Here is a 58,522-nt window from a genome sequence, read left to right as displayed (position 1 = left end):
CACTCTCAGCAAATGTAGGCCTATATATCACCATGTGCTTTTCACCCGACAGACAAGAGTTACAATGTAAGATGCATTAGCAGAGTTGAAAACCGTCAACGACTATCTTCTACTTTTATCTAATTTATGATCGTCAACTTCTTGATGTACAAGGAGGGGCTGAAAACCTCCAGGCAAGACAAACCGTAAACAGAAGATATATTCCATTACAGCACATCCTCGTGAGCGACGAAGTGATCAATCTAGACGTCGATGTCTCTCCCTTTACGGCCATAGAAATAAATTTCCCTTCCCACACGTCATTCTTGTTTTTCTTACTTTACATCGCGTTGTACAGTCGAAATCTTATCCCTACTTTCTGCTGTATTTTTGTAGGAATTATGGGCCATTCAATTTTACTCCAAATCGCATGCGTTATGCTTTTTTAATTTGTTTGTTGTTTGTTTACTCGCTTTACTTATATTTGTAAATGATGCAAATGTTAATTTTCTGTTGCATATTTAGCACATCTTTCTGAGCCGTATGTCGCAGAAGGTCAAAGGTTATTGTAAAGGCAGGGCAAGGCAAGGCCTCGGCGATTTACTTATGGCGGGAATAGATGTTTGACATGTTAAAGAAATCTTATCGATGATAAAACATTCTTTTTCGGAGCTTCAAAAGAAGCTTGCTAAACTTATAAAAGAACCAACGAACTGAGAACATATAGCCTCACTTGCCAATTCAAAATACAACAATCGTAACGTGAACCCCATTTGACCTCAAAAATACACCATGAGACGGATGAGAGTCAAGTAAGACGCTCACATGAACGATGAGACTAAATGATGTAGTAATTAGTCTGCAATATGATCTATTTCAGGATCTTAAGGAATCCTAACATGTTGTGCAACAATTCCTTGGTTTGAACGAAATTTCGATAATGATTACTCCCCCCCCCAAAAAAAAATGTGTATTTGACCGGTATATACTTCATTATACAGATGCACTGATAGTTTTCATGTCCTAGTATATATCATTTGGCATTGTTTTTTTATGATGTCTTCATCGTAGCGTGCTGTCTCTTCTTCACCTTGAGGTTCGAAATTTCTTCGGATTGCGCGTGAAAACGTTTAGCCAACAAATAAAGGAATATGATGGGAGACTGAACGCTTCGCAGAGAATAATTGCGGCATACATAGAACCGAAAGGAATACACATATAGCACAGTTTTCTGATGTTTGCAATAACGACTACAAATAAGCTTCACAGAGCTATTACATCGTTGGAATATTTGGCGGCTGTACACGACATTCTTCTTGCGACGGGTTTAACGTTGTGTAGCAGAAGACGAAAATTACATTTCAATACAATTGAGTTGAATCGTCAGCGCAATTTAAAGAAAAACGAATGAATACGGATAAGTCCTTACAATGTTTGAACGAAACCTAATACTGAAACCTCTGTTATTTCATCTGAATAGAAATACCGATACCTGCAGGCACTGATCGGAATACTTCAGGAAAAAAGATTAGAGCCTCGGCCCTGGAGCGAAAGTTAGTTATCTTTATGTGGAGCCGCTCGAGGGAAATTAACTTTCACATTCCATCATACGGACTTAATTTTCATCTGACATAGAAACGAAACTGATTAAGTTTTATAATTATGGAGGCTATGACTGACAACGATATACAATATTTTTCAGAAACCGGCGGATTCCGTGATGATGATGATAATGATGTGAGTGAAACCCGATGTGAGTTGAACAAAGATTAATTTGCAGATTATAAATAAGTATAAGTTGTGTGCTCTGAGACAAACCTTAATTATACACAATTCCAACACTGAATTGTCTTTTAAATTGGAATGCAAAGGGTTTTTCGAATATATTTGAGAAAACAGATGATGGATGCCAAATTCACCCAAGCTCTTGCGAGTATACGGTACCTTGTATTCAAAATAATTTTTATTTATTTATTTATCTACTTTCTTACTTATCAATCTATAATGACGTCAAACTGGCGAAATCCAATAACTGGCGGCATTTACAAATCAAAACGAACAGTTACATGACAAATCTATGAACAAGAAACAAAAAAGCTACAGACAGAGAGTAAAAAATTCAGACATACTGTAATCAAATACATTTAATACAACCCACAAGATAAGGCTTTTCCGGCAAGCAGTGCATAATCTCTTTGAAACACTAAGCTTAGGGACGATTCAGAATTTACTTCCAGGGGGAGGGTGGAGGATTTTCTATTTTCTGGTGATTTTTTTCCACGGCCCCTAGTAGATTATAGAAAAACCTATGGCCCCCCTCATCTTTCGTGTTTTTTTTCCATGGCCCCCCTAATATATACATGCATGCTTATACACTATAGACATATCCAGTCTAACAAGTTGCAGGAACTGTAGTGGACATTTAATCGATGATATAACAAATCATTTCAGGGTTATGTAACTATAAAAAGAAGGATTTGCAGGGACTGCAAGTGGCACACTTTTGGAAAGGGTAGCAATAAACATATCTGGTTGTAAATTTCTGAAGAAAAGTTAATTACTAAATATGAATACGTTTTTCGTATGTCTCACTGATACATATGATGCACACAAAGACAAGCAAAGATGTCAGTTAGAAATGGTGAACAGGAAATCAGAGGAGCAGATAATTGGCAAAGTGATATATATCTAGAAGTTTAATTGTACATCATTTGCAGATATCCAGATATTTCTGGAAAGTAAGATGTACATGTACATGCACAAGTTCAGCATACATTTTCATTTGATGATGCTGAATGCAGACTCACGGTGAAAGTTTTAAACATTAGGAATTAAAATTGGTGAAAGCCAACTTGTTTTTAATTTTCTCTTTTTTTCTAATTTGGTTGTCATAAAACCAAGTAGCTGCCACGGAAAGCAACAATGCTGAGGAATATTTTATATCATTTCTTGGACAAAACACCTTATCAAAAACATGAATTCACATGTTATTCTGCTCATTCCATTAACAATCCAATGTTCATATTAAAATGCAGATAACCCTGTGTAAGTCAAAGTTCACATTTTGTCAGCAGTATTTTTCAAAATTGACAGAGCATTCATATTTCAAATTTTTTTAACAAACTTTAATCTTAAAATAGTCATGATGCGCATGTTTTCAGATGACATGAAACAAATACATGTTAATTTGTTTTTTTGCCTTTTCTGCCAGCCGCCACTGAGAAATCTTTGATTATACATATTAGAATGAATGGGACACAGAAGTATTAGCATCAATACACAATGTGTAAGCCTATCCATATTTCTCCTAGCCTCATACACACTGAGATCACTTCTTGGACTACAGCAAATTTCTTGTGTACACAATATTTCAACAATCCGACACCATAGCATTGATGCAGTGCCACATGATCTTCTGGATGCACATACAGGATTATTGGAAAATCAACCCTTTTGTAAATTTTTCACCATATATTTTTGACAGTAATACATAATATTTTTATTTTCAACATTAAAAAACTATTCGCTGAAAAGCAACTTGAAGATGAGACGGCCATAAATTTATTTTCAAAAAAGTTTATAGTAGATGTAAGCACTGTAAAAAGTTATGTAGAACATTTAAAAAATTTAGAAAGGATAAAATTGATGAGAATGAAACATAGAAAAAAGGAGCAGAAAAGAAGAGAGGATAAAAAAATACGAGGACTATGACTGGTTAAAGTTGCTCTTGAGTGGGAACCTCATTAGATTAGATAAATACCTTGATAAACATAAATTACCAAAACAAAAAAAAATTGAAAACTGAAAAAGTTCAAAATATAACCGCACATATACATGCACAACCTTCATTCAATTTAAGAAAACTGTCAGGGAAAGATACTGTAACAACTTATGTCACAGATGAGTCAGAGTCTATAGCAGTGACTCTGAATTGGAAATCTCTGTCAATGGAGTCATTGAGAGTGATGATGATGGTGTTGGTTCTGAATATAATAGTGACACAGACACTGAACTGACGAAATCCCAGAGAACCAACGTGACCATGTTACTTTAAGAAGTGGCAGAGTAGCAAGTCGTTTTGTTTTGAATTAAGGTGGAGCTGCATGTTGCCAAAACAGTTTTTTTCAAAGCAATATTTCTCATCAAAGATGACAAGGAAACCCCTCATACTATATATTTTCAAAAAGCAGAGACTCTAAAGTTTAGTATGGTAGCAGTAGTTACCCAAAGGATGAAGTGGGTGTATATTTGGGGTAAAAAACCTCAATTTTGGTATTAATGATAAAAATTAATTTAAGTCAAAAACTAGACAGTATTTTCTGAAATGTAATATTTCACTTGAAAGGAGAGTATATGTAGAATAAAACGACTATTTTATTTGGCATTATCCGTCCTCATTTTAAAATTGTAGGGGTTTAAAGACTGACACTCTAATAATTGATTAAAATCATGATCAGCAAAATTAAAATGCCTCTTATTCAAAATGCCTCTTTTTAAAAATGTAAGAGCTTTATTGCCAAACAAAACCAATTGATAGTCGTTTTGTTATATAGCATTTAAAAAACATAAAGTGAAATGTTAGAAAATTTGACCCAGTCGGAGTGGAGTTATATTCTTCGGAAATTTTGAAATTGGGAGGCAAAAGAAGCCAAGAAATCGGGTGATTTGCATACATTTGCACAAATTAACACTTCTTTATCATGCAACTTTACACTGCTTTACAAGCTACAAGGTAAACCTCACCTGATGATGCTGAATATTTGCTGTAATTTTTAGCATTTGTTCAATGTTCATCTCTGTGTATCAGCATTTGTTTGTTATTCTATCACTACATAGAACACCCAATGCTGTATTTAGCAACATACCAGTGTGAACATAAATGACCATTGTTATTGTTGATAAATGAATTCTAGCCTGGACTTGATTCGAGATCTCTTTTCAACAAAAACAACCCCGACTGTTTACTGTATGGTTTGTGTTGACATGCTAAATACTGGACATTTCATGACGCTTCAGGGAGGAGAACAAGATACTGCAGTAGATGCATAAAACAAACCACTGTGAATATTACCGAATTTGGACGCTAAAGGAGTTTAACTAAACACGCTGAGTTTATCTGTCACCCAGGTAGCATCTATGGTTCTCTTTTGTAGAGATCAGAAATTCTGGGCAAATATGAATTGATGATTTTTTTCCTTGGCCCCCCCCCTAAAAGATTTGTGGTATTTTTGTCTGGCCCCCCCCCTAAATTTTCTTGGGAAAAAATGGGTGGCGCCCCCCTGAAAATCCTCCACCCCCCCCCCTGGAAGTAAATTCTGAATCGTCCCTTATTCAAAAAAGGAAGCATCGGCCTGAGTCACGCAGCAGTTTGGAAAGTGAAAAATATGTAAAACTTGTGTCGTGGAAAATATAAAAACACCGAGACATTATTAAATTAATAGGCTTTTCACGACTTTTTCATTGAATACATGCAGCACTGAGTTCGCGCAGCCTTAGGATAAGACTACATTATACTGTTGTTTACGAGCGAGGCAAGGCCATTTGACGAGCGCCCCCTAGAGAATATATAGCTTTCCATAAACTTCGTGTTTTATTGTTTCTTCTCCGGTTGATTAACAAACTGACTTTTAATGAGGGCACTTCTTGTTGAGTGATATGTTTCCATGCATTATAGAAACTCTTTATATTTTTTCTATATCAATTTACACCGGGGCGTGATGACTACCTTCGAATATACTGGATCCGAATCCGGGGTGTAATGACAATCTGATTATAATATTAGACTCACAACATGGCGTCGAGAGACAACTGGCATAGAATTTCGTTATTGAGACCAACCCAACGTAGTTCTGGAGGCTTATTGTGAAGCTTAGAGGCGGTATACCCTGAATGTCACACTCTGGACTTGGTACCAGGCTCTCGTACAGCCGCTGAATGGTCTTTTCGAAATGGCGGCGGACACCTTTATCCAGATAAAGAGTAAGTGTTTGAGCAATCCGATGTTACGAATGGAAGAAGTAAGTCTGAACAATGGAGACGCTTTCCTACGTGTTCATTGTCGTAGTCGGTTTGTGATGTTGAACGAAGAGCAGGGCCCTTTCGCCGCCGTGGAAATCGTCGTAAGGTACAATAAAGATCTGAAGAAATGTAGTGCGTCCATTCAGGTTTTCCACAAACCTTCGAACGTTCAGGATCTGAAAACTCCCGACGACATCGATTGGTACATTGACAGGGTGTTAGACCGATCGTTCGTTGTGTGTTCGGGCATCAAAAACAGCGTCGAGATCTGTGAAAAACTGGGCTACCGGCCCAAGGAATTAAGACATTGGTATCACCCATACAACCGAACCGATTCGTTGAGCTGTATGCTGTACTTCCAACCGCCGACCAAGTCTAGCAGCCAAGACCCCGAGACTCTCAACTTGTGCGCCCGCTGCAGGAATCTACTTTTTACGCTGAAGTTTCGGCTTCGGAAGGCCAAGAGTCGGTCAAGCAGTCCGTCGAGGGGATGGAAGAGCGACAAGCAAAAGGCAGGCGCCAGAAGAAAAAAGAGAAGTGTCTCTCCCCAGAGATACAAGGCGAGAACAAAATACATCACGAAAGCTTTGAAAAACAGTTACCTCGGTGATAAGCCAGTACAGAAAGAGAAACCTCGCGGGGGAAACGGCTTTCCCAAATACAGTCCCGCACAAGGGGGAAAGCCTTATTACCCGTACGTCGGAGGAAAGTCGTACAGCCCCCCATATTACGGCAGCAAGGGACTCCAGATGGGGAAGCCATTCTTTGGAGACAAGCCCCATCGTCAGCGAGAGGTTCAAATTAGACACAAAACTACAAGTTTGTGAAGGGAAAGTAAGCCAGCATCTAGCTGCACATGATGTTGTACGTGTATTGAATTTTCTGTAATTGTTACTGATTGCTGATCTACAATTCGATGGATCACAGCTTCTCATAGTGGAGGTCAGTGCTGAAGTATATCTGTCCATACATTCTGGCAGCTTGATTGACATGGTATAAACTCCCAAATCATAGCGAAAATCAATAATGACCGATTGCATTGTCACCCAAGCTCAACAGCTTGCACCATAGACATTTTATTCACCTTTAACTGTGAGTTTGCTTGTCAGCAAGGCAAGGCATCACAGCTTATCTAGCAAAGATAATGGCTTTTTAAAAAAAAATTTACAGTTTCCTGCAGTGCAATGCAAAACTCTCCAAAGTTTGAACTTTTCGCCTAGTCCAAAATTTTAGTCACCAATTTCAGTGGTGTCGTCATAGCTATGCACTAGGACACAGTAACAGTGGGGGGAAGGGTCAAGTGCTCATATTAGTTGATTTCAGCTGACCTAGTTCGGCCCCCAGCTGTGTTCATGTTCGCTTTCCCAGTGTAAACGTTACCGAAGATTCCTGGATATTGTCCCAAGGGAAATATCTAGGGGTGATATGCAGCATCTTGGTAGCTTTTATCCAATTGGTTGGCTGAATCTTACCGTTATAGTTGAATAGTGACAGTCGACCAATCAGATATAACCTTCCAAGCATGCTGCACATCGGCAGAATACATGTATATGTATATACATGTATTCTGCTGATGTACACATCAGCAGAATGCACGTGTACATATACATATGCATTGGCACAGTGTGACCACATTAGGGTAAATGCCACTTACTGACTACCTATATTTGATCTACAGTACATGTCAGCTACGGCTTTAGTGTCATTATTAAAAATAATAGAGAACGGAATTCAATTACAAAAATCTCTGTGGCAGAAAATTGACATCAGGAAAGCTGAAAAAGATATAAACATACTCTTTGTTATCAAATTACCATCAATGATGTCAATTAAACTGTCACTTTATATGAATTTGACATTTTTCTAACTATCTCATTTTTCTTCCCTAACGTGACGCATACATGTATGGTCCTCCCTTACGTACAGTATACATTTATGTTACATGTTTTTGTCGCCATATTTCCTGCTATGGAATGTAGCTATGCAATAACCCAACACTGAGAATGTAGAAAATGTTTAATGAAAATCTTTTGTGTTTTTTAGCTTTTGATGAGGAAGGGATTTTCTCCCTTTATGACTTCAAGAATGTGTGTGTATAGGCTAGCTCCAGCTCTATGTCCACACGCCTATATGACATTTCACTTGTGCAGACTGAGTAGGCTGAATGTATATTTGAATGAATATTTGTAGCACACAAGATAAGATGGCTTCAAAAATGCCAACGTGGAAAGTATCTGTATTGCTTCAACATTGTAGGCAAGATAACAGACACGTTTTACCGGAAACAAAAAAATTGGACATACGGACTGTTTTCTGTCAGTGTAGTTCAGTTGTACAGTGAGGGGGAAACTACAACACTGTAATATAAGGTTTTTGTATGTCTTTCCTTGTTATTCAGCTGAGATGGATACAAAACCAAGATATTTAACAAAATAGAAATTACAATCTTTTGATACAGCACAATTTACAAATCTCAAATTGTCACAGTACAAATCTCAGTTTGCGGCAATTTAAAAATTACATCATTATAAAATCCACTGGTGGTATTTCAAACCTGAAAATATCTCTAGAATTTAATATTGTGCATAAATGCAGTCAGCGTCATGCCAGTTGTTAGAATTTGTGATAATCAGATAATTTTAGAAAAATCAATCTTATCTTCACAGCGAGTACACTACACCAGGAATTCGTTTTTCACAAGTTGTCATATCAAAAATACTTCTGTAATCATCATACTGGGGAGTGTTTTTAATCCTGTTTCATAGTTTCCACACTCTGGCCACATGGTGGTTCTCTTTATGCACCATAGATAATACAAACAATATGGTTAGTGTGGAATCTCCAATGCCTTGCCCACACATACAATATAGCATTGAAAAGATTTCCTGAAAACCCACCAAGCCTTAGAATATTGAATATCAAGTTTCAGAGTATATTTTTGAGCATTTGAGTTCTTTCCATTTTGTGAGATATTTATTACAGATGAACAAATTTGCTGACAGAACAAAGCAGAAGCCCAGCAGCTTGTTTTGAATGTCATAAGATTGTTCCTAACAATGTTCAGAGCACCAGACTATACGTGTCCTGAATATTGTTCATTCTCATGTACGTTTGTTTTTAGTCAGCACAAACATTGTTGTCTCATTCAATTATAGTGTAATATAAGAAAGGTAGGCAGCGCTCTGTTTTCTTGTAAATATTTAGAGGAAGAAGTCGACAATTGAAAGGCCTGTGTACGGGTGAGTGGGTTGTTGACGGTGATTGCCCACAGGGAGTGATAGGCTGACTGAGGTCAGGATACGGGTCGTTTGCCATGAGAGACGCTGAGACAGGGTGACAATGCCATGTCATTCTGGACCAATGAGCTACCAGCGTGTTACCCACATGTGAAAGCGCTGGGGTCAGCGTAGTCATTATTACATGCATGACCTTCGCCGTTTACAAGCACTCATTATAAAGTTGGCCTTGGATTTGAATGCGTGGATACTCAGCTTGGGAATGGGTAGCACACAGCAGACGGTAACACACGTTTTAGTGTGTGTGTGAAAAGCATTGACCAGCAGAGCCATCACATGGGAAGTTTTTATTGCTTTCGTTGGGACTCACGTAATTGTTATGCTTAGTCATAATCCCTGGGCACCATTCCAAGTATCAACACCCATATTGACCGCACAGAATCTAAAAATAACACAAATTAAGTGCAAAACAAAGTAGAACGCCTGTTCAGTCCAAGTCAGATATTACACATTTATCAAAGTAGCGATATAGTTTCTCTGTTTCAGTATCAATTCATGGTTGTAACTATATAGTTGACATTTCTCCCACAGCATTGTGAGCCAGCACCGCTTTGGCTAGCTGTTATCAAATCAAAGCCCACCCACAAGTGCAACACATCTGTAAGGCTAGTGTGTCATTACACATGTACCATTAAGACTTTGGAGTAGATCTTTAGAATACAAACGTTCAAATTTCTCCCACCTTTACAATTTTGGTTCTCAGGACAGGCATGTATACTTTTCCTGACAAATTCCTACTTTATTTTTTCATTTCCGGGTCGTGAATATTTCTTTTCCAAGAACATTCTAACGTGTCTTCCATTTCCCAATAAAAGAGGTCCATCCTTTCCATTGAAAAGTATGGGTTTGGACTAAACCATGATAGTGAAAGGGTTAAGGCTAAAATCTTCACCCCTACAGATTATGTGAATTTTCAGTCCCCCTCCAAAGACGTAATGGTACAACCCATAGGCTTTCATCGTCCACTGCCAGGTAACTTTTAATGTCTAGTAATTTTGTAGACGATCTGTGTAAGCTCACTTTAGAACAAAACTGCAATGTTCTCAATAATGTCAAGTTTGTAACGTTGTAAATTTTGTTTTATTCCTGTAAAAACAAATATTTTGGGTTATTATTTTCTTTGACAAAGGTGAAAAAGTTTTATATTAGCACCTAGAAAAAGATTAATTTATTTCAGATTTTTTTCACTTGATTGATTTCTTTAGAATATGTATTTCAATTTGATTATTTGTGAGTCAGTGTTGACTGAACAAATAATTTTCTTTACAGACTCTGTTAAAGGGCCAGTAATTGTTTCTTTTGATGCATTTTTCACGATTGTTTTCTGCGTGTTTTCTACTCCTCAAAGCATGGTGAGATACATAGCATTCAGCTTCTCAACTCAGCCTGTACATGTGTTAACTGCATTGTTGTTGTTGACAAGTGAATTCTGGTCCGGACTAGAATTCAAATGTAAACCATAATAATGCATTTTACACATATGGACCCTGTGTCGACAAGCTAAATATAGTTGGTGTTAATGCATCGGGGAGTAGAACAAGAATTTGCTAATGACACACAAAAATAGTGATAAAGTCATCAAAAGTTGCAGCTAGTAACTGACCCTGTTAAATTTAATTATAGTCATAAGATTTTTAAAAACTAGTTAGAAAGGAATATTGTCATTTCCTTTTCATGAACTCTGGTAAAAATAATGCTTATTTTAAACTTTAAACTATGTGTCCATAATGTACAACTTTCTGTCCAGAGCTGTGTGAAAACAGTTTTGAATTTGTGTAAGCTCATGTTTTTCAAAAGGTATTTTTACCAAATCGGGGCTGTAAATCCCCACCCATTGATGGGAGTGTTAGGATTGTGGCTGACCAAATTGGCATAACAGCCCCTTTGGTTGAAGTTTAGTTTCTTGCCAAAATTTTTGCAGCAGACATTTTAGAAACCTTAATATATTTTCCATAAGTTTACACCGGTATTGCCTGAACTGTTTTCTGATCTTTCAGATTATGTCTTCCCTTTAAAAAACAAAATATCGAAAAATTTTCATGAACTGTTTCTTTTGCAACAGATTTCAAACTTTTCATAGACATAAGTTTAGTATAAAGATATTTTTGCACAGACTACGGCATGTCAGTGCAAATGTCCTGTTACCTTTCAACTAACTGACATAGCTCGGTGTTAGATTGAAGCTTTCTGTGATTATTATTGAATGTTTGGATTGTTATCGTAGATGTAAGAAAATTTTAAAAACATTTTGTCAATCACTTGTAGTTAAATATACAATCATAGAAGGTTGCTTTTTAAAATTAACTTTCCCTCAACAATATTGCATTAGACAATGTTAAGCTGCATTTTCCATGAATTCTAATGTGATTTCCTGAATTTCTTCCGTCAAAGAGTAAAGACTATAGAAACCTGAAAAATTGTATTGTCCCTGTTTTGTGTTTAATGTATTCAGTAACGCCAACTTTATTTGTGCACAGTTCCGCTCTACCACAGGTGCATTCCATATGACTTTGTGTGGATAGCATGATGTCACAATCTTGTCCTGTGTTTGTATGGCTTCCGGTCAACCAAAGAATTCAGACGCTGGAATCTTATCAGAGAGATCAGCATTGCAGCGCCAAATTTCCCATAATTTGTAACCTCTTCCTGAACAGATTTTGATCTGACTTTAATGTGTACATGAGGGTCAGTCATACCGGTGTATCTACAATAGTTTCAAAGGTGTGCATTCATCCCATGGAGGGAGTTGCCAAAGCTTGGTGGAAATGTCAACAATTACCAAATAAAATTAATCAGTCCAGAAATGATATGCCGGGATGTGACTCTGTCAGATTCAGCTAGGCAACATGTCTTCCAGTGAAGAGTACGGACAGTCACAAATGTGATAGAACTACCGGGTCTTTGTGTAGCTTCATCAGTAGTTTTGACAGGGCGATGTTCAGTTTTCATTTTACCTATTGGTTGTACAGTGTACAGTTTTGACTGTCTGCAGGATTGCAGCCTACATCTTCTAATGACACGAAACAAGTATAATCAGAATTTTATATATTTTCACTGGCAGAGTGAGCTTCCAGGGCTCTCACATTCACTGAAGACACAAAAATGGGATTTGCAGAATAACACTGTGGTATCACATGGCCTTTGTTGTGGTCAGGGCAATGCGGACTTACCCATCAAATCTGTGAATTAGTTATTGGAGCACAGCGCAATCATATCTCATCATGATATTGTAGTCTTTAGTGTTGATTTTCATGTCACAGAGGTGGAATCTGTCTGTAAATTCCGAGGATTAGTGTAACACAGTGTAAACTTTACCAATCAGAAGCTGTATCAGGCTTATCCGTTATCTTGTGGTTGCTAGGCAGCCTGTCATACATTCTGGAATATCGATCTGGGCCATACAAATTGAAATTTCTGTTTTCAGGTTGAATTGTGTAGAATATGAAAAAAATATTTTCTCTCTAGTTCTATGATTCTCATGTACTCTAAAATCATAAATGAAAACTACATGACGTTTTGCCCTTTCAAACTTGTTCGAACCCATTTCCATTTGTTGAGGTTGAACTTGGCCTTGATGTTTGGTTTTCCATTTGCTCAAAAAGTTGGTATGGTGTGAAGTGTGAAGTAGACCTCAGTTGTGAGTGTTGGACACAGGAGTTCATATTTTTGTCTTTTCTACCCACTGCGATATTCTTGCTTTTATGAAGTTATACAGGCATAACTGTGATAGGTATGTTATACATGTATCAATACTACACACAGCCAACTAACTGTGCAGACCTATACATCATGCCAGGACTTCATACAGAGCCCATGAGACCAGCGCCATGACAACCGCAAACTAAAGCGTAATCTTTCAAGCAGATAAACATTGACAACCCATCTGAAGCAAATTACACAATGCCAAAAGGATTGTCAAAAGTCTGGCTACTTTCACCTTTCAAGAGAATCTATCAAAGATTTTTGCCGCCATTTTTACCTCCGAGGATCAAATACTTATCTTTTGCTAGGACAAAGCAATAATTAGTGTAATGTGCATGGACAATCACTATCTCTGTGTTTGGGTTCTTGAGATTTTGTCGGACAGAACCCCAGGAGGCACTGGGAGGGGGTGGGTGGGGGATGGCTAAGCAATACACATGCAAGAAGGTTGATATTTTGACGTTTATCAGTCAGCTGTTATTATGAATTGCTCATTGACACGAGAGTGGAGTATATCAAAAGCCTCACCGTTATCTACCACCTCGGGAGTCACAAGGCTATCATCAGCCATGCCCTGTGCACTGAAAATGCTTATGAAATCAAGGGGACTGGAAAATAGTGTATGACGGTGTGACATGTTGGTATGGTAATAATCAGTGTTTTAATCACGTTTGAAACTTCAGTAGCAGCGGATGTTATGTGTACACGGATCACGGCGGATTCTCAGAGCAATTGGCAGTGGTATGTGTTACCTCAGGACAAAGTCTGACACGCAAGTTATAAAGTCTGCCTGGAAGAACAAGAGGCCAACTGAATGATCGAAGTGTTAAAGGACAAAGAAAACCAAGCCGTGATGAGTGTTCCAAAAGCCCTTTGACAATGAAGAATTTGTCAAACCACACTGTATTCATATTCTGTTTCATTTTTATGGCCGAAAACCAATATTTTGAAAAAATGTTGGCAGGAGTGATAAATCAATGAATTCAGCCTGTAACTGGGGGATAACTGATGCCGTACTATATAGCTGTAAAACAGGTCATGCATCTTGCAATATATGCAAGCATTTCTGAAATTCATTCCAGCTGTCAGAATCAATGGTCTCTCAGCTGTGAACACATTTCGCTGTGAAAGGCGCTGACGGATGGAGCTGGACTAATTAGGTACCATGACCCACTTCAGACATTGTTTGGCCGCGGCCGGGAGCCTTTTGATTTTCAAACAAGTGCGTGCAGTGACAGGCTGTAGGTAGACATGGCTGGTGTTGGGTAACCCCAGGGGCTATTACACCAAGAATGAAAGATGTGTTTACACAGTGTGGTAGACAAGGGCTGCAAGACTGATAAATTACTTCTGTCAAGGGAACATATTGCTTCCAACAAGGGAATGCTTTGTTGGAAGATTAATTTCTCAGACTTAATTTGGTATTTAGTGAAGTTGAATTATGATTCGATGTACAAGTCTTTTTCTCTCCTTAGCTTCACCCTCCTCCAAACTTTATTGAAATTTGTAGAGCTTTGTGCTCATTATTTTTTGAAATTTTTGGACATGCACAGACTATGTCAACCACAACATATATACATACAACATATATACATATGAATACTGAACATTACATTTCTTACAAAAAATAATAATTTTGCATAATTCCTAAATTTTGCCTAATTCTGCCTTCAGTTCTGTCTGTGAAAGAATTATAAATACACAAATTTTGTAAAAGTGTTGGCGTTGTGTTGAGCAATTCACAGTTTTATATTAGAATATATTACCTGTAGCGCAATTTGTAAAATACTGATGAACATAATGCCACACAGTTCTAATGATTCTGATGTTACAAATATTTCCTCCTCTCGACAACCATAAAACCTGGACATAAAAACGTATGAGTTTGGTGACAGCAGCTGTTGCACAATAGAGAGGTCAAAAGGTCATGCATGTACAGAAAAGCCTGAATGTCGATGCATGTATTCAGGTGTACGTGTTCCAAATAACGGTATGGGCCAACTGTGTAATTCACAACCAACTAACACAGTAAATAATCTGCCAAGTTCTCTCAGAGGCACTGTTCGGCTTTCTTGTCCATTTATAAAACTTTTAACAGTGTCCCATGGCGATTGTTTGATATTTGAAGTAGTCCATTGACGAGACACTACTTTCCATTCAAATTCTGCCCCTTTTCACAAAGTTCAAACAACTATCGATTCTGAATAGGGGACAAGACTAGGTCACCCTAAATCTTGTTCAGGGATTGGGGTGGACATCAAGAAAGGACACGAGTGACAAATAGCATGAAAGATGATCAAAGAGTGACATAACCTTGGAGGACCCATAATCAGACTATTATGACCTGAATATACTATTTGTCCCTGAAACCAGCATGGCGCTATATCAGGTCAGGGCGGCATCTTCACACAACTGTTCACGACCAGCCAGCGATAATTCTTTGAATGCCTTTGAGCGGACAACCAAAACTCGTAAAAACGCAGCAGAGCTTTGTACGGCTGAATGGCAAAAATGCATATCATTATCATCTGCTCTTGCAAGTGTGGCCGTTTGAATTTGTCACCAGTGGATGGATGCACTCAAGTGCCCTTGACTGACACTTTATCACTGTATCCATGGTGATCAATTATCAAAAGAAAAGAAAGAGACAAACCATGTATCTAATCACCCAACCAATACACATCATGTTTACAAGACCTGTAATCTGCAGTAAATAAGCTAATTATTGGTTGGTGGACCCCGATGAACTTCTGCTGTTCAGCTCTATGAATACACTTGATTTCTATAAAGCAGCTGAACCTGAATTCTGAAGGGCCAGTTGGGTGGTCCCTGAAGAACAGAGATTACGATGTTTGACCTTTGACTCTAACCAATTACAGGACGAGGCATGACCTTTTATTTCAGTTCACATCATGTATTACCCATAAAACCTGCAACAACAGTTGCATTGACCTAGAATATAATACAGTGTATGAGATGGGGGTCGCTGTCACCCCTGGGTATTTAGGAAATGTATGGAAAGATTAGTGTATGACTTCAGGGTAGCTGATCTTTTAGCCCTGGCCTAGTGTTAAGCTATTTGCCAAATACTGACAGCGGCATCTCAAAGGGAAAGAGAGAGATATTTCAATCAATGTCAGACACAAAGGTGCATGAGTTCACATGAATTAAAAACTTTTTCCCAATCAATTAATCTTGATCAAAAAGCTTCTAAAAAATTACGGTGGATATAATATTCATATAGGGCAAAAGCTGAACATTAATTGATATTAAGAAATAATTTTCAAAATTAAAGGTACGATCACTTTAAAGGAGGTTTTTAACTGTTTCCTTATTAACTTTCTACAATTGGGATCATAGGAAAATGGCACATATGTCCTTGGGGAATAGAACAAGAACTTGCAATGACCTACAAAACATAAGTTATTAAAAATATCAGCCACTGGAACTTTTAACAAAAGTGAAGCTTTGAAAAATGAAAGCTTTATTTCATTGTTTCAATCCCTAGCTTGGTCATCATAAAAGCAAGCATCAGATCTTAAAGTACAGAATAAAAAACTTCATGTTTTGAATTTTGCAAAAAGCACATCGGTGCTTATTCCCAGTGACACATAATCTTTGTAAGAAACTTCTTCAGAATGAAGTTGGGAATGTGTAGCTGTAGTTATTGGATTGAAACTTTTCTGAGTTCCCCCCCAACAACTATACTCAAAACTGTCAGAGTTTTATCCAGCATTTATTTTTTATTTGCAATGCATATGTTTCAATCTTATCTGTTAAAGATTTTGTAATTATTAATGCCTTGAAAGATTTTGGTTGGTCCCATGCAATGTTCAGTAGTCCCAGTCCTGTATTTCCCAATTTATAAATGCATGACCAGTGACAGGTTAGTTACAGCAAGGATTATTCCAAACTTTTGAAGTTCAAAATAGTGAACTGCAATGGACTGCATGTTGACCCATCAGCCACAATGTCATTGATCATGCATTGCCATTGTGGAAAATCAGACAAAGCCTCCAGCAAACAAAAAAAGTGTATTTGTGAAAGAGATGTTTGGAGAGTAAAGCCCGGCCATTGGGGGTTGCGGTGAAGTGTATAGTTTCAGAAGAGCTCAAGAATGTCTGTGAGTGCCACATCATCTTGGACAATTAAGACAAACTTTTAGCTAGATTGGCAATCGGTGTATGCTGTGAAAATTGGCTTTCTGGTCTGACAGAAAGACAGGGGACAGTCATGCAGTAACTATCCTTTTAGTCTTTTGTATCGAACCTGACTTTGTAACCCTCCGAGTAATGCACGGTCCATAACCAGCAATGTCTGCAGGTGATCAAAGACTCCTTGTCTTTGTGTCTAAGTAGAGTGATTACCAGCCATTCAAAGGCCAGCATTCCGCGGGGAGCTTCCATTATCTCATCGTATTCCCAAAGGTGTGTCCTATCCGGCTTTCATAGGGCTCTATAGCTATCAGAAGTGGTTCCGCGGAAGCCGTTGCGGTGATTCAGAGATTGTTGTAAACAAGGCCATGCAAGCAGGCGGCTAACCTTTGCATGGGACAGATCAATACAAGTTCAAAACGACCAAAGACAATGATCCTTCCACTAGAAGGAAACGATAAGAAAAAAAAAATGAGGAAAGAGCTGATTAAGAGTGACTTTTACCCATTTCCGGGTCTCATATGATTTAGTGGTTGTGATTTCACAATTGTTGCTTTTCCTGTTTCAACAATGTGAAATTGACAAATGACGTGTCCTGCAGAAACTAAAATCAACACGTGTGCATGCAGATACCAGCAAGAATAATTGCAATATATCATTATGTTGTTAAATGTAGGTTATCGCCCGGTTGAAACGTAAACAACGAGGCGGAGCCGAGTTGTTTTACGTTTCAAGCGGGCGATAACCTACTTATAGCCGTCGAGCTAACAGGGAACCCAGGATTAGCGTTTATCACTGCTGTCAGACAGCGCGGAATCCAAGAAACCCAGGATTAGCGTTTATCACTCGTGTCAGACAGTGCTTACGATTAAAATGTTTTGTTTTCAGGCAAACTAATTTTTCCCATCAGACTACCAAGACATCGACTTATCACATTTTGCGTTTATCACTCGTAGCTGCTTCCCCAAAACCTCTGTAGCATTTCTCGCCTCGGCCACTCATTCCACACGCGGACACTCCAGCTTGTGGTTCTTCTGGTGTTTTGCGGCGCTCTTCCACGCACTTTTTCCTTAATATCGTCTTCAGACATGAAATGGAAGCGATTACGTGCTGCAGCCATCGTGGCAGTCAAATTGGTTTTCTTTGGAGGCAAACCTTTGAGATGTTACTCGCTACACAATAAGGAACTTGAATGAAAATCACATGTTCACCTTGCGTTTTTCTAACACCCTTACTGTCGGCGACGCACATCCTAGCACTAATTTATATAGTCTCAATTGATATTAGGTCGTGTGTATTATTTCAGGTCGTCTTTCCCATTAACACCTCTGTGGTTTTGTTTCAGTACTTAATCATTTATCACACACTTCCAAGTTTTCTTTCAGTAGTTAATCACTTATCACCCGCTCGCAAAAAAACCAGCCACACCTGATAAGTCGTCCTGAGCAACAATTTTAATCCTCAAACACATCAACTGCTGGGTCAACATTTTGACAGATTCAGGCTAAAAAATATTATATCATTTTCAACATGATTTATAAAGCGTTATTCAGTTAACATATGTTTTCCTATTTTATCAGCAGAAAATTTTTCTTTTCCTATCCAGTTTCCTTCTATTTACAAAATAAGTTGAAAGTAATGGAAAATGTTATCAATTTTAATGTTAAATTTCCAAAAAAATTAAACTTAATTGCCAGACTGACCAAATTATTACCTTGACATGAGGTTGTATTTATATTGAAATTTCTGCTGTTGTGATATGGAAAGGTGTACAGAGTTGTCCATCAAATCAGGACATGACAACGCCCAAGTACATGTGGTCTCATGAGGGCGCTGTTGACCAGCGGCTGTTGCAAGTGTTTACAGTTTGACAAAGTATGAAAATAATGCTATACAGTGTACACCTCTTTGAAAAGGTTTGTTTTTAATATTAATAACTCTAAAGCCTTTTTCCTTTTCATTGAGGAAAGAACATAGTAAGTCAGAAAAACAAACAACACATTTTTTGTCTGTAGGAGAAGTACATGTATAAATACAAATATTTGCATTCATTGATACTTACAATTTTGATTGTTCACACCTGTGAAAGTTTCATCAAGTCATTATTGTGCATATTGCTTTGAATTTTTTTCTCTGCTTTCTACAAAGTTAAGCAATGTTTGAGTCATTTTTCTACCAGGATTGAGGAAAGTTGGTACGTTTCAGTTTTCGATGGTACTGGTTGAGGTATTTGAAATGATATCAGGAAACAGTGTTTTTGCTAAGGTTTCAGAAGATAGATAAATGGTGTGGGAAGCCCCATACCATCTCTGTAGTCCTGTAATCTGATTGCATTGATATAACAGGGGGAACCCTGATTAAATTTACAAGGTTACTGGTCTGAACCAACACACTGAAGAAAGACCCTGGGTCTATGGTAAAACTGCATTGCAGTAGATGATGTATTGATGAGAAATATATTGTGACCAAATATTGCAGAGTTACGCTTTCTTGATGATGTCAACACTCATCCAGTCTAGTCATACCCATGCAAAAATGGTTTCTGCCAAAAGTTTGTTCAAAGTGCCTACTTTAGCATTTGAACATCTGAAATGTAAATTTCCAGGAACTTTTTGCCCCATCTTACAGAAAACACGTAATTGTCAATAAAGATTACCTTCCCAGCTTGATCAAAACTAGTATGACAAGCGTCCCTTCTGAGGGTCTTTAGCAACGTGCACAAATCTTTGAGCATGTTTGGGATATTAACAACTTTCATAATACAAAATCAGTAAATAATGTCCTCCTGCAAGTTTGATCATTTTTGAAAATGATCGGCTTCCTGAGCTGCTCATACCAACAAGCCACTGTACAGTGTATGTACATACCCACAATGTGATGTGATTATAACAATTGTGAAAAATCCAATCTCATTGGTAGAAAATCTATGACAATGTTGCATTGTACACTTCAAATTTTGTATCAAAAAGATGTTATGATAAATAAAATGTTCATAAAAGATGTGCTTACATCATATAGAAGAAGTGAAAAGTCCCACTTTGTGAAACTTTAAATGAATAGAAATCGATGTACTCTAAACACCAGTGACAGAAAATTGATACAAAAAGAGCAGTGGTATAAAATTTAAAAAACAATTTGTATGAGTTTTACTGATAGGATATCATTACAAAAACATCGACATCAAGCAATATTTACAAAATAGTGCTTTTTCTCCCATTAATATCTATCACTTTGTTTCCGAGAACAAAAACCTGGTACAGTTATCTGAAAAATATGGAATGAGTTCAGAAAATTAATCCTTGAATAATACGGCTAAAATCAACTGTACGCAGAGATGTAAAGAGAGGCAAAAACTTCTGCATCACTTTGTTTGTATTTGCACTCAGCCTTTAACCTCCCCATTTCTATATGTAGAGGTCTAAACTTGCAATAGTAAACAATAGGGTTGTGCCAACTTTGGTGGTGACTAGGGGTTCATATTGTCACAGAAACACAGGTGGTATACACAATGGCCGTACAAGAAAGGTATTAAGTTTTTCTGTTCTACAGGTATGCAACAGATCTACCCAGGGTCAACAGACTCAGTGTACAGCAACAGATCGATTAAGGGTCAACTGGTGTTGTATATAGCAAAACTGCCTGACATGATCGACAGCAAAGGTCACAAGGGTCAACTGCACGGGCAACACAAGTAGACTGTATATTTTCTTCATCATACAAACTATAGATCATCCATAAATATACAAACCATAATCAATCAATAAACAGAAAGATACGGTGAGTAATAATGCCTTAGCTTTAAAGTATATCTCTTGTTGTTCAGAAAACCATATTGCTTGACAATTCCCATTGTCTCTCTTGAGGGCAGTATACCGGTACTTGTAAATATCACCCAGTTTTCTGATTCTCTTTCTTAACCTGAGGATACCTTAATTACACATGCACAGAACTGTCAAGGGCCAGTTGTTGTGACTTTTGATGAGTTTTGTGTTATAAGTCAACTGCAGTTTCTTGGTCTCCTCCAAAGAGCACACAAAGATACACAGTGTTGGCTTTGTCGACTCAGCCTGTACATGGGTAGACTGAATTGTCATTGTTGATGACAGAATTCTGGTGCACACTAGAATTCAAATATAAACAATAACAGTTCATTCTACAACATAGACCTTGTACTGATAAGCTTAATCGTCGGTGTTCCAACATGTTTTGTGGATTAGAACAAGAACTTATGATTGACATACAAGTCAAAAATACGGAAGTCGTCGTCAGAAGACACAGCTACTGGCCTTTTACAATCTAACACAAGAAATGCTCACGTTTTGGAATCCATTTAGGATGCTGCATCATTCTATGGTATTCGTGTAATTCCATATGAGAACAGTCCTCAAAGAAAATCCTTTGAAAAGGATATACCGTAATTAGAATGTACCGGTAATCAATATAGTTGAACTCTGATGAGTGTGATTGAATCCATTGCTGTGGATTTCTGCAGACCACTTTCATAAACTATAAATATATCACTGCCATATTTGAGAGGATTTTGAAAGGCAGCCATACAGCTGTATCCACTGTATCCCGGATCAATAGGAAGCTTGCCAGACCAGGTAGTTCCATTGTTGTAACTCCATTGTAATGTTAAATTGATACCTGTAATGGTAAAAGAAAGATAGATAGATAGATAGATAGATAGATAGATAGATACACACACACACACACACACACACACACACACACACACACACACACAACACACACACACACATACATACAGACATGATGTATCATGATAAATCTGAGGGAGAGTCCTCATTAACACACATGCAGATATGGCCTTGCCATAACAATGAACATCTTCAGAAGTCTAAACCTTTGCTCATACTGGGAAAAAATCCTGAATTTCTGGTGCCCTAACAAGCTGTTCTAGCGCTCTGTCATTATTCAAGATCTTTTAAAATAAAGTGAGAGCGCAGGAAAGCCTGAAATTTATCATTTGAAATTTTCCTTTATTTCATTTTCAAAGTGCTATCGTCTTATTTTCCCCCAAATGAGGAGATTTGAATAATTGATTGTCTTCAAAATGTGATGATGGACAAATATTCATTGCGCTTTGAATTGATATCATATGTGTGTATGAAATGATATGTTGGAGTTTATTTCAATCGATAAAGTCCATTCTACCAAACTATGCTACATCAGACAATATTGAAAATCACTTACGGTGTGATTGGACCAAAACACAGCCTGGGCAACAAAGTGCAGGGGAGTTTTTTGATATATGAAGAACTCAAATGTACTCACGTTTAGTACTCATGGGATTGCTGAAAAAGATGACATCATTGTGGTAGAGAGTACTGGCTGCACACACTGGTTCTATCAATGCTGTATCAAAGTAGACATGCTCTAGTGGGAAAGTCTCTGCACCATCGTAGCTTCTGCTGATGATTCGACACTGACAATGGTAACGACCTTGATTACGAATATTTACCACAATTGATCCGTCTGATAATTCTATTGGCTGTGAAAATTATTCAAGAAAGAGTACTCTTAGAAGTTGAACAAGAAGTGCTAACTTTAAAATTATCTACATGTCATTTACGTATTTTTACCATGGTCCCCCACAAAGAGGGAACTTCTTTTTTGTTATTTCAACCTTATAGCAAGGAGTTTGTTAATTTAGTATTCATAAGTCTTTAGAGCAGTTGAGTGTATACTTATATTTCACAATAAATACCTAAACAATAGCTCATATTACTTTTCAGTAAATCCACAATTTTATCAAAATAATAGCATTCATTATCTGCACATAAGAGAGATATTCCGGCATTGATTCACTGGGTTAGTAAACAAAACAAATATAAGATGTTTGCAAATAGGTTGTTCGCCATTTTGAGAGAAGGAAAAAAAATTTGAATTTTTTTGAAGCAGGTCTGATGATCTGATATACCTAACTAGAGAGGCAACCAATGGCTCATGAGAACAGCCCAGAACAAGTAAAGATAGAAATGTCTCCATTTCTATGATATAATTTTTAATCAGACTGGTCTGAAGACAAACATATCACTACTAAGTTTAGGGAAGTGTAAGCAGTGTTTTGAAAATGACCAAATTGGACCCTGGATTGCCAATGTTTACAACACTACAGGTCCTACACTCTCTGAGTACAACCGTTCATGATCCAATGGCCATTTCATCAACTTTTATTGTTAAACATTAACACTTTAATTGCAGATTCAACATTCCCTACTGAGCACATCAAATAATATTTATCTTCGGTTCAAACCAGATCAATCAAACACGAGACTCAAACACCTACCTGGCATTCATCCGGTTCAAAATCTCCTGCTTTCTTTGGTTGGTTGTAGGGAATACTTTTCAGCATTCCTCCATACCTCCATGTATTGCCATGGTCATCACTCAGAAGACAGAACATGCCATCACCAGCTATGGTTCCATGACCACAGACAATCAGCCTACCTTTGTGAGGGGCATACTTTTTCTGAAAAGGAGAACATAGGGTCAATGAGGTAGATCAGGTGATGGTCACATGACCAAAGACAATCAGCCTTCGTTTGTGAGGGGCATACTTTTTCTGAAAAGGAGAACATAGGGCCAATGAGGTAGGTCAGGTGATGGTCACATGACCACAGACAATCAGCCTTCGTTTGTGAGGGGCATACTTTTTCTGCAACGGAGAACATAGGGCCAATGAGGCAGGTCAGGTGATGGTCACATGACCACAGACAATTAGCCTAACTTTGTGAGGGGCATACTTTTTCTGCAACGGAGAACATAGGGCCAATGAGGCAGGTCAGGTGATGGTCACATGACCACAGACAATCAGCCTACCTTTGTGAGGGGAATACTTTTTCTGAAAAGGAGAACATAGGGTCAATGAGGTAGGTCAGGTGATGGTCACATGACCACAGACAATCAACCTTTCTTAAAGCCCGGGGCGAAATGGACCGGGATCCGGATTAATGCCAAGTTTGGGTGGGCGTTTTGGGGCATGGCTCTGCATAATGAGTCTGTTGGTAACGGTTGCTATCGTTCGCATTATCTGCGTAATCTGTTTGCTCTCAAATCACGCTCTGACTATAAGCTTAGGTACAGCCTTCGCAATACGCAAAAGAAAAAAGAAAGAAGGAAAAAATATCAATTTCATAAAAACAGGAGCGTGCTGAGTTGATCTACTGAAGTTTTTGCTGAGTTGATTTACTGAAGTTTCGGGGTCATGTCATCGTTCGAGAATGATTCGGCTACTGACCGCCATATCTACATACGGAAATGGCGCCGTACGTAGTGGAAATAATCATCAAGAAAGTAATAAACATAAACATAAAAAATAATCCGAAGCTGGCAATTTCGTATGTTGAAATCACGAATTACCGATCTAAACATTGACTGAGAAACACGGTCAGGAAAATGGTAGGAAATAGGTGAACGACGCGACGTCATGACCGATCGCTAAAATAAAAAAATAAGTTCACTACATCACGGAAGGATCGAGATTTCCATGAATCTCGCGTACCACGATATCTGTAAGCGATCGAGGTCAGCTGCTCGGTTGCTTTGAGGGTGACCCCGGGCAACTCATCACGAGTTATGTTTATTTTCGGAGCAATGGGATGAACCACGGACTGGGTTCATAGATATCTTCGTTATTGAAGAAATTAAAGTCCAACCTTTGTCGAAATCTTACGATGTAGTGCCAACTCAATGAGCCGATCTCGGACACACGTATCAATAGGCCTAAGCCTTTCAAAGAAGATCGGGTGGTGATGACGCTCACTTGCTCACCTTGAACTGACATTGACAAATACTGTTTTGATGTCTTTACAAGCTTTGTTTAATTCTCATAACAGAAGTCCAAACGTTACTGGGGCAACCGGTATGTCAAAACCTTACCAACCCTCCGAACACGACATGTCATTGCCATGTGTGAGAACACGTGTACATATACACAAACCATACGGCCGTTTTCAGGGCTAGCATTTATATCAAAAGCGACTGTAGCGTACCGGTACTTTCGGCCGTAGATTTGGGGGGCTGTTTAAAAAAGTGGCTCTCTTTGACTGACTGTAATTAAATTGATCATGGAGGCTACCGCCATGCTTTAATATTTAGTTGTTTTCGATGTCATAGTAAACTATGGACTCTGCCTGCAGTTCTGTAAAATACAGTGTACGTACTTTTCGCAAGGATACATCGTACCGGTACTGACTCATCTCTTGCTAAGGGACCGTCTCAGATTGTCGCAGAAGTTCAAGAAACGAAATTTCTTCCTTTAGATCAAAACCCCTCCCCCCTCCCCCTAAACGAAACTTCAAAAGTGCGAAATGTTTATGTCTGCCTGAGAGTACAATGTTGCATTTTGCTATAGCTACTAAAGACGTATTCCCCTTGCCACATTACAACATTAAACAAACCGAGGCTTGGTCTGCAATGCTATAATGCACTTGCAAATGCAGTAACATCCGAGTAATCGTCATACGGTTCAGGCGATTTACCCATATACGGATATCCCTCACTTGTTAGAAACCCTGTCCAGTTCTGGCCGTTCCAGTATGCATTGACTGTTTGATTGCGTTGTCACAGACACTTGCTTTGATTCCTTACAGCGAATTTGGGCTTCGGTTATATCAGTCTGTTTACATGGTGGTTTTTCCTCACCAGATAGACATATAGCTAGAGTCACTCCGGCGAGAAACTTCGACATGGGGGCCCAGGCGTGTTCAATTTTGTGGAGGGACCGTGGTTCAATCATACTAAAACGACTATGACCAGGTGCATGACAAGTGAGAATAAAGACATCTAGTTTAGAGCAGACGCTTATAAATAGCACACTTAAAAAAATGATACTTTTTGTCTTTGAATAATTTGATGAATGAAAGGTTTAGGATACAATGTTACTATCGGTAAATTGTGTTTGGGGAATGAACGAGATGGAAACAGTTACAAAGTTGTTGGCACGAGTGTGCATTTCTTTCTTTAATTTAAAATAAACACACGAAAACTTGTGATCACAAAATAAAAGTGCGAAAGTGAAGTTCACTAATTGAATGGAGGTCAAACCCCCTCCCCCCTAAACGAATGAATTTCGCTTTTTGAACTTCTGCGACAATCTGAGACGGTCCCTAAGTAACGACCGAAAATGGCTCACTTTGCGATGTCATTGTATCATAAACGCTTGTTAGTGAAATAGTTTATGACAACCACGAAGTTTTCATTCTGTGTGCACGCCAATATACATGTAACTCTAAGCGTACACATGGTTTGTTTACATCGTAATTATTCTCGTATGCACAGCAAATGTTTGACCAGTTTACACCTCTGCGCGTCACTGAATGATTGACAATTGTTTGAATCGCGGAACAACTGTTCCCTGGGGGCCATTTCCTTTGTTACGAAAGCGATTTTTCCCCTAATCGTCGTAATTTTAAAAGGCTTTGTGAAACTTTGCGGATACCTGTATGGCCTACGTGTTTATGAAACAGCCTATGTTTATGGTATGCCAATAATGTTTGGTTGAGAATCGCTTCGGCTGATTTTCACGGAGCGGTCTACCTTGCTGTTGCCAATTGTCACTCAAGCGCCATTATGAATTTTTGATGACTTAGGGGTCTTTTATACCCGCACCGGGGTTTAAAGGTGAATACTGTAAAACATGTCTTCATAGCTAGAATTCTTTTCACATCTATATCTTAATCTGTTAATTTTCTAATTTACGATGCCACTAATTTCAACTTTTCCCACTATATATGTACAATTGTTTCAGGGTCATTTCAGCTGAATTTAGAACCTGCTGATTTCAATAAAATCTGAAAATGCTTAAACAGCATGCAGTGTTTGACAGTAGTGTTCCTATAATGAGAGGATAAAGAACTTTGGTAAAATTGCAAAAGATGATGGCTATTTTCTGATCACTGTGAAAGCTGGATACAAGAGGCAGCCATTGGTTTTACCTGAATTCCATAACCTGGTCCCGGTGCAAACATCTTTGTTCCTATTTGTGCCGACATATTGACAGACTTGCCCCATGAGACGCCATCGTCAATGCTTTTCATGTAGTGAGTTGTTGACACGCTACAGTCACGGTAGTGAGCGCACATGACATAAACTATGAAGATGGCGTTTGCCTCTTCATCGACCAGAATGACACCCATGTTCAATCCATCTTTGTACATATAGCCATCGTCCAATATGTAATCTTGTGGAGTCCAAGTGTACCCTTCAAATAACAATTATCACATGATTAATGCAACTATGTGAATCCACTCCTATACTTTTTATCTGATTTTACAATTACGCTTGTTGTAGACACTACAGCATTTTTACATATCTGTTATTGCCAAAACAAACTGTTAATCCATTGGTTTTATAGGACTTTATATAATAGTACATCCACAGCGTACATGCTGGGATGAAATTATCCAGCACATTATCTACTCAGCAAAATGAGAAACTATTTTGAAAGAAACTGTATTTTGCAAAAGAATTCAAATAAAGCCATGGAAAATAAAATGAAAGCTTAGCTAACAGATATTACAGCTATCACATGAAGAGAAATTTCCCTTAGTTTTGCATATTTCATTCGGTGCTCCAACACAAACAAAATTATCATGACAGACATCTCTTTTAACTTCATTAATGAAATTACTGATTTATTCATCAGTAGCACTTACAGAATACCTTGAGATCAGTCAAATTTTTAGAGAAACAGGATTTCAAATGTTTTGGGAAATGATGGTGAAAAGGTGTACAGTGGTATCAAAATACGAGTTTACACACTGCTGTTCAATTGTAATTTATAACGTGTCTGTTACCCTTCATACGTCTTACCTCCATCCATTGACCTTTTAATGGCCATGAACTTTGAACCTGTGTCACTTCCTGTGGATTTCCTACCCTCAGTGACAACAATTATCGTCCCCCTTGGTGTGGTGGTGATAAGGGGACTTCTGTAGAGGGTCACTGACCCCTCCCCCGACATCCATAGCACTTTTTTCTCTGTAACTCTGGGCACTACCTGGCAACAAGTTGAAACAAGGCACAGTGAGGCTCTACAGGATCAAACTGATGTTTAAAGAAATAGAAAATTTAAGGGATATGAACACAGATGTACAACGTGTGCTATAAGCTGAAGGACCCATCTATATTTAGCACAACAAGAAAAGTTTTGCATGCATTTTTAGAGAACTGTGGATGATGAATAAACAGTATGAAATAATCATCATTTCATCGTCAATTTATAGTCAATTTTGGGCAAAGTTCTAAACAGCTATCATCGGTTTCGAGACTGAAGGTTTACAAGGGAATTTATTTTACCCTAGACTGAGCCTTGAGCTCATGGATATTACCTTCAATGAAAATCACAGATTGCATTGGTATATCTCCATTTTTTACTTCCATGTCACCCCTCTAAATATAATAGCTCGAAAGTCATGCATATTTTTAAATACATTTCAAGTGAAATCACTGCTTTGAGATGTGTGTCTTAAACCATCGATGAACTTTAGAACAACTGTCTGACCCATTAATTTTCAAAATACACAAATAATGAGTCACTGAACCCTGCCTGCAGTGTTACCGTCTTTCTTATCTCTGAAATCAAGACGAGCAGACAGGCGGTTTGTAACAATCATAGACAGAGAAGCCGCTCAACTGTTTCTCTTACAACCGATTCATCTCAGGATGCGGCGGTATCGGGGAGAAAGACGCGACTGTGCGAACTGATGGTCAATCAGGCCTTTTGAAGTGACCGTAGAGTAAACAAAGAAGGTGATTCATATCCATGGAATTGAGAGAAGACAAAGATCATACGAGGGGGTAAATACTACTATTGTCGAAAGACCTTGGGTCTGACCGCAGCAAAGAGTGAATAAATTAATAATATTGTAAACATTTAAAACAGCGGATTCTGCTGTCCGCCACCTAATCTGGGAATACTTCACAATCACTCGAGAGATGATTTTAACTTGCTTCAAGAAATTTGGCTCTGCTAGAATCAGTGTCGCACTGGTGAAGATACTGAGACACAAAGCAACAAGTATTTACTCCAATGTGACAACTGAATGCAGAACTGTCTTACTACTTGTACTATGTAGCGTACTCACTTTGGGGAAAGATCTCGAGGCGTATACATTACTCAGAGAAACATCACTGAGTAAGAAAGCCGTGAGCGTAAACACTCCGATTCCATAACGCATAGCTGTTGATGAAGACTTTCTGTTGATTTGACGAAGTGCTAAAGAACTGATCGGTCATAAAATGAATTTTGCCAGCGCGATAAGGAAGTGTCAAAATGAAGAGATGGAGATGAAAGGAAATGCTGTCATATGACCAAGTCATATGACATAAAGTTCGCTAATGTAACCTTTGACCTATAATGAAACGCCGTCCGGTGGAAAGCAGTTTTCAAAAATAGTTGTGGTCTATCGTTAGATTCAATAGTCCAAGTCACGATAAGAGAGATTGCAATTTGATACGAACGCGTTTCTCAACCATATAATACTTCAAATAATTTTTGAGAGAACTCATTGCAGAGAGACATCTATCGAGAAGAACATCAGTTCTTTTGTTTTTAATCGCTCAGTGAAAACAGTGGCGGCGCTCTTATTATCGTCTACATCCTCCACCCACCACTTCCAAGCCATCATGCTCAGTCATCAAAACTTGGTGACTGCTCGTGGCAGAAAACATGTGCTCGCTTTACATATAAACTGTTATATTTACCTGTCAGAATAAACGCGAAATATACGCAAATCCAAACAGTTTATAAGACGTTAACCACTACAAAATGTGCAGTGATATGGCTTTTCAGCAGCCCGATGATGTACCATGGTGTTATATAGAAAAAGTATGTTTTTCCTTAAAAATCTTGTGTAAACATTAAATCAAATACGTTTCATGGCGTGTTGATGTCATCAATTATATATTTTGTTCTGATGAGCTTTGTTTATACCCCCTATCAGCTGAAATAATCCAATGAAGACCATGATGCATTAGTCTGAGGATCCATCGAACCCAGAGGATTAAGTTGCCATTCAAGTCTTCTGGCAGATGTACGAACACTAACAGATGTGTAGGACTTTAAAGTTTGAAAGCTATTTGGCAGAGAAACTGGACAGATTAATACAGGGCCAGTTTTTCTCTTTAACATTCTGTTGTAAGATAGAGACCAAGCGGCACAGGGACCATGGTTGTACACTCAACAAGTACACTGATGGCAAAACCCTTAAATGAAGTGCCCATCGAATCCTCTGATCTTAAATTTTTAATAGTCATGAAATCTAAACACGGCAGTCTGATTACTCATTAATTTATTCAACTTCAAAATATGAACATAACAAAATATAATCAACTCATTTTTCGATTTAACACTGTACATCCAAGAAGTCTGTCAAACCTGGCAACTTGCTGGATACACATATTGGAATACTCAGTAGCTGACTCATGAAGACAACTGACAAGGTAATGTACACATATTGAAGTCACTATCCTTTGACCCCCATTTCCGTTCAAAACGGTCAAACATTGCCTCGAAAACAAATAACTGGTATCAAAATTTGAGATAATGAACGTTGAAATCAGAGCACTTTATCCACCACTTGGACACTTAAAGGCAGCAGAGACAATATGAACACATTAAACTGGCTCATTTCTTATAAATTACTGAAGTTGTCCTTTGAAGTACATTGCCAGTACTTATAATAGAATGCTAGATTTCATCACACTCTCACTGAAAATAAGACAGTGTAATACAAGTAACTGGTAAATACTGGAAAAATGAATAATGATTGCATTTCACAATTCTTACCGAGGTTTGAAGCTCTGAGCATTCAGCATATACGGATATGGGAATATTAAAACAAGATTATGTGATAAGATTATTGATTGAAGAATTATTTCACACCTAGAGAAACAGAACTCTTTAAATTTGTACATTTTTGGTAAATCACTTATAATCAGCTGTATATGTAATACCTGATTTAATAGCTGATCTTTTAAAAAAATATTTACCAATTTTTACAAATTATTTCAAAATCCTTGTATTTATGTTTTGCAGATTTACACAATACGTTTGAATTGTAAATGAGGTCATTCTTTGAAATCATTTTCGCTAGTCAACTCATCAATATAGATTATTTTTGCTTATAAAGTCTGACAAAGCTGGCATCAAATACGATTGCAACTGGAAGGGTGAGAAAACTACTGTAACAATGAACCGTGTTAATGTGGAACATTTAAGATGGAATCCTGGGGACAGTGTTTCTGACATTCAAAATTTTACCATATTTCCCTGGTCAGTTGCTAATGTGGAGTCATTTGTAGTGTAAATGATGTGTTCAGTCACTAGATTTTGTGAAAATCAAAATTTGATTTTGATTTTGCAATAGACTTAAACAGCTGCCATTTTGAATTTCAAATTTCTATATATCTTACGTAATTTGTATTATCCCGAACTTTGAATAACAATTCCTTATTTTCATTTTTGATGTGAACAAGGATATTCTATTGTAGCTTCATCACATGAGTAAAGGTTTCAAACTTTCTGTTCACGGCACCTACCACCTTACAGCCACAAGGTCATTTAATGAAAAGAAGTGAATTTTTCCGGTACAATTTTTCCCATCCCTACATGCACTGTGTATTACCCTGTCAAAAAATACCGCAATTATACAGTGTCGCTCAAATTTGATCAGAATTGGTACATACCAGTATGGGTACCAAAGATCAACAATAAATGTTGTTTCTATCTGTTCAGTGGAGGAAAATTCTACGTTGATGTTATGACAATGATTTCTGCACAGTACAACCAGAAAAACAACAAGAAATATTTAAACCAGAAAAAAAAGAATGACAAAAGTAATTAAGGTCTGAAACTTTAGGTACTGGAGGTCAACTTTAGCAACATGCATAGCAGAAAGGCAGCTAGCCCCCTTACTGCCTTAGTTTGACCATAGACGGTCTTCCTCCCCTCTACTGACGGTCTTCCTCCCCTCTACTGTCTATGGTTTGAGCAGGTCTGTTAATATGTAACAGTTCAATGACAATAACAGGAAATGACTCAAGTCAGTGGAGTAAGCCTGTTTCAAGCCTGTTTCAGAATTTCGCTTTTTCTTACCTCATTTGCACATTTTTGACACTGATGTGTTCATTTGAACAAATTCACATCTCAACCCCTACATCTACCTGTACACCAAATACTGAGACGGTAGCTTTGGCGGTATGGGAGCCTTTGTGTGTGACGGACATACATCCGCACATACCCACAAATATACAGACATTTAGACTCATCATATAAGCTCTTTTTGGTATTTATATATAAAACCAAATATGAGCTAAAAATTGACAATGAAGCCAAGTCTTCAGATGAAAAGTTCAAAACACATTTGTAACATAGGGGAAGATTCAAGTGATAAAAAATTTTCACATTTCACTCAAAAATGTTCACCTTGTATTTCATACATCTAGCGACAAAAGTACCTGATTGTATAATTCTGATTTATCGAAGCACATTTTGAGGTTTCAAGTTTTGTAAATCCTAAGGCATTGCACATTTGATGTGGAACAGCCCACTGTGAGTTAAAAATACTGCCAAACTCAGGGAAAACCAAACAAAAAAATATCAAATTGTACATTTCCATCTGGCTATGACAGACTAAAATCTGAAGACAGAAGCATTAAAATGGTAACAAACTGAGACAAAGTGTTTGTGGGTGTATACATAGACTGTGTTAGTGTGTGTGTGTGTGTGTGTGTGTGTGTGTGTGCATTTGCATGTGTGTGTATGTGTATGTTTAATATGCATGCATGTGAATGTGTTATTATAGTGGTTATTACCACTTGGTGACAATAGCTTCAAGACATTCCATGTTTTACACACCTGTACATTTCCTGTGAAATTAATGACATTGTACAGCCACCTACACTTCATCAAAATAATTGCGATCAAGGAATTACATCTTTGGTTGCATAGATAAACAAGTTATTTGATACTGACAAACATAAATTTAAAACAACAGTACAATTCTCAACACAAACAATACTGAAATTAAATTGATAGTACTTGTATAGTAACTTCATGGCAAATCCAACAAAAAGAACTCTGAATATATCAAAGATATGTTGGCTGTTCAAATTTTTGACTGAAGGAATTATTTCTGGAGTACATGACATGAAGTGCGATGAACTTTATCACATTTGTAAGTGAATGGATCTGATAAATGAAAGACAGTCTGCACTTCCCTTATTATGGTTTAACATCCACATCAATGAGGCTCCGAGTACAATTCTAAACCACACAGAATGATTTCTACGCCTTCGTAATGAAACGATAACCCTAGTAGAGTTGGATTCTCACAAGAGTTATGGAATCCATTTTGGAAGGATCTGCAGTACCGCTCTCATAGGCGATGAACACATCATTGCCAAACTTCAGTGGATTTTTAAAGGCGGTCATACAGCTGTATCCGCTGTATCCGGGATCGATCGCAAGTTTTCCAGTCCACGTTGTTCCGTTGTTGTAACTCCATTGCAATGTCATACCGGCACCTGAAAAGTGTAATGGAATGAAAACTGTAACAAATAGAATGGTTTTCACTTGCATATTTATAAAGTTGTCCATTTTCCCTGTAAGTTTCTGTAAATTTCTGTAAGTTTCTTTTACACTCCTGGTGAGTTTAGACATGGAGGTTTCTATAAAATATCTAAATAGTACACAGTACCACAGTATTGATCAAAATTAATTACAGGAGACTAGGGTAATTTATGTCTTGAAACAAAAACTATTAAACTTTTACTCAATGTACTCACGTTTGCTAGTACTCATGGGATTGCTGAAAAAGATGACATCATTGTGGTAGAGAGTACTGGCTGCACACACTGGTTCTATCAATGCTGTATCAAAGTAGACATTCTCCAGTGGGAAAGTCTCTGCACCATCGTAGCTTCTGCTGATGACACGACAGGCACAGTGGTAATGGCCTTGGTTACGAGCGTTGACCATGATTGATCCATCGGGCAGTTCAATGGGCTGAGGAGAGAAAAGACAAAAACAGTCTTAAGTCTTGATTTGATTAAAACAATAATGGGGTCAGAAAACTGCAAAAATATGGATCATAAATATCTATTTTGTTCAATAAAAGACAAAATAAATTTGGCAAGACTAGGAAATACTGCGCCCTCATTGACCAGTTTTATAAATCAATATATTATTTCTCCATCAACCAAAGGGGAGAAGCCGATATACAGGATGAGGTACCCATTGAGCAAAAAGGAGTAAAGTCTTGCTCGAGGGCACATCACTATGCTGGATTCTCAAATGACCCATCCTACACTCACTGTCCTTTAAAGCGCATGTCTGGTACCCTACCCACTGGATTATGATTCCTATATCCTAGGGGGCCTAATTGCCTCACGGGAGGGCCCCCGTAGAAGAAATGCATTGTTTCCATGATGCAGATGGGCTCCTGAAGTTCTTCTGAAGTACCAAATATTTACCATGTTGAAAATGACATTTTTCATTAAAACAAAACTGTCTATTGTCCATCTATGACTTATAGAGATTCTGTGAGAATGATCAGCCAATAGAATGACTGGAATCAGGATTTTCTAGACTTCATGAATGAACATAGAATTTGAACTACAATTACAGCACAGTACTGACCTCTCATTGCTGTGACAGACACTGCATACATTTTATCTGTCTAAAATAGACAGGCAATGGACTACTGAAATGAAAGTGTGTGTGGACTATTGAAACTTCTGTACAGCGATCAAACACAGCTGTGTTTTCACACTGCTACAGTTACCAGACTGCTGGTAACTATGGTTACCAGAGTTCTGGTATCTATGGTTACCAGAGTTCTGAAAGCTACAGATCCCGAGTTGTCAAGACAAGGGAATGACCTGTGAATCCTATTACCTACCTGGCATTCATCCGGTTCAAAATCTCCTGCTTTCTTTGGTTGGTTGTACGGAATACTTTTCAGCATTCCTCCATACCTCCATGTATTGCCATGATCATCACTCAGAAGACAGAACATGCCATCACCAGCTATGGTTCCATGACCACAAACAATCAGCCTACCTTTGTGAGGGGCATACTTTTTCTGAAAAGGAGAACATAGGGTCAATGAGGTAGATCAGGTGATGGTCACATGACCACAAACAATAAGCTTACTTTGGGGGAAAACATTTTCTGCAACGGAGAACATAGGGCCAATGAGGCAGGTCAGGTGATGGTCACATGACCACAGACAATTAGCCTAACTTTGAGAGGGGCATACTTTTCTGAAAAGAATGACAACACTTGGCCAGTTGGGCAGGTCATGTGATGGTCACATGACTAAAATTATTTTATTTTTCTGGTGCTTGCCTGAAATGTTTACAACAGTTTTTGAGCTTTTAAAATCACTCTGTCAAAGAAGTCAAGCCTTAAAGGATCTGACCATTAAATTGGCATTGATCAATGCTAAAAAACATGAGCAGAACCTGATGTTCTTTTGTGAGAAACTAACGATCTAAATTGTCAGTTGAAAAACATCTGAACAGCTGTGACCAAACTACAGGTATATATGAACATGCTGGGCACTGTATACGTTTTCATGAATCTTCTCAGCGTGACCTAGTAAACAAAAAAACCCCAAATGTTCGAAATGAATACAAATTCAGACACAATGCTTTGGCCAAGATTCATGAAGGATCTGAGCTTCAAATTCATCCATACCTGTATTCCATACCCTGGTCCCGGTGCAAACATCTTTGTCCCTATTTGTTGGGAAATATTGACAGACTTGCCCCACGATACGCCATCATCCATGCTTTTGATGTAGTGAGTTGTCGACACGCTACAGTCATCATAGTGAGCACACATGACATACACAATGAAGATGGCGCCGGTCTCTTCGTCCACCAAGATGACACCCATGTTCAATCCATCATTGATGGAACCATCATCAAGGAGAAACTGTTGAGGTTTCCATGTGTATCCTGCACAGTAAATAACAAAGACTTCAGTGTGACGATTGTCCTGGGATTATTAATATTCTGATACCGGTACAGCTAGCGTTGTGTAAAAATTGGGTATGAAAAGGTGAATTTTGCAAATGACAATGCAGAAAATGAGAATATTCCTGCAGCATTATTCGTAAAGAACGGGAAAGTACATACATGTTGTACTCAAGTAATTAGAATTACTGCGATGACTTCAGGAATTTCTGATTGGTGAAATTAAGGTTTATTGTTTCTTTTTCTAGCATAAAGTTTTTCCCTGTGTTATATTTATAAATGTATATTTTACATTGTTTCTTGCACCTTATCACTTTACTTCTTTGTATAAATGTATGAAAGAAACAGAAGAAAGATATTTATGTAGTGAACACATTTCTAAGACTGCTAACAGTAATTAAGACTGTTGTACAAGTTTAAGGACATTTTTGATGATCTCATTAAGTTAAATGTGATACCGTTAAATTATCATAACAATGTAGTCCTCAGATGTGACAGGCTTTCATCAACACACCTGTGCTCAATTAATATTATAAACATGTCACCATTAAATTTGTGCATTCAGTTTTTCACAAATGTAGCTACAGTGCTTATTAAAAGGGGCAGTCCTCAATCCCTGGTTTGTGGATTACTTTGTTTTTGACATTGAGTACTTACATGGTGTTAGCCCTTTGTTTTCCATTGAAAATTTCATCGAGTTAGTCAAATTGCTTTTAGATATTATAAAGCTGATAAATAACCGCATTTCCACATCAGGTATTAAAAAAGTTTATCATTCATGAGTTAAGAATGTATCCATTTATTCGTCAACACATCTCACCTCCATCCAATGACCGTCTGATTGCCAGAAATTTGGAACCAGCGTCCCCACCACTGGACTTCCTGGCTTCCGAGACGGCGATGACGCTACCCATCGGAGTTGTTGTTATGGCAGGAATCCGGTAGAGCGACACCTCCTCTTGACCTGCCGTCCATAGAAGCTGTGTTTCTGTAACCACTGGAGTTACCTGAAAACGATTTAGCGATACCGTTGTCACGAAAAAATGAAAGGAGCGTAACAGAACACTTCGGTCTGCAGTCTGGAGAGCCAACAACGTCAGGTCATATCATATCATGGCATATCATAACAATAAGATCGTTATTGTACACGGTTTGGGGAGTGACCCAGCATTACTTACATTTCGAAAAGCATTGCATAAACATGCACAAGACGTTAAACAAAATATCAACAACGACTGTGTCGCTGAAAACATGATAGTTTGAATGATGTGCGTTTGTGATCCAAACTTGTAGCTCAGAGTCGGCGTTTCACGCAGCTGCTGCTCAGCGAAATACCACATCATATGGGAATCATGTGATTACAAATATGTCAGTAACCTTTGACCTTAACAATCGACACTCTTAGTAGTTTTTAGTGACTTCAGCTTATTTCATGTGTGAAATTACATGATTTGTAACATTTATTTATTCTAATTGTTCTGCCAAATGACTAGTTAAAGTTGTACACCAGCTCTGTTAAGGCCGACTGGACGATGGAGGAAATAATCAACACGCACACTAACTTGCATCGTGCTGTTTCGTCGCTTCTCTGGTGGGGGAAGTACCTTTGCGATGCACGTAGCAAGATCATCCACTATGGCGATTTTTAGTCTTGCATAATTTAACGGTGTTCTTTTGTTTTTACCAGACGCTGGGTCCAAAATTTAAAGAATTGACCAGAGCATGCCAGCTGTAACACGTTCCAAGAGCAAAAAGATGGCGCAAACACGAGCAATCAGGCAGAGAACCAGAAGAACATTTCTGAGACTAGGCCTAATAGTAATACCCAGGATAACGACAAAGTCCCAGTATACGCTTCCGATGAACAGTCGATGCAGTCCAGTTCAAAGAGACCGAGAGTCTACCAGCACCAAGTGAGAAAAGCAAGAAGACTGATAACAAGAAAAAGGTTTCAACTAAACCTGACGATAATGGCAAAGGTGAGAATGAATTCGCTGCTGGAAACGTGGGTGGATCGGACCCAAACGATCAAACTGAAAAAGACGATGACAAGAATGCATCTACTGATGCAGGTGGAGAATCAAGTGCAAAAGATGAAGAGAGAAGGAATCCACTAGTATCCAACATGCAGGCACAGAACATTGTGATCAACCGCCACTAAAATCTATATTGTCGATGGGCGACCCGAACACATATGTGCCCACTCATTCCCCTTACGTGATGGCAGCGCTCACAGTAGGCCTAAAGGTTTGCAGCCAGGTGGAGGTGAACATCGTCAGCAAAAACCTAATGAGCTTAGGCGTACGTCTGATGTAGCCAGAGAGGAAAGCAAACCTGAAACCAGAAGTCGCTCCCAGAAACGTCACAGGCAAAAGAGGAAGAAAATACAAATCAACCATCGAAGGCTGGTCAATTAGATAGGCACACACACCAGCAAGAAGATATATACTCTGATGATGATGATGCTGCTGCTTACAGTGAAGATTCGCAGCCAGGCAAAGTTGAACGTTCTAAGAAAAAACCTAGCGAGACTACGTCTAATTTAGGCAAAGAGGAAAGCAAACCTAGAATAAGACATCGCTTTCCTGAAACGTCACAGCCAGAAGAGGAAGAGAATACAAATCGACCATCGAAGGCTGGTCAAAGAGATAAGTCCAGGCCACAGGCAGAAGATGCATTTTCTTGCGATGATGATGATGACGATGATGATGGTGGTGGTGGTGATGATGATGATGTTCATGAGCAAGCATCATTTCTCCAGGGAAATATTAACGAGCACAGCCGCCAAGGCAACGTCTATTTCATTTTGATTTTAGTGGTCTTTTGATAGCAGCAGTGTTTGCTGTCTTCCTTGGTATGAACATGGCCACGATGAACCTTTCTACTCATGAACCACGAGTTGGAGACAGTACATTAGGCGAGTCAAGTGCAACAATGGAAATCTTGCACAGGAATATGAAAATAATGGAAGAAACGTTTAAGGGTCAAAGTCCACGTTTCTGGTCTGTCATAGAGACATCGTTGGAGTCGATCGTCGCGAGACAACCTCTACACCCCAGTGTTATCATGATAGTCAGCGGGCCAGAGAGAAGTGATACCGCAAAAACCATAGCGCAACAAGTTGCCAACAGTTGCAGTTGTCGGACAACAAAGCTGTGGAAATTCACAACGAGGATATTGAAGGTCCTGACCCTGCTGAAGTCAAGTTTCGACTCGACGAGTTAATGGATGAGGCTCTCGGGGGACGCAGCAAAGCAGCAGTGCTGTACAACATCGAAAATATTGAAACCAGTGCCTTATCGATTCTCTTCAAGTACTGTGACAACGTGAACGCTCCGCACAAGGACCGCAGTTGTCGTCTTCACCGCTTGCATGAAGGAGGGCTTGATCCGGATTCCAATCTCAAGGAAAGGGAAGAGGCACTAGAGGACTTTCTCATAGAGCATTGGAAAACCATGTCATCCGGAAAACTTGGCGACCACTTTTTAAGTCCTCTCATGAGTCGCATAGGGAATTCCGTTGCTATAGTAACATGATCACCATGGCGAAAACAAGTTTTAGCTGAAAAGAGTTGTGTTGCTTCTACTTCTTGATAGTATAGGCGCCTGTTGTACCTAATTGTAACCACGAAAGAATTCTACAGGAACGCGGTTCTGTTTATGATAATTTACGCAATAAATCATTGTCATGATGGAGTAAGTAAGAATTGCCAGATTTTATAAAGAGCATATAGGACGATAATCACCGTCCCTAAAATTTGGAGAACAATCACAAAAACCATGTATGTAGTAGCCAATCATTCACCTGGAAGGCCATGCGTAAAAGTGCGCCACCATTAGTGCAGTATGTTGCATTTCCTGTGAGTAAAGTTAATATATACCAGTGGTGACCGAGTAACTTTATTGCTAGCAAAATACAAAGACCAGAGTCGGAATATAAATTTATCTATCAACATGTCAATATGTTAAAGTCAGTTTTAAGAATAAATTTTCAAGGCATGGATTTTTTGTTTTTAAACTACTTTAATGAATGTTTTGCTCAGGCATGATGCCCAGCTAAGATGATTTAGATTCAAAATTCAGAAATCATGAATACATTATTGTGCCATGTTCTGATTGCAGTTAGAGACTTCACTTGGCAGGGATTGATTACACTAATTTTTGGTCTAATTCTGTCATTGTGAATTCTATCAAAATGTCAGATAATTCTTTATAATATGCTTTCAAGAGTGGGTTGTCGATAAATGATTAATAAATCAAAGAATAAATCTATTTTGTCTATCGAGTATCACGTGTATCGTCAATAGATCAACTCCAAGCTATGTTCTGTTATGTTAGGCCAAAAAAATAAATAAATTGTGCTGCTCCGATAACATGGTTTTCAAAAATAAGGTAGGTAGGTCGGCAGGGATTTTTTTTCCAAAATATTTTTATTTTTAAATGTGCACTCTTCAAGGGTTCAGGGCGATCAAACACTAGCCACAACATTTCCAGAAAAACGTATAATACATATAAAAGGAATAAAAACGTAAAAGACGTCCTCGTTCAAGCAAAAATCGAATGCCAGAAAACGAACAAGTGATTTTACAGTTTTTTTCTTTCTATTTTTTACCTCCGTGTTTACGAAGCCCTGAAAAGTTAAAGGTCAGCAGGCAGAAAATAGGGTAGGTCGGGTTATTGGAACAGCACAATTTTTTCCTTTGGCCTTAGGTTACGATGATACGCTTTGCTTCATTTAAATTATTGAGAGTGCTACTATGATCCGTATGATAGTAACGTACGTCAGACTCAAGTAACAACTAAACATCACGTCGTAGGAAGAAAGGATGCAGCATAAGAAATGCTGAAATAAAAATATTGCCAAATATTTCAACCAAAAGTATTCGTTTTCAAAAAATTAGTAGTCCGGGGTCACTTGTCATGATTGTGGCTTCCGTGTGCTTTTCCTCAAGAATCTTGTCAACATTACCATGTAATTCGATCCTTGATAACTAGAGAGTCCCAAAACACTGTTGACATGTTTTCTTTCCACTCTGCCACGGTCAAATTCAAGGTCATTTGTGTACCAGGCAAAATTTCATTGATTAAGCAGTACTTAAGAACTGACAAGTATCTTCGACCGAACTACTTACGATTGGCACCAATTTGGTATAGGCCTATTGGACCTTCACATTTTTCAAATTTCTCAAAAGTAGGTGCCATATAGTGAACGTTATAATATCACACGTTACTCATAATAGCAGGTGTGTAACTTAAAAAGAAAAGCAGATGAGCTAACATTTGCAGATTAAAACGACCTTCACCATCCAATTATTTTAAATTCAGAGAGTTAACGTTCCAATCGTGTTGGTGTGAGAGCATATCAAGGACAGTGTACATCTTTGAGACAAGTTAGTTTCTTCGGCCTGGGGGCGGTGGAGGGTCATCCTGTTTTTGACTTGGTGATGGGGGTGGTCACCATTTATAAATATGGAGAGAGAGAGAGAGAGAGAGAGAGAGAGAGAGAGAGAGAGAGAGAGAGAGTGTGTGTATAACAAAGCAGGTCAAGACGCACCAACTCAGGACACCAAGCTCTTCATTTATATAAAATTTATTTCACCGACCGATGTTTCGTGGGAGTAATCGTCGCGCTTTTCAAAGAGTTTATAGACAAATACTCCATCCACTATGGATATGTCCAAGAAATGTAGCACGTTGCCCATTATGCTCACATTTCAACTTGAACTCTGCAGGATAAATTTGATCATACGATTTACAAAACTCTCCACTATCTTTTAGGAGACATTTGTCATCGATTATATATATATGTATATATATATATATATATATATATATATATATATATATATATATTTATATATATTATATGTCATTTCCATCTTGACAGTCAACAATTTTAACCCTGATGAAATGGGATTAAGCCCACGAAACGTCGGACAATAAAATTTAGTTTGTAGTGAAGAACACTGTGTCCTAGAGTTGGTGCTGCTTGACCTATCCTGTCAATATATACATATGTATGTATGTATATGTATTTCACCTTTTTTGTTTACCTTTGTCTCAGATGTTGGGACATCCATGTTGAAAACGTTTTGCGATTTTAAGGTTGAGTTTTAAACACAGGTAAAGAAAACGTACATGGTCATGCGCGATGCGTTGGGCATAAAGCATATGATGGCCCTATCAATCGGAAATGGGAAATGACAGATCTAAAAGTTATGATTGATCACATAAAAATACAGAAGTTATTAAATTCTGCTAGACAAAAAGAACCATAATTGGTTTTCCTAGGTGCTACTATAGATGCTTAACCACGATTTACTAGTACATGTGAGAGCCAGACACAACCAAATTCCAACACTTATAAGTACCCAGGTTTCGTATACTTCCGCACACTATCAATGTGACGACTCTTATGTTTTAACAGTCTGCGGAAATGAAACCACAAGAACATGTCACATCTAATTTGATATTTTTTTTCACTATCGATGTTTTTTCCCATTACGAAAACCTTGATCGATATCGACCGTAGCCAAGTCACAAGTACATTACATGAAAGTATACTCCCACTGGCTGTGACATATCCCAAAAGTAGTTCGGTAAACTGATAAAATACACAAAATAACCATTAAAAATCTACAATTAGGGTTAGATTCATCGAACAACTTAATTTGAACAAATCCATCTTCATACCTCGAGCCAAGTTGTAACTAACTGTCACGCAACTGCTGTGCGGGAATTTTCGTAACCTTTGACCTCACAAAGCAACACTTACAGTAGCTTTCAGGCTACGCAATACACGGAGTTCCTCCCGGCAGAAAATAACTCACTACTGCGCAGACTCAAAGGTAACGCGTTCAGTCGGAAAGCCTGGCCTGGGCTGCCAAATTCCAATTGTATGAAATAGGAGAGACACAAGAGAAAATATAACAAATGATGTTATTTTTTAAAATTTACCGACTTGAACCAAGTCTACTTCAGGACTTAGTAGCTTTATTGCATGGACTTGCAGTCTGGTCCCCAGCCCTATTTCTACCGCTGGCTGCGCTGTTCAGTCAGCGGTAGAAATGGGCATGGACCATGCCAGACTATGCGAGAGCGTACCTTGCAATATGGCAAGACTTCGACCATGGGGGTAATTTGTCTTGCATAATTTCACGGTGTGTTTTGTTGTTACCAGACAGTGTATCCAGAATTCAAGGAATTGACTATCCATGAACATAACAGGAGCCAAAGATGGGGCAAACACCGAGCGATCAGGCAGAGAACCAGGAGAATTCCCAGGATGACGCCCTGGTAGATTCTTCCCATGCTGTTGAACAGGTCGCGTCAAAAGAGCTCAACGGTCCATCAGAATCAAGTGCAGACAGCGCACACAGTGAAGGTTTGCAACCAACTGAACATTTTCTGCAAAAACCTAACGAGCGTACGTCTAATTTAGGCAGAGAGGAAAGCAAACCTGGAATTAGACATCGCTTCCAGGAAACGTCACTTTCAAAAGAGGAAGAGGAGCAATATCGACCATTTAAGGCCATTCATAGCGATAAGTGCAGGCTTCAGGCAGAAGATGCATTGTCTTGTGATGATGATGATGACGATGTTCATGATAAAGTATCATTTCTCCGCGGTAAACCTAAGAAGCACAGCCGCCAAGGCAACGTCTGTTTCATTTCGATTTTAGTGGTCTTTTCGTTAGCAGGAGTGTTTGCTGTCTTTCTTGGTATGAAAATGGACATGGAGAACCTTTCTACTCGTGAGCCGCGAGTTGAAGACAGTTCATTTAGCGACTCAAGCGCAACAATGGAAATCTTGCACAGGAATATGAAATTAATGGAAGAAACGTTTAAGGGTCAAAGTCCACGTTTCTGGTCTGTCATAGAGACATCGTTGGAGTCGATCGTCGCGAGACAACCTTTACACCCCAGTGTTATCATGATAGTCAGCGGGCCAGAGAGAAGTGATACTGCAGAAGCCATAGCGCAACAAGTCGCCAACAGTTTACAGTTGTCGGACAACAAAGCTGTGGAAATTCACAACGAGGATATTGAGATTCCTGACCCTGCTGATGTCAAGTTACGACTCGACGAGTTAATGGATGAGGCTCTCGGGGGACGCAGCAAAGCAGTAGTGCTGTACAACATCGAAAATCTTGAAACCAGTGCCTTATCGATTCTCTTCAAGTACTGTGACAACGTGAACGCTCCGCACAAGGATGCAGTTATCGTCTTCACGGCTTGCATGAAGGAGGGCTTTGATCCGGAATCCAATCTTAAGGAAAGGGAAGAGGCGCTAGAGGACTTTCTCATCGAGCATTGGAAAACCATGTCATCGGGAAAACGCAGCCGTGACTGTTTTAGTCGACTCATGTGTCAAATAGGCAATTTCGTTGCCATAGTAACATGATTACCATTGCAAAATAAGTTTGAGCTGAAATGAGCACGTGTTGCTGATAAGTCTTGATAAGCTTAGTATCGGTGCCTGTTGTACCCAGTTGTAACTACAAAAGAAATTTAAAGGAGCGCGGTTCTGTTTATGATAATTTACGCATTACTGGTAAATCGTTGTCATAATGCAGTGGATGGTGAATCTCTAGATATTACAATCAGCTTGTTATACGATAATAAGTAACTAAAAGTGGAGAACAAGCATTATGTAGTAACAGTAGCCAATCGCTCACCTGGAAGACCGCCACGCGTAAAAGTGCGCCACCAGTGCCGTATGGCGCTCTTCCTATGATTCTTTCGTTGCGTTCTTTATGATACCTAGACCAGCGATGACCGAGTGTTAGCATAATACATAGCCTGAAGTCGAAACTTTGATTAATCGACTAACATTCAATAGTTTTCAATCCCTTTAAGAATATATGTTTAGGGCATGGATCTTTCGTTTGTAAAACTTCGATGAATGTTTTTTGCATACGCATGATGTCCAGAAAAAGTTCAATTAGATGGAAAATTCCGAAATCACGAATACATCCCTGTGTCATGTGCCAATTTCAGTTGGAGACTCTACTTGGAAAGGATTGATTACATGAAGTTTTATTTTAATTATGTCCCTGTGATTTATGATCTAAATGTCAAATAATTTTTTACAATATGCTGTCAAGAGTGGATGGTCGATAAGTGACTGATAAAATCAAAGAATAAATCTATTTGTGAATGAAGTTATCACGTATATCGTCGATAAATCAAAGCTCTCTTCTGTTATGCCAGGGTACGATGATACGCTTTGCTCCATTTAAATCATCCAAGACAGTGATGCTATCCGTAACGTACGTTACAATCCACTAGCTAGTGAGCTTTTAACCGAAACAAAGGGTCATCTGAGATGATAGACAGCATCCTTGAATGAATGAATAAATACTTAAATAAATAAATAAATAAATACGCTAAAAGTTTCAGAGTGGAAAGAAATTCCAAGGAAGAGAATAGACCATAAGTTATGCTTGATACTACCAGGAAGCAAACTGAGCTTGTGACAAACCCGACTAGCACTGCATGTGACAAAATCTTTGATTTTTTTAATAAGGGAAGTGAATTCGGTGACGGTGTTCTTCCGACAATAAGTTCAATACTTGGATTGATAATTCCTTGTCCCTACGAGCTTGTAATGCTAACTTGCAGAGGAATGCTATGCAGTGGCTTGCCATAAAAGTCTACCTCAACAAGCAAAAATGCTCTATGAAAAGCGTTACAACAAGGTCAAAGTTCCCCATTAGGCCAAATAAAAAAAAATGTGGTTCAGATTACGTGCCTTTCATAAAAAGGGTAGTAATAGGTCAGGAAGTTTTTTCGGGATTTTGACTTTTTACGCTCTGAACTCTTTAAGTTCTGCATTTCTTCAAAAGAAGCGGTAAATATTTCCTTTGTTACATGTTTAAAGATTGGATGGTGTTGTTATATCACAACACAACACAACACAACACAACACAACACACAACACAGCAAAACAACACAACACCACACAACACAAACAACACCACAACACAACACAACACAACACAACACAACACATGACAAGGTTTGGAGTATAGCATTTGTCTGTATGTGAATGCTATCAAATTGAGGTGACTGGTCACAATACTTCTTCAAGATACAGAACTCAGTGTTTCTCTATGACCGCGGTCCAGCTTTAAGTTGATGAAAGTATGATTAGCTCACATGAGTTGATCACATGTAAATAGATAAAAGTCACAAGAAATGTGTTCTCATCAATTATCGCATTCATCCGAACATAAACCTCTTGCTCGTGTGTGAGCATCTTCCCTACCCTTCGAAGTTTTCTTCAATGATGTGTTCATAAGCTCGACCCTATTTTAGCTCAAATATGGAATTCAAAAATCGATTGGATATGTGAATTGATTGACAAACTATTGCTTTTGAAGATGTTCTCCGTGTCGTATTCGATGCGATGTCACCAGAACGATGCAAATATGACAGCAGCAGTACTTGTGAGAGTGGAAGCACGGAGAACTATGTGTGCCTGCTGAAAAGGGGAGAATAGTGGAGGGGTTCCAGTCGCAGGGGTTAGGAAGTATCATGAATCATTACATTAGTTGGTATGATCACGTACCGTATGGTTATGAGTATGTACTAAATTGCTTGAGCAGGAATGGTGAAATTTATATATTTTCGATGTTTTTTTTCATTTCCGAGTTTACAGATGGCTTTAAAAAGTTTCAAGATTTCGCTGGTACAAATAATGGTATAGGTTGGGTAACCTGATCCGTAAGACTTTTTAAATTTTTTTACCAAAATTGGCAAAAATTGCCCCCAAAAAATACAAATCGCAGATTTCATAAATATTCAAAATATTAAGATAACTCCTAAGAACCTGTATACCAAATACCAAAACTATGAGACGGGCAGTTTTGAGAAACAAATTTTTGACCAAAATAGGCAAAAATTGCCCAAAATATACAAAATTGCAGATTTCTTCATTATTTCAATACATTATAAATAAGATAATCCCTAGGAACCTGTATACCAAATATCAAAGCTATCTGGCAAAACTTCCCCACAAAGTGCTAATAGGTGGATGTGTGTCGTCGTCAGTTGTCCGAGCATCTGTAGTCCGTCGACTTTTTGGGGGGGGGATTTTTGCCATTTTGGGCGAACAATTTGTTTCTCAAAAAATACTTGTCTGATAGCTTTGCTGAAACACAAAATATTCAGTTTGTCGACAAAGTCTGTATATATAAATATGTATTACGTGATAATTTTATTAGAGTCCAGACTGACATGTGCTGTCATTTGTCAAAGATACAAATGCATGGTACACTGACACAGGCTGTGTTGGCAAGCTTAATACTGGACAGTTCAACATGCTGTGTAGGAGTTGAACAAGAACGCAGTTGTATAAACTGAACAAATTGTCAAATTATCAAAGTTAATACAGCTACTGCCTATGTAAGGGCAGTGTCACTATCAGATACTGCCTGCTACTGCAGTGTCACTGTCACTGCATACCTGAGCAGTGACAGAGATGGCTCTGACTCTGATGTACAAAGTAGTTGAAGAAGAGTGGGTCAAGTGACGCTCATGACAGTGAAACATACTTGTACATAAGATAAGGCCAGAAAGCAACACATAGAAGACTAGGAGAGTGAAAAGTTATCGGAATTTTGAGAACAATAAAATATTTAAAAAGATGGGTTCACCAAAGCTTGAGTTTCTAAATTTTCACATTCTCATCATAAAATAGTACAAATGTAAAACTTTGAACAGTAAAGACTAAATGAAAAAAATATGTGACTAAATGGAATTATTTATTGTTTAACCAAATTTTCCGTTATTATACCCAGAATTTCAGAGATTAAAACATGTATTTAATGGAATAGTTTAACCTTCCAGTATTGTCAATTTTGAGTAGCATCTAATATGTCTTGTACTTTTGAAACAAATTTTTGGTAGGTCTGGTCACCGTGCTCAGTTTTTTACAATATGGCAATTAGCCAGAATTCACAATTTGCCTTCTCTCTCATGATCGTCATTTTGTGTGCTCGTCGGCAGGAGCAATTGACCTGGCCAGAGTTGGATTAACTCAAGTTGGCTTAGACTGATAAATCCAAAATCACTGATGCGTTTAAAAATGAATCAATTAACTAACTTGCCCTAGGAATATGACTTTACAAACTGCTAATGGCGCGATATGTACGCGTTTGTTTTTTCTGCGCGCACATCCTTTACAAATATGCGGGCTTGTAATAGTTAGGGGGGTCTTGAAAAATTTTGATCATATAGAGGGGGATTTGAATTATTTGGGGTATTGAGGGGGATCTGATAAAAATAAGATTTCAATCGCGATTCCTTCAACCCCCCCGCCCCCTCGCTATGTGTGAACGCAGCCTTAGGGTCTGAGAGCAAATGCATTGCTTATAAAGAAGATACGCTGTCAATGAACAATTCCTTACTTATCAAGGTACACTGTACCTTGGTCCTTCCAGCTCAGTTTATCATTTCAACGCTCAGTTTATCAGTTTCCGCACCCAGTTTGACTCTCATTTTGTCATTTTCAACGCTCAGTTTGACTCTCATTTTGTCATTTTCAACGCTCAGTTTGACGCTGAGTTTATCGATTTTCGGGCCCTTTGTACATACCTGGCTAGTATTCACATTAGAGTCCGGAAATCGTAGATTTCACAGACCCGGCGTGCCAAGATACAAGGCAAGTCATTCTAGTATCGTCTAGTATCGATATTAGAGTCCCGAAATCGCCGATAAGTCAAACTTCGATTCTAGATGGTAAATATGCGACATTCAAAAGTTGTGCATAGTCACACCTTCGTGCGACATAGCACCATATCATATGCGAATCATGTGATACTGTGATAGTATGACAGTAACCTTTGACTTCACACTTACTGTAGCTTTACGCATGGACGTTAAACGACTTCAGTTTTCCATTGTGTGTAATTAGATAATTTGTGACATTTATTTATTCTAATCGTTCTGCTAAATGACTAGTTGTATGCCAGCTCTTTTAAGGCCGACTTGACGATGGAGGAAATAATCAACACGCACACTAACCTGGAACGTGCTGTTTCATCGCGAGAGCGGACCTTGTGATGTGGCAAGACCTTCGACCATTGCGTTATTCTGTCTTGAATAATTTCACGGTGTAGTTTTGCTGTTACCAGACACTGTATCCACCATGCCAGTTGTAACACGTTCCAGGAGCAAAAAGATGGAGCTAACACCGAGCAATCAGGTAGAGAACCAGGAGAACAGCAATACCAAGAATAATATCACAGTAGACTCTTCCGATCCTGTTGAACACTTCAGTTCAAACGAACGCAAGAGTCCAACAGAATCAAGTGAAGACAGCGAGACCATGGTTCCAACTGAATTAGGTACAGGCGATAATAGCGTTGGTGAGAAAAAATCCGCTGCTGGAATAGTGTGTGAATGGAATAAAATGGACAATGACCCGAGTGATGACAAGAAGACATTTACTGAAACAGCTGGAGAATCAAGTGCAAATGATGAAAGAGAGAAGAAATCCTCTATTATCCGACGTGAAGTTGTAGTACATCCGACGCCAGTAAAATACGACTCGTCGACGACGGGCGACTTGAGCACATGTGTGCCTTCTCATTCCGCTTATGATGATGGCTTCGCTTACAGTGAAGGTTTGCAGCCAAGCAAAGGTGAACATTTTCTGCAAAAACCTAACGAGCGTACATCTTATTTAGGCAAAGAGGAAAGCAAACCTGGAATTAGACATCGCTTCCCAGAAACGTCACAGTCAAAAGAGAAAGAGAATACAAATCGACTATCGAAGGCTGGTCAAAGTGATGAGTCCACGCGGCAGGCAGAAGATACATTTTCTTGTGATGATGATGATGATGATGTTGATGATGATGATGATGATAATGGCGCTATCAGTAAAGGTTTGCAGCCAAGCAAAGGTGAACATTGTCAGCCAAAACCTAACGAGCGTACGTCTAATTTAGGCAGAGAGGAAAGCAAGCCTGGAATTAGACATCGCTTCCCCGAAACGTTACAGTCAAAAGAGGAAGAGAATACAAATCGATCATCGAAGGCTGGTCAAAGTGATAAGTCCAGGCGGCAGGCACAAGATGCATTTTATATTAATGATGATGATGATGATGATGATGATGATGATGATGATGATGATGATGTTTATCGTAAAACAACTCTCCAGGAAAACCTATTCAGCACAGTCGCCAAGGCAACGTATTTTTCATTTCGATTTTAGTGGTCTTTTTGCTAACAGGAGTGTTTGCTGTCTTTCTTGGGATGGACACTGACGCGAAGAACCATGAACCAAAGGTTGGAGACAGTACAGTTAGCGAGTCAAGCGCAACAATGGAAATCTTGCACAGGAATATGAAAATAATGGAAGAAACGTTTAAGGGTCAAAGTCCACGTTTCTGGTCTGTCATAGAGACATCGTTGGAGTCGATCGTCGCGAGACAACCTTTACACCCCAGTGTTATCATGATAGTCAGCGGGCCAGAGAGAAGTGATACTGCAAAAGCCATAGCGCAACAAGTCGCCAACAGTTTGCAGTTGTCGGACAACAAAGCTGTGGAAATTCACAACGAGAATATTGAGAGTCCCAACCCCGCTGATGTCAAGTTACGACTCGACGAGTTAATGGATGAGGCTCTCGGGGGACGCAGCAAAGCAGCAGTGCTGTACAACATCGAAAATATTGAAACCAGTGCCTTATCGATTCTCTTCAAGTACTGTGACAACGTGAACGCTCCGCACAAGGATGCAGTTATCGTCTTCACGGCTTGCATGAAGGAGGGCTTTGATCCGGAGTCCAATCTTAAGGAAAGGGAAGAGGCGCTACAGGACTTTCTCATAGAGCATTGGAAAACCATGTCGTCGGGAAAACTCGGCGATCACTTTTTAAGTCCTCTCATGAGTCGAATAGGCAATTCCGTTGCCATAGTAACATGATCACCATGGCAAAATAAGTTTTAGCTGAAAAGAGTTGTGTTGCTTCTACTTCTCGATAGTATAGGCGCCTGTTGTACCTAATTGTAACCACGAAAGAGTTCTACAGGAACGCGGTTCTGTTTATGATCATTTACGCAATAAATCATTGTCGTGATAGAGTGGGTAATGAATTGCCAGATTTTATAAATAGCCTATAGGACGATATCCACAGTCCCTAAAATATGGAGAACAATCACAAGCTGATAGGAATTATGTATGTAGTAGCCAATCACTCACCTGGAAGGCCATGCGTAAAAGTGCGCCACCATTAGTGCAGTATGTTGCATTTCCTGTGAGTAAAGTTAATATATACCAGTGGTGACCGAGTAACTTTATTGCTAGCAAAATACAAAGACCAGAGTCGGAATATAAATTTATCTATCAACATGTCAATATGTTAAAGTCAGTTTTAAGAATAAATTTTCAAGGCATGGATTTTTTGTTTTTAAACTACTTTTGAAACTACTTCAAGCATGACGCCCAGCTAAGATGATTTAGATTCCAAAATCAGAAATCATGAATACATTATTGTGCCATGTTCTGATTGCAGTTAGAGACTTCACTTGGCAGGGATTGATTACACTAATTTTTGGTCTAATTCTGTCATTGTGAATTCTATCAAAATGTCAGATAATTCTTTATAATATGCTTTCAAGAGTGGGTTGTCGATAAATGATTAATAAATCAAAGAATAAATCTATTTTGTCTATCGAGTATCACGTGTATCGTCAATAGATCAACTCCAAGCTATGTTCTGTTATGTTAGGCCAAAAAAATAAATAAATTGTGCTGCTCCGATAACATGGTTTTCAAAAATAAGGTAGGTAGGTCGGCAGGGATTTTTTTTCCAAAATATTTTTATTTTTAAATGTGCACTCTTCAAGGGTTCAGGGCGATCAAACACTAGCCACAACATTTCCAGAAAAACGTATAATACATATAAAAGGAATAAAAACGTAAAAGACGTCCTCGTTCAAGCAAAAATCGAATGCCAGAAAACGAACAAGTGATTTTACAGTTTTTTTCTTTCTATTTTTTACCTCCGTGTTTACGAAGCTCTGAAAAGTTAAAGATCAGCAGGCAGAAAATAGCCGCGTAGGTCGGGTTATCGGAACAGCACATTTTTTTTCTTTGGCCTGAGGATACGATGATACGCTTTGCTTCATTAAATTATTGAGAGTGCTACTATGATCCGTATGATAGTAACGTATGTCAGACTCGAGTAACAACTAAGCCTTTAACCGAAACATCAACGTCGTAGGAAGATAGGATGCAGTATCCTGTCGTTCGACATAAAAATGCAGAATAAAAATATTGCCAATATTTCAACCAAAAGTATTCGTTTTCAAAAATTAGTTAGTCCGGGGTCACTTATCATGATTGCGGCTTCCGTGTGCTTTTCCTCAAGAATCTTGTCAACATTACCATGTTATTCCTTGATAACTGGAGAGTCCCCAAAACACTGTTGACATGTTTTCTTTCCACTCTGCCATGGTCAAATTCAAGGTCATTTGTGTAGCGGGCAAAATTCCATTGATTAAACAGTACATAAGAACCTCGTATCTTCGACCGAACTGCTTATATAAATTTTAATGGTGAACACGATTGGCACTAATTTGGTATAGGCCTAATTGGACCTTCACATTTTTCAAATTTCTCAAAAGTAGGTGCCATATAGTGAACGTTGTAATATCACAAGTTACTCATAATAACAGGTGTATAACTTAAAAAAAAGCAGATGAGCTAACATTCCCAGATTAAAACGACCTTACTTCACCATCCAATTATTCAGAGAGTTCCAATCGTGTTGGTGTCAGAGCATTATAAAGGACTGTGTACATCTTTGACACAAGTTAGTTTCTTCGGCCTGGGGGCGGTGGATGCATGGAGGGTCATCCTGTTTTTGACTTGGTGATGGGGGTGTTAACCCTATATATATATATATATATATATATATATATATATATATATATATATATATATATATATATATATATATATATATATATATATATATATATATAATATATACATATCATAAACTAATGAGAAAAATTACACTTAGGGCTCTGAAATTTTGGATTCGAACCGTACACGGGTCATTTTTTCAAGCTCCAAAAATTTACAGTGCGGAGACAATCAGATGTAGTTGTGTTAATTTCTCATTAGGTTTTACAATATATTTCCATGCTACACAAACTGATAATTATATATATATATATATATATATATATATATATATATATATATAATATAATATATATATATATATATATATATATATATATATATATATCACCTTTTTGTTCACCTTTGTCTCAGATTTTGGGACATCCATGTTGACAACGTCTTGCGATTTTAAGGTTCAGTTCACACAGGTGAAGAAAACGTACATGGTCATGCGTAGGGCATAAAGCATACGATGGCCCTATCAATCGTAAATAGGAGATGACAGATCTGAAAGTTATGATTGATCACATGAAAATATGGTAGTTATTAAAATCTGCTGGACAAAAAGAACCATAATTGGTTTGCTAGGTGCTACCATAGATGCTTAACACGACTCTATTTACTAGTACATGTTTACTAGTACATGTGAGAGCCAGACACAACCAAATTCCAACACTTATAAGTACCCAGGTTCCGTATATTTCTGCACACCATCACTGTGACGACTCTTATTTTTAACAGTCTGTGGAAATGAAACCACAAGAACATGTCACATCTAATTTGATATTTTTTTTACTATTAATGTTATTTCCCATTACGAAAACCTTGATCGATATCGACCGTAGCCAAGTTGCAAGTACATTACATGAAAGTATACTTCCACTGGCTGTGACATATCCCAAAAGTAGTTCGGTGAACTGATAAAAATACACAAATAACCATTAAAAATCTATAATTACGGTTAGATTCATCGATCAACTTAATTTGAACAAACCCATTCTCATACCTCGAGCCAAGTTGTAACTAACTGTCCGCAACTGCTGTGCGGGAATTTTGTAACCTTTGACCTCACAAAGAAACACTTACAGTAGCTTTCAGGCCATGCAATTCATGAAATTTCCGCGGTTTTGAAGAATAGGGGAAATTATTGTCTTAGCGTGACGTCATTGTTAGCCAATGAGTGGCCTGTCGGCAGGTGTTAGGATGTTTGTCCAGTGTGTCGGTTTTGAAATATTGTCAGTCTAGCAGTGTGCCACTCACTGTGCAGCATCCAGTTTTCTTTGCTTTGTAATATTTTTTTTTTTCAATTTTTGAATTTGTATTGTTTTCTTTTTGATTTTTCGCTTGCGTTCAAAAATTTTCAGTTAATTTTCAAGAAATCTTTGAGCACATGTAGCACTGCAATCGGGTACGGTTTCATTCGCATTTCTTCCCTAATTTTAGCTTTTAGGGTTTTTGTTCTCTGGTTTTTCCTCGGCGGCTATGTGCTTGTTTCGTGTATGCTTTTTTGAGTCTCTTTGCGGGGAGTTTGCCTTGCTTATAGACTGTAGAGCCTCCTTTCTTAGTTGTTTTGCTTTGTTTTTGTTGTGTTGCCATAGTTAACTTTTCAGTTAATAAACATTCGGTCCTGTACAGGATAGTGTACTGACACCGCAATCCTATATATATTGTGTCGTAGTGTGTACTTATAGTCTAGAATAGACACGGGAGTTCCTCCCGGCAGAAAATAACTCACAGCGCAGACTCAAAGGTACGCGTTCAGTCGGAAAACCTGGCCTGGGCTGCCAAATTCCAATTGTATGAAATAGGAGAGACACAAGCGAAACTATTACAAATGATGTTATGATTTTAAATTTACCGACTTGAACCAAGTCTACTTCAGGACTGAGTAGCTTTATTGCATGGACTTGCAGTCTGGTCCCCTGCCCTATTTCTACCGCTGGGTGCGCTGCTCAGTCAGCGGTAGAAATGGGCAGGAGGCCATGCCAGACTATGCGAGAGCGTACCTTGCAATGTGGCACGACGACCCTCGACCATGGGGTTAATTTGTCTTGCATAATTTCAGGGTGTATCCAGAATTCAAGGAATTGACTATTCCGTTAACATACCAGGAGCCAAAGATGGGGCAAACACCGAGCGATCAGGCAGAGAACCAGGAGAATTCCCGGGATAACGTTCTGGTAGATTCTTCCGATGCTGTTGAACAGGTCGCGTCAAAGAGCTCAACGGTCATCAGAATCAAGTGCAGACAGCGCACACAGTGAAGATTTGCAACCAAGTGAACATTTTCTGCAAAAACCTAACGAGCGTACGTCTAATTTAGGCAGAGAGGAACGCAAACCTGGAATTAGACATCGCTTCCAGGAAACGTCACTTTCAAAAGAGGAAGAGGAGAAATATCGACCATTTAAGGCCATTCATAGCGATAAGTCCAGGCGGCAGGCACAAGATGCATTGTCTTGTGATGATGATGATGACGATGTTCATGATAAAGTCATCATTTCTCCACGGAAAAACTAACAAGCACAGACGCCAAGGCAACGTCTATTTCATTTTGATTTTAGTTGTCTTTTTGTCAGCAGGAATGTTTGCTGTCTCTCTTTGGATGGACAAGGACACGAAGAACCTTTCTACTCGTGAGCCGCGAGTTGAAGACAGTTCATTTAGCGACTCAAGCGCAACAATGGAAATCTTGCACAGGAATATGAAATTAATGGAAGAAACGTTTAAGGGTCAAAGTCCACGTTTCTGGTCTGTCATAGAGACATCGTTGATGTCTATCGTCGCGAGACAACCTTTACACCCCAGTGTTATCATGATAGTCAGCGGGCCAGAGAGAAGTGATACTGCAGAAGCCATAGCGCAACAAGTCGTCAACAGTTTACAGTTGTCGGACAACAAAGCTGTGGAAATTCACAACGAGGATATTGAGATTCCTGACCCTGCTGAAGTCAAGTTACGACTCGACGAGTTAATGGATGAGGCTCTCGGGGGACGCAGCAAAGCAGCAGTGCTGTACAACATCGAAAATATTGAAACCAGTGCCTTATCGATTCTCTTCAAGTACTGTCACAACGTAAACGCTCCGCACAAGGATGCAGTTATCGTCTTCACGGCTTGCATGAGGGAGGGATTTGATCCGGAATCCAATCTCAAGGAAAGGGAAGAGGCGCTAGAGGACTTTCTCATCGAGCATTGGAAAACCATGTCATCGGGAAAACTCAGCGATGACTTTCTAAGTAGACTTATGAGTCAAATAGGCTATTCTGTTGCCATAGTAACATGATCATCATCATGGCAAAATAAGTTTTACTTGTAATGAGCATGTATTGGTGCTTTACTTCTTGGTAGTATATGTGTTAGACTTGGTTCAACGCGGTGAATTTTCAAAAAATAAAATAATTTGCTACACTTTTCTCTTGTGTCTCTCCCTTTCAACAAACCTTTTTGAAATTTGGCAGCCCGGGTCAGGTTTTCCACGCGATCGAGCACGGTAGTTTTGAGTCTGCGCAGTAGTGAGTTAGAGTCTGCCGGATTCACAGACTTGGACTTCTTGCACAGGACTGTGATTCGGGTGAAACTCCTCAGTCTACCATTCACCCAACTCACAAGTTCACAAATCACAGATTTGAACCAGGTCTATATAGGTGTCTGAAAGTTAGTCGAGGAGACCTTAAAGATATACTGTCACCTGTTCCAATGTTGCTACAGTTACCATGGAAGAGAAAATCTAACCAATAAGCGGCAGGCCGCTTTTTAAAAACAGCGCCCTCACATGGGCATTTTGAATACCAAGGAACGCCCCTTTGACCACATATGCATATATGGGCATATTTAAATTGTAGGTGACTGTATACCTTTCAACTTGTATACTACACTTTTCATTAGCATCTCATTGTCGGCGATATGGACTGTTGTACCCAATGTAACTACGAAATAATTTGAAAGGAGCGCGGGTCTGTTTATGATCATTTACGCAATAAATCATTGTCATGGTGGAATGAGTGATGAATGTCCATATGTTACAATCAGCTTGTAGTACGATAATCAGTCCCTAAAATTTGGGGAATAAGCATCATGCCGTAACAGTAGCCAATCTCTCACCTGGAAGGCCATCAGTGCAGTATGGTGCACTTCCTGTGAGTAACATTTCTTATTATTGGTAGCATAATACAAAGCCCGAAGTCGGAACTTAGATTAATCGACTCCGATGACTGTTTTTGCTCACGCATGATGTCCAGAAAAAGTTCAATTAGAGTGACATTCCGAAATCATGAATATATCATTATGTCGTGTCCCAGTTTCAGTTAGAAACTCTACAGGGAAAGAATTTTTGGTCTAAGTCTGTCCGTGTGAACTACATCTTAATGTCAAATAACTCTTTATAATATGCTGTCAAGAGTTGATTGTCGATAAATGACTGATAAAATCAAAGAATAAATCTATATTGTACATGAAATTATCACGCATATCGTTAATACATGTAAATCATCTTCAAGCTGTTTTCTGTTATGCTAGGGTACGATGATACGCTTTGTTCCATTTAAATCGTCGATGGCAGTGAGTGCTACTATGACCCGTTATGGTAGTAATGTACGTCAGACTCCAATAGTAACCAAGCCTATAACCGAACACACTGCACACTTTGGTTCGACGCAGGAAATGCAGACTAAAAACATTGCCAAATATTTCACCCAAGTATTCGTTCTTACAATATAATAGTCCGGGGTCACTTGTCATGATCTGTGGCTTCTGTGTCCTTTTCGTTAAGAATCTTGTAACATATACTATGTTATTCCTGCATAAATGGAAAACATTGTTGACACGTTTTCTTTCCACTCTGCCAAGGTCAAATTCAAGGTCATTTGTTTACCAGGCAAAATTCCATTGATTAAATGCATAAGAACTGACAATTATCTTCCATCAAACTACTTATGTAAATTTTATTGGTGTTAGACCATTATCAAGGACTGTTTACAGCTTATAATACTTTTTAGGCCCTATATTAACAAGAAATTTTATTTCACCCATTTCCCTACATTTCAGTGTGAACGATCTGTGTCATTACTATATAAGGGATTGCTCAGTTTCTTCGGCCTGGGGGGCGTTCGATGAATAGAGGGTCACCCTGTTTTTTAATTTGGTGATGGGGGTCACCATATTTTTGAAATGCTCAATTGGGGGGGGAGTCAGTGTGTTTATGAATTACAGCAGGGGCTCATACTTGCCTAAAATGTTTCGTATCCCAGCCATGAATTTCATCATGCATTTTACAGCACGTCATTCGGGCGCGTAACTTTAATATATCAGACCACAGTTACGAGTGTTTCGATACATAGCGGCCGCCGCGTGGTATGCATAGAAAATTCTAGGCCTATTTTTCTATGCATACCACGCGGCGGCCGCTATGTATCGAAACACTCGTAACTGTGCAACAGACA

At 38.6% G+C, this 58,522-nt stretch overlaps 6 protein-coding genes across 6 annotated transcripts; 4 read left to right on the top strand and 2 right to left on the bottom strand.

The window, feature by feature from the left end:
* Window positions 1–19,054: 19,054 nt before the first annotated feature.
* On the bottom strand, window positions 19,055–29,512 carry LOC139114029 (sialidase-1-like). The gene is made up of 6 exons (XM_070675503.1): window positions 29,263–29,512; window positions 27,989–28,175; window positions 27,112–27,377; window positions 23,463–23,645; window positions 22,448–22,664; window positions 19,055–21,796 (listed from the first exon to the last, which is right to left on the bottom strand). The coding sequence occupies exons 1-6, from the start codon at window positions 29,353–29,355 to the stop codon at window positions 21,585–21,587; spliced, it is 1,158 nt and encodes a 385-aa protein (XP_070531604.1). The 5' UTR covers window positions 29,356–29,512; the 3' UTR covers window positions 19,055–21,584.
* A 939-nt stretch (window positions 29,513–30,451) lies between these two features.
* Window positions 30,452–37,518, bottom strand: LOC139114028 (sialidase-1-like). The gene is made up of 6 exons (XM_070675502.1): window positions 37,339–37,518; window positions 36,981–37,167; window positions 35,880–36,142; window positions 35,080–35,262; window positions 33,965–34,184; window positions 30,452–33,703 (listed from the first exon to the last, which is right to left on the bottom strand). Exons 1-6 carry the CDS (start codon window positions 37,501–37,503, stop codon window positions 33,492–33,494), a joined length of 1,230 nt encoding a protein of 409 aa, XP_070531603.1. The 5' UTR covers window positions 37,504–37,518; the 3' UTR covers window positions 30,452–33,491.
* A 174-nt stretch (window positions 37,519–37,692) lies between these two features.
* Window positions 37,693–38,987, top strand: LOC139114973 (uncharacterized). The gene is made up of 3 exons (XM_070676885.1): window positions 37,693–37,777; window positions 38,029–38,276; window positions 38,529–38,987. The coding sequence occupies exons 1-3, from the start codon at window positions 37,693–37,695 to the stop codon at window positions 38,985–38,987; spliced, it is 792 nt and encodes a 263-aa protein (XP_070532986.1).
* A 4,408-nt stretch (window positions 38,988–43,395) lies between these two features.
* Window positions 43,396–44,562, top strand: LOC139114971 (torsin-1A-interacting protein 1-like). Its single transcript, XM_070676884.1, has one exon. The coding sequence runs from the start codon at window positions 43,396–43,398 to the stop codon at window positions 44,560–44,562; it is 1,167 nt and encodes a 388-aa protein (XP_070532985.1).
* Window positions 44,563–49,311: 4,749 nt separating this feature from the next.
* Window positions 49,312–50,379, top strand: LOC139114970 (dentin sialophosphoprotein-like). Its single transcript, XM_070676882.1, has one exon. It carries the CDS (start codon window positions 49,312–49,314, stop codon window positions 50,377–50,379), a length of 1,068 nt encoding a protein of 355 aa, XP_070532983.1.
* Window positions 50,380–50,420: 41 nt separating this feature from the next.
* LOC139114969 (torsin-1A-interacting protein 1-like) lies at window positions 50,421–51,092 on the top strand. The gene has a single exon (XM_070676881.1). The coding sequence runs from the start codon at window positions 50,421–50,423 to the stop codon at window positions 51,090–51,092; it is 672 nt and encodes a 223-aa protein (XP_070532982.1).
* Window positions 51,093–58,522: the final 7,430 nt, after the last annotated feature.

This window comes from Ptychodera flava, chromosome 16 (genome assembly GCF_041260155.1).
Source record: "Ptychodera flava strain L36383 chromosome 16, AS_Pfla_20210202, whole genome shotgun sequence".
NCBI lineage: Eukaryota > Metazoa > Hemichordata > Enteropneusta > Ptychoderidae > Ptychodera > Ptychodera flava.
Note: the sequence above shows the minus strand (reverse complement) of the source record. Positions and strands in the feature narration are given on the sequence as shown.

Coding starts and splice junctions, on each gene's coding strand:
- LOC139114029 (XM_070675503.1), bottom strand. CDS start 29,355: ATGCGTTATGGAATCGGAGTGTTTACGCTCACGGCTTTCTTACTCAGT. Junction 28,176..29,262: donor CCTCGAGATCTTTCCCCAAA/GTGAGTACGCTA, acceptor ACTTGTTGCCAG/GTAGTGCCCAGAGTTACAGA. Junction 23,646..27,111: donor GACCAGGTTATGGAATTCAG/GTAAAACCAATG, acceptor TCTCCTTTTCAG/AAAAAGTATGCCCCTCACAA.
- LOC139114028 (XM_070675502.1), bottom strand. CDS start 37,503: ATGATGTGGTATTTCGCTGAGCAGCAGCTGCGTGAAACGCCGACTCTG. Junction 37,168..37,338: donor TATGCAATGCTTTTCGAAAT/GTAAGTAATGCT, acceptor AATCGTTTTCAG/GTAACTCCAGTGGTTACAGA. Junction 35,263..35,879: donor GACCAGGGTATGGAATACAG/GTATGGATGAAT, acceptor TCTCCTTTTCAG/AAAAAGTATGCCCCTCACAA.
- LOC139114973 (XM_070676885.1), top strand. CDS start 37,693: ATGGAGGAAATAATCAACACGCACACTAACTTGCATCGTGCTGTTTCG. Junction 37,778..38,028: donor GAAGTACCTTTGCGATGCAC/GTAGCAAGATCA, acceptor TCCGATGAACAG/TCGATGCAGTCCAGTTCAAA. Junction 38,277..38,528: donor AAGAGAGAAGGAATCCACTA/GTATCCAACATG, acceptor GAAACGTCACAG/GCAAAAGAGGAAGAAAATAC.
- LOC139114971 (XM_070676884.1), top strand. CDS start 43,396: ATGGGGCAAACACCGAGCGATCAGGCAGAGAACCAGGAGAATTCCCAG.
- LOC139114970 (XM_070676882.1), top strand. CDS start 49,312: ATGCCAGTTGTAACACGTTCCAGGAGCAAAAAGATGGAGCTAACACCG.
- LOC139114969 (XM_070676881.1), top strand. CDS start 50,421: ATGGACACTGACGCGAAGAACCATGAACCAAAGGTTGGAGACAGTACA.